Genomic DNA, 72,089 nt, shown 5'->3' with positions numbered 1-72,089 from the left:
AGGAAGCAAGAAAAAAGTAAAAAGAGATCCAATGAAAAGATTAAATATATATATTTTTTCTTTAAACTTGAAAAAAGAATAGTAGATGGAATAAATAACAAGCTGAACATAGCCACAGAATAAATTGTAAAATTGAAAGAGCAGACTGAGGTAATCTCCCAGAAGTCAGGGAAAAAATGGATTAAGAGATAAATATAGAAATAAAATATAGAAATAAATATAGGAACAAAAGTAGACAAGGTGACATATGGAAAATAGGAATCCAAAAGGAGAAAAAAATAAAGGGAGGGAAATATATTAAAGGAAGTAGTAAAAATAAACATCCCTGAATTAAAGAGAGATCAAAAAACTCAAATGGAAAGAACTGAGTGACCAATAAGAAAGAGTAAGACCTAAGATATGATATTGGAAAATTTAAGCACATGAAATAGAAAATTCTGGGAACTTCCAGACAAAAAGAGCTTATCTCCTACAAATTTACAAAAATCAGACTGGCATCAGATTTTTTTAAGAGCAACATTGGATCCAAACATTTAAGGATTTTCCAAATACCACTCTGCTACTGATTTCTAATTTAATTCCATGGTGACCTGAAAACACATTTTGTATGACTTGAATCCTTTTAAATTTATGGAGACATGTCTTATGGCTCCAAATATGGTCTATCGCGAGCAGACACTTCACCAAAGAAGGTATATGGATGCCAAATAAGCACATGAAAAAAAATGCTCAACACAATTAGTCATTAGGGAAATGCAAATTAAAACCGTAATGAAATACCTCCAAACACCAACCATACCAAGTGTTGCCAAGAAGATAGAGGAACGAGAACTTCCCCGCGCTCCTGGTGGAATGTGAAGTGATTCAACAACATTGAGAAGTAATTTGACTGTTTCTTAAGAAGTTAAACATACACATATCATCTAACCAGCCATTCCATTCCAACGCATTGTCCAAGGAAAAAGGAAGTTTAGGTTCTTTCAAAGACTTGGACCTGAGGGGCACCTGGCTGGTTCAGTCAATTAAGCATTGGACTCTTGACTTTGGTTCAGGTCATGATCTTGTGGTTTGTGAGTTCTAGCCCCACATCAGGCTCTGCTCTGAAAGCCCCACTCGTTCTCACTCCCTAAAAAATAAATAAACTTATAAAAAATTTGCTCTTTATAAACAACAAAAACGACGACAAAGACTTATACTTGAATGTTCCTACCAAATTTACCAGCAATAGCCCAAATGGGAAACAATCTAAATGTCCATTAACAGGTGAATGGATAAGTAATTTGCAACACATTCATTAGAAATACTAGTCAGCAATATAAAGGAATGAATTATTGATACATACAACAACATGAACAAACTACAAAATAATTATGATAAACAAGATAAAATAAAAGAATACATACTGTTTGGCCCATTTATATAAAATTCTAGAAACTGCAACCTATCTATAGCGATAAGAAGTACATCAGTGGTTGCGGTGGGGGGGGGGATGGGGAAGAAGCGCAGAAAGGGTGTGAGAGCATGATTACAAAAGAGCAAAAGAAAACTTTTGGAGGTGATAAACATGTTCGTTATCTTCATTATGGTGATGATTTCACAGCTGTATGCATATACGGAAACTTATCAAAATGTACACTTTAAATAGGTGCAGTTTGTTTTATGCCAATGATTCAGTGATAAAGTTGTGAATATGAAAAAAGTTAGCAAAAAAATTTGTCTGAATAGATGAAATGCAGATCCCTATTTTTTATTCAAACAATAAACAAAGCAAATTAAAAAACTATATATATTTTTAATAATGCAGAACTCAGATTCTAGATACCGACAACACAGTGGTGGAGAGGAGCAGCGGAGAGACAGGAATGCTGTGCACCAGTTGGAGTCCAGGCAAGAGATGGAAACACACAGCTATTGTTGACAGAGGGGATTTAACGTATTAAGGAATGGCTAGCCAGGTTTTAAAGACCTGAAAAATTAAAAAGAGGAACCAGTGCACCAGCTCTCCTTTCCTCCAGCAGAAGCAGTCTGTTCCAGCGGCAGTGTTTCATTCCGGTTTGTCACGGTTCCAACAGGTGTGCAGCCAGCCCTCTTCCTTCCAAAGTACTGTCCCTCCTCAGAGCCCTCAGCCTGCCTCTGCGGGGCTCTGCCAAATGGACAGGTTTTAATATTTCAGTCTCCTCTAATACGCGACAGAAGTATTGGGGGAATATGAACACCACTTATTTAAGAAATAATTAAGGAAGTTTCACTAATTTTTAAAAGCAAGATAATACAGCATTGAAGTTGTGCTTCTCCAAGAAACTCTGTCTTTTTAAAGAGTAACAATGAAATAGCTACAGATAAAAATCACATATCTGTGACTTACTTCAAAATAGTCTGAGGCAAGGGACTGCTAGAGTGGGTGGGGCTATAGATGAAATAAGATTAGACATCAATTGATAATTATTTCAAAAAGGATAATACCTGGGAATTCATTATAATACTCTACTGTTTTATGTTTGTAATTTTTCACTATCAAAGTATTTTAAAGAGCATGAACACAATAGTATTTGATATAAAAACATACACAAAGAAAAATATCAAGTGCATTAGAATGGTTGCCATTGGTGGAGGTGAGGATAGAAAGCAGAAGTGGAAATAAAAGGAAATAAAAATGAATGAATGAATGAATGAATGAATGAATGAAACAGAAGAGTCCAGCACAGACCAGTGGCCAATCTGCTATAAACTAAGGTGTACTATTGGCTCAGCTGTCAGCACATTAGAGGAAGAAAAAAAAAAAGTCCTAAATCTTTAGATTGGTATTTTAGGTCTTCTGATTTGGATATGACCTCTTAAAACCTATTTCTTATCATTCACCATGAAATTCTAACATTCCATCATCAAAATGAAATACTCTTGCTGTTGACTATGAACAGCCCATTCTCTGATTCCATGATATAGTTCCTCATGGTCCTACTGCCTAAAATTCTATGTCTAGGTCTCATCTCTACATAACAGCTTTTCACCTGTCTGTTAAAGTCTAACCCAGGTGCCACCTCCGCATGATGCTTTCCCCAGTGTCCTGCTCTCTTATCTCCCATTGAGGAGAAATTTATGTACAAAACAAGCAGACAAAACAGCACTTTATCAGAATTTTGCTTAACTATTCCTTTTCTAATTTGTTTTAGAAGTTTTTCTTTAGAGTTCTGTTTTGTTTTTGTATTTACCTACTGTCCTAAAGATCCTGTTCTTTGCAGCACAGTATTCTAGGAAACCTATTGGTTGTGTTCATCTCTATATCCCATAATGCTTAGCACTGTGTCTCAAATCTTGTGTTTCCTAAATGATCAATGAGGAGAGGGGGAGGAAAGAAGAGAGGAAATGCTGGACTGAATGAATAAATTGAATTTCAATTCATGGTTCCTTTAAGGGAGAAAAGTGGCCAACAAAGCATCCAAACTCACTTAAAACCATAAATAGGATTTAATAATTAAAGGTGTTATTAGTTTTATAAGTTTTATTTCTCAGCTCTCTGGTGCTTTTTCAAAGCATTCAAGTGCATACATCAAACTGTATAAAAGAAAGAAAAATACAAGATAAAAGCTGAAAATTCATTCAGATTACAATTCATTTTTATTAGGATACGGCGACCACTTCATGCCTGCTCCACCAGGAGTAATGCGAAAGGGTGTTTCAACCCTTTGCATTCAGAGATGTTTGCTTCCCACGTCTTGCTCTGTTTACTTCAGCAGATATGCCCAGCAAGAAGCAAAGACGGCCACAGGGGCAGAAGAAACTCAGAACCCTTTTACGGGAGGTGGCAGAGCTGGCTTTGAAGAGGCAGTCCTAGGGGCACCTGGGTGGCTCAGTGGGCTAAGGGTCCGACTTCAGCTCAGGTCTTAATCTCTCCATCTGTAAGTTCGAGCCCTGTGTGAGGCTCTGTGCTGACAACTCAGAGCCTGGAGCCTGCTACAGATTCTGAGTCTCCCTCTCTCTGCCAATCTCTTGCTTATACTCTCTGTCTCTCTCTCTCAAAAATGAATAAACATTTAAAAAAATAATTGAAGAGGCAGTCCTGAGTGCAAATCCTGTGAATGCTTCTCATGGGATGGTGACTTGGGCAAGCATTCAAGCTCTGATTTTCTATGTTGGGTTTCCTAAGCTAAAAATGGGGTAACACCAAGAGCATACTTTACACACTGTGTGTTAGCCAATTTGACAATAAATTATATTTTAAAAAATAAGAAATTTAACTCAAATAAATAAATAAAAATGGGGTAACAGCTATTTCAGTCCCTACTGTCATTGCTGACTGCCTCGTCTCAATTTTCCTTTAAGGGACTTGATGCTTTGGGGGGAAAAGGAGGCTGTTATAGGGTTTTCCTGTTAAGAAAGGAATAAACAGATTGAAGCTGCTGGATGGCTCAGTTGGTTAAGTATCGGGCTCTTGATCTTGGCTCAGGTCATGATCCCACAGTTGGTAAGATCAAGTCCCAAGTCAGTGCAGAGCCTGCTTGGGATTCTCTCTCTCCTTCTCTCTCTGCCCCTCCCCCATGCTCTCTCTGTCTCTCAAAATAAATAAATAAGCATTATTAAAAGAGAAGGTAATGAATGAGTTGGAACCACCTGGGCATACTGTGTAAATTAGTACCTGGGAGGAAAGACGACCAAAAAGAGGGTTAAAGAGTCCAGATAGACAACAAGGTAAGGAGGTGCAGCAGAAGATTCCCTCAGAGACTTAGACACCATCTGGCTCTGAGCAGAGCTATTTCCAGACCAAGGAGAGCAAGGGCAGTCTGGCACTGAGGCCCCGACCCTTCTGGCCTCCGCACACTGAAGCTCCCCAGGCTAAGACAACTAATTAGTGCATCAGCGGACCTTCTCGCTCTCTGGGCAGACGTGGAAAATGTCGCATGATGCTTCTTCTGGCTACAGGAACCAGAGGGCATGTGGGTCCCTTGTGGTGACACCAGAGGGCAAGCTTATACACCTGGTATAAGGCATCCCTTATATGGGGGCTGAGGGGCAGGACTGAGGTCAAGTGATCACATTCTGGGGAAAAGAACCGTGGTAAGTTGGGTATTAAAATTTAATGGTATTTCATTTTGTATATAATCTAGATGGATGAGGTCAAGACTTGGTTGTTGATGACAGTACATACCTCACACCATATTTTCCCAGTTCTAAGATGCCATTAGTTGTAAGTTGTGCCATTGATTTAAATAAAAGGTTTTTTCTTTTTTGGGGAAAAATATTTTTTTAACCCTACCCATAACATAGATCATAAACAATGATTATAAAATAAATCTTAAATGCAGAAATCATAAATTATAACAAAGAAGAATCAGAATGGAAGAAATTTGATATTTATACTATTTAAAAACTTTTCTATTATTCAGCAAGTAAGTGCTTTTAATGCTTTGATGATGGTGAGATTCTTTACAAATATTACCTTTACATTTTGAAATAAGCATGCATGGTTTTGCACAAAATATTTGCATAGAGGTAAGGATAAATTGTAAAAGATTTTGATTAATAGTCTTTCCCACTAATTAAGATAACTACTTTTATTAATGTAAGCTGTTTAAGTAGTAACTTTCAATAGAAAACAAGGTGATAATTTATACCTCAAAAAGGGGAAAGTACGTATTATATACTTTGTAAAAGCTTTTGAAGTGTTTCATTTGGTCACCATTAAAGATTTCTAAAATTTCATCACTTTATTCTCTATGAAAATGTAGGTATATTCTAAATAAGTATTTAAGTAACATTTTACTGGGCACAAAACACTATGTGCTTACCTAAGACTTAAAATTGAGGTGTAGCCCACAAATTGTAGAATATTAATATTAAAACAGACTTAATTAAATGAGGAGAAAAGAGTTTCTATTACATGTATAGAAAGGAGTAAACTTGATTAGTTGGGGGATATGAGGAAAGAACAAATCCCTTCACATACGTTGTTTTATCTGTAAAAATAGGTAATTATCATATCATGGTTTACTCCAGGAGACACAAAGACAATGATAGTTTCTGAAAATGAATAATTACATCATGTGTAAAAATATTTGCCTCCAGCTGCAATTTACTTTTAAAAGCTGTAGACAGGTGCTTGGATGGCTCAGTCAGTCGTGTCCAACTTCGGCCTAGATCATGATCTCATCATTTCTGAGTTCAAGCCTCACGTAGGGCTCTGTGCTGACAGCTCAGAGCCTGGGGCCTATTTCAGATTCTGTGTCTCCCTTTCTCTCTCTCTGCCCCTCCCTGACTCGTGCTGTCTCTCTCTCAAAAATAAATAAACATTTAAAAATAAATCAATCAATCAAAGCTGTAGGAAAAGTTTGCGTGTGTAATAAAAACAAATGTATTTCATACTATTACCTGTAAGTTTCATCAGAGGTCAATAATTTTATTACCCTGGAATCCTCAGTAATTCAAGTGTTTCGGTATTCAAACAGTTGATAAACATGTTCTTTTAAACAGCACTTTCCCAGAGAGGGCTTTCCTGAAACAGCCACCCCTGTCCCATCTGGACAATGTCCTCCTCCCCTTACTCTTTGTCATGACACTTTTTTACTCTCGTAAAGCATAATCATTTTAAATTATGCATTCCTTCATATGGCTTTTTATTTAACACATCTCTTCCTGCCCAGCATGGCTGGCAGCTGAGAAGGAACGACCTGCCTTTTGCTCACTATTTTGTCCAAGCATTTGGCACATACCTGGCACCTAGTGGGCACTTAATAAGTATTCTTTAGATCTATTCATATTTCCTCAGTACCCTTACTTTACTCCTCTACCGGCCTCCCTTTAGTGAACCGCAACTTTCCCACCTCCTCTGTTAACCCCTGCGAAGTAGTCATTGACTACTGGAACTAGAAGAACATGACTGAGAAGCAGGAAACTGATGCAATCAGATGGACACCATCTCCACAAGAAACAAGGAGGAAGTGCCCACACTCTGCAGAAATGCTACAGAACACTGGGAAGGGCCAGGGACAGAGAGGTCCCTGACGTCAATGTCCCCAGAGCCCAAACAGCTGAGTTCGCAGGAGGGCCCTGGGCCTGGACCTCTGTTTTACAGAATTGGCAGAGGGATGCCTGAAGACCTGAAAGTGGAGAAGCAAGGTGGTGGACACCTGGATTTGAATTTAGATTCTGCCATTTACTGGCTATGTCAGGGAGGCTTAAATACTCAAATTCTCAACTGACACATGGAGATATTGTTGTCACCTCATACTGTTGACAGTTAAATGAGAGGATGCTTACAGGTTCGAACACAGGGACAGACACACTACGGCCTCTGTCAATGGAATGCAGCCTCCATAATTACCTGATCCTGGCCTCGAGTTGGATGAATCAGTATCCTTGATCTTTTCCTGTTTTGTGGAATGAATCATCTACCCAATTTCTTCCCCAAACAATAAAGTATCATATCTTAAACATGAAAAACTATAGTTTTTTTTTTTTGCTTTGTTTTTTACCTCAGGCCATGAAAGAGACATCATTCTGCTCCTACCATACCCTCGTACACTCACTTGAGGATTGGATACTCTGCAAGCTTTCTCACAAGATAAAGGTGTCCCTCTGACTGTCTGTGCTTTGGGGCCTGAGTCCAGCTGGGAGGCCACTTGCAAAACCTGCACTACAGTTTTAGATGGTGAATGGGCCTTTGCCATTTATTAATAGTATCTATAGAGAATGTTCCTCAGTAAAGAACTTTTTCAAAGCACTTTCATATATGTTATGTTGTTTACCTTCACAATGACCATGAACCAGGACCAAAATTATGATCATTCCCACCAGTTCCTTCTCTTACTTTTTTTTAAATGTTTACTTTATTTTATTTTATTTTATTTTATTTTATTTTATTTTACTTTATTTTATTTTATTTTATTTTATTGAGAGAGAGACAGAAAGCACAAGCAGGGTAGAGGCAGAGAGAGAGAGATTGAAAGAATCCCAAGCAGGCTCCACACTCAGCATGGAGCTCAACATGGGCTCAATCCCGTAACTGTGAGATCATGATCTGAGCTGAAATCAAGAATCGGAGGCTTAAAACCAAATGAGCCACCCAGGTACCCCTCTTACTTTTTTTCCTTAATCTTTTTCTCCTCCAGAACCCAGGTGAAGAAATTAATTTATTTGCCCAAAGTAATATCGCTAGCATGGGAATATTTGAAGGAATGAATGGGTGAGTCATAATGAGCTGGTACGTCAGAAATCTAAGACACTAAACCCATGCCTTTCCTATTTTCTTTCCTTTCCTTCTATCGTTTTCTTCTTCCTTTTCTTTTTCCCCTCTGTTCTTTCTTCCTCTCTCCCATTTTCTGGTAACTTCTCATAATCTACATCAGATTTTATCTCCTTCCTCTGGGACTCGGGAATGCAATACTAATGTGATTAATGAATTACAAGCCTCAGAGAAAACAAAACATAATAGCCATTGATTTTCATTATTTCTGCAGTGTCCTAAGTACAGTTAAAAGAAAGCCAGCTTTCATCAATCATGCAACAACATGTTAGCTGAACTGAGCTGGTAAGAGACTTTAAATGTTAAAGTAAATATTTGTTGGCTTACGTTAGCATGTTTTTGCCTTTTAAATAAACTACCATATAATCATCTGAATATAAAACAGCCTAAAACTGTATAAACTAGCCATAACTTGAAAACTAAAACTTGGAAACCTCAAGTTACACTAGTTTAGTTAAAAAGCAATGACCCTGAATCTCCTTTTTTTACCTCTAGAACTTTTTTTAAGATTTTATTTTTTTTGAGTAATCTCTACATCCAGCATGGGGTTCAAACCTACAAGCCTGAGATCCAGAGTCATGTGCTGACTGAGCCAGCCATGTGCCCGCATCTAGGAAATTTTTACATAGATAAAAGAGAGAAAACTCTTGTTGAGGGTGCTATCTTCAGCCAGAACTCATATTGTTTTCTTACAAGGAAAAAATAGGATTTATAAGCAACTTTGGGTGTAATATACTGAGTACGGGTTAGATTATTTACGTCTTACAAACGTGACATCATCAAATGTCCCAAATTTCTGAAAAATGTGATTATTTGTACTTTTCTGCTTTAGTTTTAAATTCTAGATGCGTTCCACCATCTGCAGTAGGAACTTTTTATCAATATGGTCTGCTTGCAGAATAGTATTCTGTAATGTTAGCAAAGGCATGCTATCATTTATTGTTTTCATCCCAAGTAACATTTGAAAAAAATAAAAACCTTAATCATGTAACTAGCCCAGTCAATTCAATTAACGTCAAATCAAATAGTCCTTGACATTTTGACACTGTTTTGACTTAATGAATAAATCCCATCATAAATCTCTTGTAAACCCTTCAGATTTTAGATACTATTTTAAATTCTACACTTCTAAGGTCTATAGATTCATAACAGAAACCAGGGACTGTCAAAGGTAACTAAAGCATCTGTCTTTCAATAGCATTCCTCACTGATTACCTCATTTTGAAGTTATCTAGGAAGGAAGCTGTATGCCCTACCTAAAGATAAAGGGGGAAAAAATTCTTCAACTGAGAAATTTTATCCCCAACTGGAGCAAAGGGAAATTCTCCATAGCTGGTGTCTTTTCGGGGTACAAAAATCATAGCACTCGTAGCTAAATCATTAGCAAAACTAACCAGAAGATAGTCTGACACACATAAATCATCACGAAAACAATGTATGCTCTTTAGTATTTTCTTCATAATGACAACCTAAAATTATTGAGTTTATGTTGTTGTTTATTGTCTGTCTTCTCCCTCTAGAAAGAAAGCTCCATGAAAACAGAAATGTTGCTCTTCCCTTTCACCCAGTATTTTCGGCACCAAGAACAGAACCCATGCAGAGTGGGTACATGGTACATATTTGTTAAATAAACACAAATTTAACTCAACTGGCAGAGAAGTGCCTTAGTTATATAATCATGGAAATTTATATAAAGTCCAAGCTTCCAAAAGTTCTTTGTAGCCCAGATCAACACTGGTACTAATTTCACAGCTAGTTTATGGACATATTTAATCCACGTTCTTAGGTATTAAAAGACATCTGTAAAAAAATGTCTTAGTTATTTGTTTAGCATAGTGAAAACTAGAAGATAGTGCCTAACTCTAACTTCAATAATATTATCTTCAAGGACAAATTCTCAGTCAAGTCAAGGTTTTAGCTGTTATGACCATTGCAATCTAATTATGACTTAGAAAACCTAGTGAATTTCCCCATCACACATGCCCACAACTACAGGACTGTGCCCCGGACCTTGCTGAGGGCAAGGTGAACCCTGATTAGTTTCCTGTATGTGGAAATGGTTCAGTGTAGGTATAAGAGAAATGTTCATTCATTCACCTCTTAATTCCCCCTTCTTCTGCCAAAGCACATCGTAGGCCACAAAGGCCTATTCAAAATTTAGGTATTACTGTTGATACGTATGATTGAGTTTTGTTTTCAGCAATGAGAGGCAAAGTGGAATGAATTTGGACTCTGAAGGCAAACAGTCTTAGAATCAAATCCAAATTCTGCTGTTTACTTGCCGTTTACAAATCTCTGGCTGGCCTTTGAGTGTGTTTCCTAAACTGTAAGCCTCCATTTACTCCTCTATAAAATGGGCTAACACCTCATAGAAATCTTTCCCAACCTTTTTCATAACATTATACACCTTGAAAATGAGAATGTTTTTACTGTAAAGGATGTTGGGATCTGCAGTGAGATGTGACCAGACCAGGAGGCTCTGTCCACACAAATCAGATCCTGCTTTGCCATCGCAAGGGCTTAAGGGAATGTCATTTTGGGATCCCATTGCTAGTTAGGGCACATTAGCATTCCAAGGCATGCTTTTTGGGCAGCTCTGCCATATTTGTTTTATGGGTTTATGGGGGAGGAATAAATGTGAATCTTCCTGATCATTAGTTCCCCTCCCTTCCCTAGATCAAGGTCAAGCAGAACAACGTGTTTATCTGGTGCCCATCTCCCTGGCTGAACACACCTCTGAAGGTGACAGTTGGATGTGCCAGAGCAGAGCTGTCCACACCAAGTGATGCTTGATGGCAGTTCTGTCTTTGGTGAACTCAGCAGCCCACCCTTCCATATAAGCTGTGGCCTGACAACCTTAAGCACAGTTCCACAGTGCTTCTACTCAATGCCACAGGGGCAGCTGCTGACTAGCAAGCTGTTCGCTACTTTGTGCAGGTTTCTGTTTGGGGAGGGAGAAGGTAGAAAAGCCAGGGAAGGTTTGCTTACACTACTCTTACAGAGAAAACACTGGCTGTCTTCACAAAACCTTAAAAATTAAAGTGCTAGAGACCATTTTTTAGTGGCCCTGGATTTTTACGTGCTGGCCTTTTGAGTAATAGCAGAATGTCTTTTCAGGAACATCTACAACATTTTACCATTGCCACAGCAGAAAATATCTGTGGCAGGAAGATATTTTCTGAGCTTACTGCTACTTGAATATTCTGTCTCCTAAAATTCCTACCTTGCCTTAATTGATGCAAAAGAGGTCATTCAGTGAGCCTCTCGCCCCCACCCATATGTGTCCAGTGGTCTGCATTTTATTTTCATTCTTTACAAGCACTCATCAAAGTATCACTTTCCCCCCGTAATACAAATGATGAAACTCAAGCACAGGAGTTTGCCCAAGGTCACAGAGCTAGAAGGGGCTAGAGCTGGAATTCCCAATCAGTTCTAACACTCAAGCCAAGACATTTCCTGTATGCCATGTTCTCTGCCCAGGAGTAACAGAGTTTCTAAGACCTAATGAGTTTTCATTCTTAAAAATTGAATTTTAAAAAATGTAGGCAGGGCACTAAGAACACTGCAGTTTAATATTAATCCTGGTGGGACATCTGCATGGCTCTGTTGGTTGAGTGTCTGACTTGGGCTGAGGTCGTGATCTCATGGTTCTTAAGGTCAAGCTCCACATAGGGCTCTGCTCTCATAGCACCAGGCCTCTCTGCCCCTCCCCTATTCATGAGAGCGCATATGTGCATGCACATGCACACACACTTTCTCTCTCTCTCTCAAAAATAAATACACATTGAAAAAATTTAATATTGATATTGATATAAGTATATTACTGGTCTCACATGGACAAGAACTAAGACTAAGAGAGTAGACCAGGGCTGGATCAGAAAGTGGCCACAAGGGAAAGAGAAACAAGAAGGGGACTTACTCCCTCTTACCGTGGGCTCCGTCAACACATGGGAGACTAGTGATATATTCAACAGCTACATATATTTGTGTACATGATGACTACAAATAAGATGATACTAATCATTGTATATATCAGAACTTCTCACCTAGTCATTTGATGACCTCACAAATATTGATTTAAAAAAATTTTTAAACACTTATTTATTTTTGAGAGACAGAGTGTGAGCAAGGGAAGGGCAGAGAGGAGACACAGAACCCAGAGCAGGCTCCTGGCTTTGAGCTGTCAGCACAACACAGGCTCGAGCCCACAAACTGTGAGATCATGACCTGAGCCACCCAGAAGCCCCTCACAAATATTAAAAGAAAGGCACCCATGTAGTATTTAGAGTTAATCCCGAAGCATGTAGACCAAGGTTTCTCAGCCTTCACACTGTTGACATTTTGAGTTGAATAATTCTTTGTGTGGGTCTGTCCCATGCATTGTAAAAGAGGTGGTTTTTTGATGAGTTGATTTTTCCCTTCAAAATAACTATTAAATGCTTAAGCACTAAAATAGCAGCAGCAGGGCCTATTGGGTGTGAAAAATACCTCCCGGAAGTATAATTATGTTATTCCTTTGTGTTTGTTTTCGCTTTTGCTTATTGAGGCAAAATTGCTTGATATCCAGTAGAGTTGCCTTTCTCTGTAGGTAAAATTATGATTAGCACTTCTTCATATTTCATCATCCACAAATTGCTGTGTGCCAAAGGTCAATTATTTGCTGTTATCTAATCTAGAATGAAACTTACATATATGTGAATGAAGGTAAGTGAAAAGGGGAGGGAAAAAAGGAGAATCTTGAAAAACATAAATACATGCCTTAAAGACTTTACTCATATTTGACAGTGTGCCTACTTTGACAATAATAATTATCCATGCCAGCTATTGTGAAACAGTTTATACTACATTTGACAAGTAGGGCTTTTTAGTTTTGTTTTTAAATGCAAGGTCACATAATATAAAACAATAGCTAAAAAAATTGGAATAAAAACAACTGGATAACATCAACTGTCTCCAATTTTAAGACAAACAAAATTGACTTCCAGTAAGGGCTTAGCCCATTGCTCCCTCCTTTTCATCTTCCTGGATCATCCCTCAGTGCCAATTGCTCAAATCATCTTTAAAAAAATTTTTTTAGGGGCACCTGGTGGCTGTCGGTTAAGCGTCCGGCTTCAGCTCAGGTCATGATCTCACAGTTTGTGGGTTCAAGCCCTGCATCGGGCTCTGTGCTGACAGCTAGCTCAGAGCCTGGAGCCTGCTTCGGATTCTGTATCTCCCTCTCTCTCTGACCCTCCCCTATTCCCACTGTCTCTCTCTCTCTCTCTAAAATAAAGAAAGAACATAAAATATTTAAAAAAATTTTTTAAATTAATTGTTAAATAAAGAACATTACTTTTGTTCTTTCTTTATTTTTGAGAAACAGAGAGAGACAGTGGGAATAGGGGAGGGTCAGAGAGAGAGGGAGATACAGAATGTGAAGCAGGCTCCAGGCTCTCTGCTAGCTGTCAGCATGGAGCCTGACGTGGGGCTCGAACCCACAACCGTGAGATCATGACCTGAGCCAGAGCTGGATGCTTAACCTACTGAGCCACCTAGGAGCCCCTTAAATCCTCTTTTAAATTCCTCACTTCAAGCTAATTACCTGAGCTCATCCGCCAGTGAGATTTGCTTTAAATTAACAGGAGGTGGTGAACCAAGATTGGCCATGGGGTGATACTAAAGATGGTTAATAGGTACATTATGCTATGTCCTCTACGTTCATGCTCACTCAGAAATGTCTGCAATAAGGACTTGTGTCTTTAACCATGCTCCTGTGAAGAGAGTGCATCTACGAGACAGAGCGATTACCTTTCCTGTCCCAACGCATCAATCTTGGCATCCTTATCTTCTTCCCTAGCATCTGATGAGGTCGTGATACTGTTCTGAAAAACCTCACCACTTCACATGTTGTGGATTCCATCGTGTCTCCTGAGAGATCTTCTCAAGGCCTCCTCTCTCATTCCCACATCTTTAATCTCAGCCCATTGACTCCTATCCATCTTCTTTACACACTCAAGCTTCCTCATTTAATATAGGCCTCACTTGATGGAGCACACCTTGTGCAACTCTATATGAAAATAAGCACATTTATATTTTTGAAACCTCCATATGAACTAAAAGTCAGCTTTAAAAACCAAGTTGACAGTGGTTCTGTGTTTTGTTTTGTTGACTTAGAATAACAATAGCACATTTCAGCCACAAGTGTTAGAAATACTACATTATACCAAAAAAAAGTGCACCTTTTCAACTAATTTAGTTTTATTGACATCAGAAAATGTTTAGGTCGGGTGGGAAACCTCAGGTGAAGAAGGAAGCTTAGATTGCCTGAGAACGGTCCCCTGAGCTAGGGTGAAGACCACAGTCTTTGGAGTACTGCTTTTCTATGATAAAGCTCTTGGGTACTTCTATGTAGTCAAATTCCAAGTGCAACGCGATGGTAGGGTAAAAATCCTTTTTGCATCTCTTGCATTTTGCACTGTGTACACTTAAGTTGAGAACTATTAGTTTCTACCAATAATTAAAATACATACCAAGAAAATCTTAAACACTTCACCATCAGAACAAAGGTTTTTTGGGGGAAAGGAAATGCCAAAAGAGAGGAGGGCTTAGTGTAATTGGTATTGAGAGACAGGAGCCCCACAGGAGACCCTAGCTTCACCCAGACTGTGAGGGGTAGTAGAAAGCACGCTGTAGTTCAGATCCCTGAGTAGCCATCACCTGTTACTATTACTGGATCTCAGTTGCCTTATGTTTAAAACATGGCAACAACCAGGATTGTTCTATGGAATCTAGATCAAAGTGCTTGGCATAAAGTAGGTGCACCATGAAGAGTAATTACTGAGATGGCCGGACACCATCTAGAGGATGTTCAAGCCAAACAGCGCAGGAAGGGCCAGGGCCGGTGACCACAAAGTGGCCTGAACCTGTAAATTTCTCCCTTAGAGACCTTGGGCACAATCCCCTCTGGTCAGCTCCAGCCTCTCAGCGGAGCTGCTGACTCAGGGAAAATTGGAACTGGCGTGACCACAGGGAAATAGATTCTTTTTCCTCCGCACCCAGAGGCCCGAAAACCAATGAGTCTGAAATGGCTGCTGCAATACTTAAGAGCAGCAGCCGGATGTGAGGGACGGGAGAGTGTCAAGAGTAGAGGCGGAAGACTTTGCCCCGAGCAGCATCCCCGACATTGACCTCTCGCACAAAACCTGCACAAAGTGCTGAGTCACGGGGAGGCGGCACCGCGCGCCTTGAGGCGGCCCGGCGCAGTCACGTGGCGGGGGCTGTATCACAACAACGACGCGGCGTGCAGCGCCCTCGGCCCTGCGCCGCTTCCTCCCGCGCTTGAGTCGCCCTCTGAGCATGCTCAGCTCGGCCCCGCGGTTGCTCCGGGTCCCTAGCCTCCCTGCTCCGCGTTCCGGGTTTTCCAGGGGGCCCTAGAGGCGGGGCTTGCGGCTGTCCCGGCTAGGAGGAGTGAAAGGTGAAAGCGTTTTCTGGATCGCCACTAGCAACGGTTGCTTCGTGCTGACTGAGTCTGGCTTTTTTTCCCCCCGCGGAAGATGTGACCAGGAATCCGCTTTGAGCAAGGCCCGAAGAACACCTGATTCTGCAGTCTTTCAGCACCTTTTCCTTTTAGAGGTCATTAAAGCCCTAAACGATCTGTCTGGGGCTAGTCGCTGAAAACCTACTAAGAAGTGCCTAAGAAGTAAACCTAAAAATGAAAAATACTGTCAAATAGAGGGGATTGATTGTTGAGTGTAATTCCGTTTTAGTGCTGGGGGTTTTACCCGCCTGTAACAGCAACTGATTAAGGCACTGTGAGGCCACGGTTTACATTTGACCTAACTGCCAAATAGTGTCACCATGCTGCACCCTATTTGGGATCGTCCTGAGATCAGGGGCTCTTGAGGTGCGGTTTCGGAATTCGAGGAAGAGAGGCCCCCTTAGTCACCAGAATCTGGGACTGAGTGTCTCAAATTATAGCGCTCTTTCTATGCAGTACTACCTAGAACTTTGGCTAGATTTGAACTTAAGTCTCTCACTGAACTACCCCTGTACCTGTTTGTTCATTAAAATGAAACTGACACTCTCCCAAGAGTCCAGCTTCAGGTGTTGTGAGGAAATGCAGCAGGTGTAGGGAAGTGAGTGTGCTTTGCAAACCGTAAATGTCTACACCTGCGCTGTTTCAATTAAGCCAGCCACATGTAGTTGATGGCTATTGTACTGAGCAATGCAGGCCTATGCAAATACCAGATCTTGAGAATAAAAAATGATCTTTTAGATGTCTCTCTTGCATGTGAAACATGAGCAGCACTGCTGCCCTAGATGCCCACACTACCTCCCTTCCTTAGGAAGCAAAGATATATAGGAAGCACTTTTCTAGAATTGAAAATATAAAAGGCAAATTAACTCTATCCCAGAGGAAGTCAGATAGTGTAGAGATATTTTTAAAATTATTCTATCATGCTTTAGAACTAGAGGCATGTACAAATGCAACCAAATTACGGAAGGGAATAACTGGGCCTGAGCAGATAAACAGGAATGTGTCAGGTGGAGATGTTCAAGCAGAAAAATCAGTGGAAAGCCAGAACCAAACAAGTCTGTTGATGTTTGGGCAGAGGGTACAAGGAGGAGTAGGTGCAGTAGCTGAGGTTGTGGAATTAGCTGTGAACAAATTAGAATGAAGCTTGGTTTTTATCCTAGATGTGTGCTGGGGATTGAAACATATCCTGAGCTTCAAACACCCCCACAAACCCACACCCAGCCCCACCCACCACTTGCACATATACACACACTCCACTGTGAAAATTATAACCAAACTTTGGTTTTCCGTGTCCCAAAGCCCTAAGAGGGGCACATCCAATAGGAAGGGTGTGGGAGAAGACTTCTACTATCATATATCCTTTCAGCAGTTAATAAGTGCTTAAGAAATGTTAACTTTGTAGTTAATGGAAGTGGGCACAATAAATACACACTTTTCGGCTTCAGTGCATGCGTGATCTAGTTACTGTCCCTTTTTCCCTCCCTGACACATCATCATTCTGTCAGCATGTTATTGAACAATAACTTGGGGGTGAGACACCTCTTCTTTCTCTTTCCCATCAGGATAGGGTCCACCTCAGCTGTTTCTAAAATCCTCTACTCCTTGGTAAGCTCATGAACACATTTTAGTCACATAATGGATGAATACTAGGTTTGGATGAGGGATGTGCTTTGGGAGAAGATTCCTTCAATAAATCCATCTGTAGATGTTGACAAAGTCCCTTTTGTTGCAAATAATGGTGTCTGGGAAAAGAATATAGGTCATCGGATACTTAGAGAATACAGAAATACTTGTAATATATATACATTGTATACATATATACACAAACTTGTATTCCTCTTAATAACCAGGTAATGTATTGGCCATCAACGCTATGCACGTTTGCATTGTGCACTCTTACAACATAAAAGGTAAAATTAACATAATTTTACACAGGTACGTAAATAACTTGCCCAAGGTCTCACAGTCAGCAAATAGTGGAAACTAGAATTGAACAGGTGTTTTATCTGACTCTGAAGCCACGCAGTTATTACCATACCCGGCTGCTCTCACTTGTTTTTAACACGTGTGAGGCCTTTTCTCACCTCACAAAGAATATAGCGGGTTGTTCTTTAATTCAAATAATCATACTTCTTCCCCAACCCAAAGCTTATCTCTTCGGATTAGAGAAAACGAGTTTCCACGTTTCTTTTGCTTAAAGAGACGCGAACCTCCCTCCCCCCGCCCTCGGCGAGCTCCTCCCCTTCGACTCCGCCCCAACCACGCCTGCGCACGCCTCCTCCGCAGCCTCCCCAATCTCTTTGGGTGCTCGGCCACGCCTCCTCTCCTGCACCGCCTTCTTTCCCCGCCCCCCTCGTAGTCTATAAAATCCGGAGCTACGGATCGCACTTGGAGTGGTGAGCGAGCCGATAGGAAGACTGGGCATGCTCGGCGGCGGCAGCAGCGCAGGTCTTGGTCACAAGTAGGAAGAAGCCAGTGCACGACACCGGCAAAGAGAAGCAGGAGCTGCACCGTGGCTGTGGGGTCTGTGGCCGCCGCCTGGGAACAGGAGCGGGGCGGGAGCCGGAGCGGGCGAGGCCGCTGGCCGAGAGCCGCCCAGCCTGCCCTCCCGTCTTCTGCCTCTGTGTCCGTGCGGCGCGCCGGACCCCTTGAGCCGGTCACCTGGGCGGCAAGGACCCGCGCGGGGGAGCGGGAACGGAGCGGACCCTTCCTTTCTCCGCCGGCTGTGGCCCGAGGGCGCCCCCGCGGGGCGGAGCAGCTGCTGCCGCCGGCGCCTTTTGCGGGCAGCTGAGTGTCGGTCTCGCGCCCCGCGCCCTGAGCTAGCGGCGGCCGTCAGCCCCGAGGAGAAAGAGGAGGGGGCAGCCATGGGGCTGCTGTCCCAGGGCTCGCCGCTGAGCTGGGAGGAGACCAAGCGCCACGCAGACCACGTGCGGCGGCACGGGATCCTCCAGTTTCTGCACATCTACCACGCTGTCAAGGACCGGCACAAGGACGTGCTCAAGTGGGGCGACGAGGTGAGCGCCCCCGGCCTCCGCCCCCCGCCGGGCACCCTTGTCGGGCCACCCCGTGCCTCCTTTGTTCGGCTAGGCGCGCCCCGGGGCCCCACGGTGGTCCGCGTCCTCCGTTGCGCCTCGAGGGTCCCCGGACGCGCTGCCTCTGCCCTCGCCCGGCGGGCGTCCGGGGCGTGGGGCCCTGCCTGAGCTTTCTCACCAGACTTCTCCCTCCCATTCATTCATTTTTAAGGGTTTTCCCCTTCATTCAAGAAATGGGTTAGGCGGTGGGAGGGCGCGAGCTTGAGGAAGGGTGACATTTGGTGCTTATAGGAGTTCTCAATCTGATAAATATGCCGGCCGCGTATCGAGATCTACCGTCCCGTATAAAAACGCGCTTTTGTGATGAGTGAGAAAGGGACAAAGTTGTCCTAGAAGGCCCAATGCTGCTAGGAGTCCGGTCTAAGGATGTTCGCTTCTGCCCCACATGATGCAGATTACCTTTTAAACCTCCCAACCTCTCATCAGCACCTCACACCCTCTTACGCCACCCTCCACCTTTCCCTGTATCACCACTTTAGAATTAAGGCTCGGTCTTGCTAAAGGGGTGGAAACTTCTTGGTCCTACTTAATTCTAAATGGGAATTCTTGAAGCTTCACAGTTGGGATTTGTTAGTGCTTTTCCGTGGCCTGGATCTAGTGTCTAAACTTTACAAATCAGTGCTTCAACATGTGTTCTGCCAAGACGTGAAATGTTTTTGTATTCTCAATATGTTGAACCGCTGTATATAGGATTGATCTGGAAAGCATTGCCCCTTTGGATTTAGTTTTTTCCTGCCAAAGCTTTTAGCACTGTCCCCGTTTTTGAGAGTCACATGTAGATACAATTCAAATAATTAAATGCTTTTTTGAAAAATGCATCTATTTGTTTTTACCATTTGTCTTCCATGGCTTGCTTAGGTGTAAGCTTATCTGTAGTTCATGTTATTACTCTTGACCTAAGTATCAAGGTGCTGGTATGCCAATGCGGAATCTCTGTTGCCTCTTTGCAAACTTAAGTTTGTCTATTTCTAAGATTGGAAGATAATTCTGCTTTTTTACAGTTGAAGGAATTGTGCTGTATTAAGTTAGAAAAGTGTAATGATTAGCAATTCACATTTCTACTAGAAGGGGCTGTCATACTTTGGACAGAAAAGGTACAGTATTGTTTGGTAATTCTTGAGTTTTATTCTGAAGTTCTTTGTTTCTTCACAGCATCTCTTATTGTTTATGTTCATTTGTGTATTGCATGCGTTTTATGATCTATCCTCTATCCCCCAGCCCCCTTGATTCTGCTACAATTGTGTGTCTGGGTGGAGTATAGGATTTTCAAGGAGAGCAAAATTCTTACTCTCAAGTGTTGACAATTGAGTTAGAAATAGGCAGCCTGATGTAAGGGGAAGAAGTGTGTGAGGATGTAACTGCTCTCTACATACTCCTGAAATGAAATTTTAGTCCCTGGAGTCTGGCTCTTTCTCCCATCTTTGACCTGTGGTTATTTGGAGAACAAATTCTCCATTGTGGTATCTGGGCAGAGAGAAGGTGATGTTTTGAAGGGGTTGGGCAGGAGTCTCATGCCTAAATATTTGCTGATGCTGCTAGTATCATGTTGAAGTAATTACTCTTATGTTACAGAATATTGCTTTTTTTTTTAATATTTTTTATTTGTTTTTGAGAGAGAGGGAGGGAGGGAGGGAGGGAGGGGCAGCGCGAGCAGGGGAATGTCAGGGAGAGAGGGAGACACAGAATCCGAAGACAGGCTCCAGGCTCTGAGCTAGCGGTCAGCACAGACCCCGACATGGGGCTCGAACCCACGAACCATGAGATCATGACCATGAGATCATGACCTGAGCCGGAGCCAGACGCTCAACCGACTGAGCCACCCAGATGTCCCAGAACATTGCTTTTCAAACTGCAGGTCATGATCATGTAGAACTGCGGACTGACTACATCTGCAAAGTAGAAGTCTGCAGACTGGGGTCAGGCAGCAAGCAAGCTTACGGGCCTACAGATGCCTTGGGCGGATAAAAGTAGAGAAGGGTGTGGTGGATGGTGTGGTCCTGGAGATAAAGGATGGCCTTGTCAGAAGATGGTGCCTGAGATGTGATATGTTGGACTGTGTGGGCGTGATATTAAATTACTGCTTTTGGTGGCAAATGTTGTTGTTGTACTTAGAAGGCCTCCTCTTCCCGCCCCAAGAAAGCCTTAAAACCGCAGTTATGTTAGACCTCTGTCCCAATGGGAGTCAGCGAGAATAGAATCCACAAGAAACTGGAGTTGATTAACAGGGTTTTGTTTTAGTTTGGCTAAACGGCTTCTCCCGAGTGTTGGCAAGTCAGGAGAGAGCGCCACCGAGCAGGAGCTCAGGGTTTTTAAGGGCTTTGGCAAGACAAATAAGTCATCATTTAGTTAACCAATCATAGGTTACAGCATTCTATAGTGGTCAGTCATATCGACACACAGACGTTACTTTTGGTGGGAACCTATCAATTTTAGAGTTCTTTGTCTCAAGGGGGGTTTGAAATGACCAGTCATAGTTACCGGAGGGAGGCGAAGAGGATGCTTAACACAGAGTCTTGAAAAATAAGTTTAGCCATTAGGTTACAATCAATTGTTACATCTTAGGGCTTTCCAGAGCCCAGTCGCTCAACCTTTAATTATTTACCAGGGTTGGAGAGTAAAACAGTGGTTGGCATTTTAGGGTCCAGTTTGATCAAGGGGATAAGTCTTACAGTTAGAAGGAGACTTGCCCCTTTTGGAAATGCTTGGCCCTGGTCACTGTGACAGTGTTTATATCTGACAGTGTTCATCAGAAAGACCCGTGGACTTATAGTTCACTTATGTCCAAGGCCTGCCAAACTGCCCGTGTGATTGTGAGCCTCAGTTTCCTCTTTTGGAAAATGGCAGGGTTGGATTTTCCCTTCTAGCTTTGATAGTTTAAGTAGAACTTGAATAAGGTTTTAAAAAAATAATGTACATATTTCAAACCAGTTATTCTTTGAAATTCCCCTAGAGATAATCCTTAGGCTGTTGAGTAAAGAGAAGTCTCTCACCAATCACTGTGATAAAAATGGGTTCTGTAAAGGTGTGTGTAATTTGGCTTTTTGGAACTCAAAAGTATTTTCCTGTGACGACCTTATGAAGGGGTAGATCCCCAGATAGCTTGCAGATGCAGGTGTCTTTCACCTTTGGTATAACCGGTCCTAACCCTAGCCACCATTTATTCTGTTTCTGTAGGAGATAGAAGTTCTAACTCCTGGGTACCAGGAAAACCTTCATTTTGCCCCAGGATGGGGGCTGTGGGGGAGAGGTAAGATGGATGTTACGGGGTGCTCTTGCCTGCTAAGCATTCTGTGTTTGCAAAAAAAAAAAAACCAAAAAGCCCTTTTTCACAGCTGACACACCACTTTTCAGGTACAGATTTTGTTTTGTAACCAGAGTGTCCACATTAAAAGACCAACCTAGGAAATGTATGCTCCAAATGTGGCAATAAATACAACTTTTGAATTTTTCCTAATAATCATTCTAGTGTTAGTTTACCTGCGTGACCTTTCTGCTGCTTAGTGGCAGAGGCATTATCAGAATTGAAATCTGTCTGACTCCAGGTCCATTTTTGAAACCCGTTATACCAGGTTTTGGATTATTTACAGTGTATGAGATTTCATCAGATTTCCTTTTACAGAGTTCAAACTACATGTTGTAAAGGTGTCAGAAAACTACATTTAAAAGCAAACATTTATTTTTTTCTAATTTTCTTAACCCACTGTAGTGGCTCTCAAAGTTCAGAAGGTAATTGTCCTATAGTTAGCAGAAGAGTGCATGTGATCTTAGGAAAATATGCCTCTAATACTTGAGTGTGTTCTTCTCATGCATAAAGCAGTAAAACTGGGCTGGGATATAGTCAGTGCTGATAGGTCATCCATTGACTCACAATTGAGTTTGAACTACACATTTGCGTGTGTAGGGTAAGAATGTTTAAATGACTAGTTAGAAAATGCAAAGCTGCTTGCTAATTAATAAGCTTATGATCTGTGAGAAAAGTAACATAACCCTGAGCTTTAAATCTAGAATGGATAAAAAAAAGCATAGTCATTTGAGTGTAAATGAATGTGTAGCTTGGACAGATGGCTTAATCTCAACCTCAGTTTTGTTATCTATAAAATAAGGACAGTAATACCTTATGGGGTTATTAAGATTAAACAGGATAACATTGATGAAATTGTGTCCGAGTAAGTGCCTAGCTTACTTAAACAAAGACTCAATAAATGGTAACTTAAAATGTTTACTTGGAAGGTTTTGTTTTTCTAATGTTTGAGAGAGAGTATATGAGCAAGAGCCTGAGTGGCAGAGGGGCAGACGGAGGGAGGGAGGGAGAAGAGAGACAATGGCAGGCAGGTTCCATGCTGTTAGTGCAAAATGATACAACAGTGAGATCACGACCTGAGTGGACAGCAAGAGCTGGACATTTAACCAACTGAGCCCCCCAGGCGCCCCCAGTTGGAAGTTTTTAAGTATCTGCTATATCTCGTCTAAATACCCATGGTCAAACTGATTCCTAACTATAGAGATCAAACCAAGGGTTGCTGGAGGGGAGGTGGGCAGGGAATAGGTTAAATAGGTCATGGTTTTTAGGGAGGGGCAATGGTGATAAATCACTAAATTCTACAACTAAAACTAATATTACACTGTATGTTAACCAACTGGAATTTAAATACAAACTTGAAGAAAAAAGCCATAGTAGTCATAGGGGATTGAGGTATTCCTCGTATGTGGGTTGTTGTTGTTTTATAACTAGTTAACTGACCTTTGTTTTTTCAGTTATAATTAAATTTCACTAGCTTAGTTATTTTTTATGGTGTTGATGGTAATTATTGATAGTATTTCTAAATTGCATTTAAAAATCTAAATTGTGTCTTAATACATTATTGGACACTGACTTACTAGAATTAGCTATTAAGCACAAATATTTGATAGTCATTATGAAGATTTGGGTTTCTTACATAGGTAACTGAGTGTTTTGTGACCTATAAAGCCAAGTTGTTTTATCTCTCTGTCTCTGTGCTGTCACTGGACATTGTTTTTACAGCATTTATTCACGTGTCTAAAGCACAGTGGTGAAATCAAGAAAAAAATGAATTTGTGTTTCTGAACATTTTATATACTCCAGACATCTGAATGTGTTGTTAAATTTAGAAAACTCTATTTGGGGCATTATGGGTGCTGCTGGTATTGGATGAACCATATTCTAATAAGCTTGCTAATCTGTTTGTTGATGATTGAACTAAGTTAGGTAGGTTTTTGAAAACATTTTAACACCTTTATTCAGATGTAACTGACATACATTAAATTCCACATATTTAAAATGTACAGTTTGATAAGTTTTGATATAGGTGTACACTTGAGAAACTATCACAATCACAATAACCTAGCCATCATTTCTAAACATGTTATTGTGCCCCTTTGTAATTCCCCCCTTTCCCTCCCCACTTCCACAGACAGCCATTGATCTGTCAGTCACCGTAGTAGAGTTTGCATTTCCTAGAATTTTGTATCTAGGACATCCTATAGCATGTACTTTATTGGTCTGGCTTTTTAAGCTGCATACATATTTTGAGATTGATTCCTTTTGTTGCATGTATGAGTGGTTCATTCCTTCTAATTGCCGAGTAGTAGTCCATCACATGGATATACTGTGATTTGTTTAGCCCCTATTTGGATTGTATCTGATCTTTAGCTATTACAAACAAAATTTGTATGAACATTATGTCTTTGGAATTAATGCTTTTATTTACCTTGATTATTCCCTAGGAGTGATGTGTTTAACTTTTTAAGGAAACTATCAAACTTAAAAAAAATTTATTTTTAATGTTTAATTTTGAGAGAGAGACAGACAGACTGTAAGCAGGGGAGGAGCTGACAGAGAGGAGACACAGAATCTGGAACAGGCTCCAGGCTCTGAGCTGTCCGCACAGAACCGAATGAGGGGTTCAAACTCATTAACAGCAAGATCATGACCTGAGCCCAAGTTGGACGCTTAACCATCTGAGCCACTCACATGCCTCCCTAAATTGTTCTCTTGTTACTGAGTTTGAGAATTCTTTATATATTTTGGATGTAATTCTTCCCAGAGAATATACATTGCACATGTGTTCTCCCAGTCTCTTTCCATTATCTGAATGATGTCTTTTGAAGAACAGAGAAGTTGTTCATTTTAATGAAGTCCAGTTCATCCACTTGTTCTTTTATACTTGTGGTGTGGTATCTAAGAAATCTTTCCTTAATCCAAGATCATGCAAGTTTTCTCCCTTATTTTCTTCTAGAAGTCTTGTAACCTTAGGCTTTGCATGTAGGTCTACGACCCATTTTGAGTTACTTTTGTCTATGTGTAAGGTATGCATTGTTGCTTTTGGTTGCCCCAGCACCATTTGTTGAAAAGACCATCCTTTCTCCGCTGCCAGAAGAACGTGGCCTTTTTGGCTTGTCTAATACCAGTTGTCTGTGTGTGCGGTTTTATTTCTGGATTCTTTGTATTTGATCTGTTTGTCTATCTTATGCCTGTACTGCACTCTTTTTATTGCTATAGCTCTATAATAGGTTGTGAGATCAGGCAGTGTTAGCTCTCCAGCTTTGTTCTTTTCCAGCAAGGTTTGGTTTGACTCTTCTGAGCCCTTTGAACTTGCACATGAATTTTAGAACCTGCTTGGCAATTTTTACCAAAAGCAAACCAAACAAACCCTCCAGGGGTTTTGACTGCAGTTGGATTGAATCTGTCAATTTGGGAAGAATCGACATCTTAACAATAATAAGTCTTGTGACCCAAGAACAAGTACAGCTTTAATTTCTCTCATCAGTGTTTTAAAGTGTTTTTTTTTTTAAGTGTGTTTATTTGGGGGGGGGGGGGGGGGGGGGCAGAGAGAGAGAGTGGGAGAGAGAGAATCCCAAGTAGGCTCTGCACTGTCAGTGCAGAGCTTGATCTCAGGACTTCGAGCGAGATCATCAAGAGTTGAAGGCTTAACCTGAGCCACCCAGGCGCCCTGGCATTTGGTAGTTCTTAATGTACAAGTCTTGCATATCTTTTGTTAGATTTATCATGGTTTCATATTTTTTTCCTATTGTAAATACTATTAAGTTTCAATTTCTGATCATTGCTAATATACTGAAATAAAATTGATTTGTGCATATTTATTTTATATTTTGCAACCTTTCTAACCTCATTTTTGAACATGTGGGATGCAGTTTTAATAATTATTTTAGTGTCTTTGCTAATACTTCCATCTTTGCTGTTTAAAGTTAAGTTCAGTTTTAATTCTTTTCATTCTGAATATGCTTCCTTGCTCCTATGCATGCCTGGTAATCTTTTATTGGATTCTAGACATTATGAATTTTACTTGTTGGATGCTTGTTATTTGTATTTTTCTAAGAGTATTTTTTTATGTTTATTTATTTTTGAGAGAGAGAGAGAGAGAGAGAGAGAGAATGAATATAAGAATGAGTGGGGGAGGCACAGAGAGAGGGAGGCACAAAATCCAAAGCAGACTCCAGGCTGTGGGCTGTCAGCACAGAACCCAAAGTGGGATGAGAACTCACGAGCCGTGGGATCATGACCTGAGCTAAAGTTGTACACTGAACTGACTGACCCACCCTGGCTCCCCTTCCTAAGAGTATTCTTAACCCTTGTTCTGCAATATAGTTAATTTGGAGGTAGTTTACTCCTCTGAGGTCTTGATTTTGTACTTAGTTTAGGGCTGATTCTTCTATTGAGGCAAGACCCTGTTTTCCCCAATGCCCCTGATTTAGAAGTGACTCCTTCCTAGCTCGTAGGAATACAACTGTGCCCCCAGCTTTGTGTACTTGCCTCACGTGTTGACTTACCACTGATCCCTAAGGTAGAACCCTCTGCGGATCCCCTGGGGTTCTCTGTGCATCTCTCTTCTGTTGGACACTTCCTTGGTCCTGTGAACTCTAATCCACTTGATTTCCTCAGACCTTCAGCTCTATCTCTTCAATTCAGGGAGTCCTCCAGGTTCTGCTTTCCCTTCCTGCCAATGTTCTGGAGCCTGTCTTTCAGGCAGTCAGCTGGGACAGTCCTACGGCTCACTTAGCTTTTCTCCTCTGTGTTTCAGGAATCTCTGCCTGTGTTCTGTTATGTGCCACCCAGGGTCTTGAAAAGGCTGCTCTTTCATATACTCTGTTTTTGGTTGTTTCAGGAGGGAAGGTAAAATTGGTTGCTTTTACTCCAACTTGAGGAGAAGTCTTTTCCTCTTTTTTTTCTTTTTTTAAGCTCTCTTTGCCTTTGTAAACTTTGTCCAAAGCCTGGCAGCCTTGTGGTTATAAAATATCTCCAGCAACCAAGATTTAGCCAAGTGCTTAAAGTCATGATTTTCTTTGCTTTTATGCTGTGATGTTCATTGATTAGCATCACTGATCTCATCCTATGACTGGGTATTTGGTGAAAACACAATTATTTTAAAACTTTGCATACATTTTATGAATGGACTTTAATTGGAAAATGCAAGTCTAAGCCTTGAATCTTCCCCCAAATGATTGTCTTATCTTCGATATAGAACTTAAGTTCTTTAGACCACAAATTCTTGATCTGTAAGACTAATCAAAAAAGGTCTTATCATTTGGCTTTGAATTGCATGTTGACATTTATATATACACACACACAGTTTCTAATTGTATCTTTTAACAATTTAACTGTTTCAGAAAACTTTAAACTCCATACAACTTAATAAAAATCAGGAAATGTGTACAAGAAATGGTAGAATCTATTTCCTTATCCTGTCACCCTTTGGGTTTTAGCATTCATCTAAAATAAAATACATCACTGGCTGCTGACAAAGTAATCTAATTATATAGTCATAGACACTAGGTTTCTAGAAATTTTTTTTTTACCTTAAGTGAGCCTATTTGAGCCTCACAACTTTGTTTCTTTGGTGGTGGTGGTGGTGGTTGTTAATCTTAGAGTGAGCGTGAGTGAGAGGCAGGGGCAGAGAGAGCCTGAAAATCTTAAGTCGGCTCCATGCTCAGCACAGAGCCTGATGCAGGGCTCCATCCCATGACCCTGAGATCATGACCTGAGCCCAAATCAAGAGCTGGATAGACACAACCGAGCCACCCGGGCACCCCGCAACTTTTCTGTTAAAATCAAGATGGTATTGCAAAAATGTTTTCTTCAGAAGAGCTGATGCTGAAGTTTTATTACATATGGCAAAATAATAAAGGCTACATTTTTATGATGGATAATTTTTTTAATTTAAATTCAAGTTAGTTAACATACAGTGGAGTATTGCTTTCAGGAGTAGAACCCAGTGATTCATCACTTACTTATAGCACCCGTGTTCGTCCCAACAAGTGCCCTCCTAAGGCCCATCACCCATTTAGTCCATCCCCCCAACCACCTCCCCTCCAGCAAGCCTCCATTTGTTCTCTGTATTCAGTGTCTTATGGTTTGCCTCTCTGTTTTTATCTTCTTTTTCCTTCCTTCCCTTCCCCTATGTTAATCTATTTTTGTTTCTTAAATTCCACATATGACTGCAATCATATGATATTTGTCTTTCTCTGACTAATCTATTTGGCTTTGCATAATACACTCTAGATCCACATGATGAATAATTTTTTTTAATGTTTATTCATTTTTGAGAGAGAGTGCAAGTGGGGGAGGCGCAGAGAGAGAGGGAAACACAGAATCTGAAGCAGACTCCAGGTTCTGAGTTGTCAGCACAGAACCCGACGTGAGGCTGCAGCTCACGAACTGCAGTATCATGACCTGAGCTGAAGTTGGACACTTAACCAACTGAGCCACCCAGGTGCCCCTGTATAATTTTTAAATTAAGTATTTGTTGTGTACTTCCTATATATCAAGGGCTTCCTGTGTTAGGTCATGGGGTTAAAGAGAGAAATTAAGAAAAGGGGGAAGCTCTTTGCTCTTGAACTTCAGTGGAAGGAAGGTGGGTGCACAGGGGCGAGGGAGGAGAGGAGTTTGCTGTATACCTAGAGATCCTGAATGTTTTAGGGATGGAAAGTGAACCTTCTGGTGAGACTCAAAGGGAGAAGGAGAAAAGGCAAGGAACGGGCACGTAAAGATACGAGATTATAGAGGAAGTTGAGAGAGTACTGCTGTAACGCAGGACCGGAGCAGAGCAAACGGAATGGCCAGAAGTGGAGGCTAGAAAGGTGGGTTGTGTTCAGGCTGTTCAAGGTAGTCGTAGGCTGTGCCAGGAGACTTAGTATTGTAAGTCCAAGAATAGTACAAGGAAATTTCTTCTAGGTCCCTTTGGTCATAGTGTGACCTGGATTGGGAGGAATAACTGGAGACAGGGAGCCCATGCTACGGAGGACATGCCCTTGCTAGGAGACAGAAAAGAGTGTAGCCTAAGACACCAGAGATTTTTGTCTGTCAAAGGAGATACTTGAGAGGAGTCCAGAGACCTGGCATGTGAGTAGTTATGTCTCTCACTTGGGTTCCTAACTTAAATAACCAAGGGAATAAGACTCCCTGCAAGGATAGTTCCTCAGGGAACTGGTTTGGATATTCTGGTTTGGAACCCTTTAATTTCTACTCATTCAGTAGAAATACTAGGTAGACAGGAGAAAGCTGGAACAACATCTAAGCTGCCTGTGTGTGTGCGGTGGGGCAGCCACAGGCCTAAAGATGGTGGTTAAGTGGAGGGCAAGGTAGACCAGGGAGAGGAAACATTGGGAGCACCTCAGAACCCTGATGATACACGTTAAAAAATTTTTCTTAACGTTTATTTTTGAAAGAGCATGAGCAGGGAAGTGGCAGAGAGAGAGGGAGACACAATCCGAAACAGGCTCTAGGCTCTGTGCTGTCAGCACACAGCCCCAGGTGGGGCTTAAACTCACTGTGAGATCATGACCTGAGCTTAAGTCAGAGACTTAACTGAGTCACCCAGCGCCCCATGATGGATACACATGTTAAGGGACAGGGATAAGATGTGGGACCCTGAGAGGGAACAATGTGAGGGATAGTAAGACTGCCGGTGCAGGAAGAAGGCTCACGGGCTCCTGAGAGGCGTGGAAGGATGAGAACTGAAAGCCACTGCGTTTGCTGGTTAGGCAGGGCCTGGAGGCTTTGGCAACAGCCTATCTCAAACATGCTAACAACTTGGGAAAAGAGCAAAAATGGGTTTCTGGCCAAAATAAATGGCATAAAGCCCATGGATGTCTTCACAGTTCATAGGGTCCTTGAAATCTTGATTATAATTTTAGCAAGAAACAGAATTGAACTCTTTCAGTTCAGCTGGATGACATGTGAGTTAGGGTATCACGTAAGTAATACTTTGTGGCTATTAAGTTGTCTCTGGAGTAGTATATTGAGGATGATTGTATTGGATTGAGTGTATTAGAATGATGACCCTGAATCTCCACTTAAATGTTGGGTTTCTCAGACACTGTTTAAGAAGTTGGGGAAACATGGTTAAACCTCAGACTTTGAGCCAAAAGAGCTCATTTTGGATACATTTTGATAGGTATTCAGAAAACTTGGATATACCAATCCAGATAACCTGGGAGAGTATATGGCTATGGTTCTACTCTGTCGAACACTCTTTCAGAAGTTTTCTGTACACTTAGGTTTTGTTTTGTTTTTTTTTATGTCTGTCATAGTCAGAATTTGAGATATGGTAGTTGTTTCCAGAACGAGATTACAATAAGAATCCCAAAGCAGATGTTCCTAATTACGTAAACGTTCACACAGACCCACTGCTCCTGTCTCCCTTCTCCCAAGTCCTTTTCTTAGTCCTTTGGATTTGGTTAACTCCTGTTTTGTTTTGTTTTTTTTTAACTGGATGTTGATTTAGCAGAGTTAAAACAAAACCCTTAGGCAAGAGACTTCATGACCCTTTTCTTGAAAGCTACTAAGAATGTAGGCTGTGACTGCCCTATTTGGATTACCTGCGGGGGGTCATGGGCTGGGGTACACAGGGCTTCAGATATTTTAATGTTCTGGCGAGAGGGTAAAGGTCTCAAAGTACCTGTGAAAGTCCACGGGCACTTGTCTGAAGTGTTTTCAAGAGTTGGTGACCTTCAGTCCTTAGAAAGTTAATACTTTTTAATTTTAAAAAAGTTTTTGTTTGAAACAATATACTCTGAGAACTTTAAACCTCAGGCTTAAGGAGATTATTTGGGAGTGCTTCCTTCATTTCCCTCTGGAAATGTTAACGTATTTACACAAGTCAGGTATTTGGAAGTACCTTTTGTTGTTTATTTTTGAGAGAGAGTGCATGCACGCACGAGCACATTGGGGAAGGGGCAGAAAGAGAGAGAGACAGAGGATCTGAAGCAGGCTCTGCACTGACAGAAGCAAGCCCAATGCAGGGCTTAAACCCATGAATCATGAGATCATGACCTGAGCCAAAGCCAGATGCTTAATTGACTGAGCCACCCAGGTGCCCTGGAAGGTGCCTTTTTACCCAACACGCTTTCAGCAGTGCTGCCTGGGCTAAGCATGGTAGTCCTCTCCTCTTGGCCCCCAAGGCTGCCATTGCTGTATTAAGTTGTATATAGGAGTCCTGCTCCGTGGGCTTTAGTACTCAGGGAGAGGACTAGGAAGTAAACAAAAGGCTTCCAAGTAGAGTTTGTGCACTTTACTCTTAGAAGTGTTTTAAGCCTTTACCCAGAGAGCACTCCCTTTATACACAGTTGCTGCAAGCTTGGCATCTGGTTTCTTAGTTTAGGATGAACTACATACAAATCAGTTGAGGCAGAAGCAAGAGAGAACAATTCTGAGAGTAGCTGTGAAAAGCACATGTAGACATGGCAGCCCGGTGTTCCTCTAAGGACCTTCCTCTGCTGTGATTCAAGTTAAAGAAATAAAATTGCTAATGAATTCCAAAGCCTTAATAAAAAATGACAGTGTGTTTAGGATCTTCCTATTGTGATAGCAGAAGAGGTTGTAATCAGTTTGAAGGGTAATATACATAAAAATGTTTAAGAGATCATGTGCTTGAAAGGGGTAAGCTTTGGGAAACAAAACAATGCATTTGAGTAAAATTACCTTCCTGGCAACACAGAGTAAGTAATGTATTTGAGATTGAAAGAACAATGGATGGTCCCATACTAAGAGTTTCTGGAAAAGTTTAGTAGAAATACAGATTTTTCCCCCACTCTCCGAAAGGGAATCCCTGTGAAACCTTTTGTGACCCCAAATCGTGTAAAGTGAAGAAGCAATTATCATTAATTTATATGGAAGAATTTTTGAGCATTCCCAGGTCCCTAAAATAACCTGTTTTAGACTTTTTTGATACCTTGGGACGTGTCTTGCTATTGGGTGCCCAGAATAAATGCAGATCAAGCTCAGATGCTCACTGAACCAGTGTGGAGGTCTGGCAACTAGAGGCTGACATGCTGGGTGTGGCCCCCAGGGAAAGGGCTTGGCTGGGCCCTCTGGCTGCTCCTGGGGCCCTTCCTTTGTGTCTGTTATAAGGGCTCTCTGCAGGGGATGTTGTTTTCCCTTTGAGGGAGAGCATAAGTGAGGCTGGGGCAGAGAGCTAGAATCCCAAGCGGGTTCCACACTATCAGTGCAGAGCTCTGAGATCCTGACCTGAGCCAAAATCCGGAGTTAGATGGTGACAGCTGAGCTACCCACATGCCCCTTGGCCTTTTTAAAGGCAAAAAACCCCCTTCAGGTGTCTTTCAGTTGACAAAAACTGGTACAGTTATCCCTCACTTTCTGAAAATTTGCATGACAGCATTTCGCTTTTATAAAAAAAAATGTATATTAGATTAGTGTTTCACTACCTTTTAGAAATCCAAAGAGAATTTTTGCTATTGGGGTGGGGGTTGGAGTTCCCATACTGAGGTAGGTCTTTTGTAACAGTGAGTGGCCCACCATGAATTTTTGGAAAGCCAGGAACACTCCTTGTTTACACTGGTTCTGCTTATGAAAGTTTTTATAGGAACATTCCACTTCCAGATAATGGAGAAACCCATTTTCACGTAGGTCTTTCGTGTAAATGAAGTGGCTTGCTTCAAATATTTGAAAAGCAGTGGATACCTTTATGGGTTTAGAGCTGGAAGGAACTTTTTTTTTCCCTCCTACTTTTGCAGATGATGAAACTAAGGCCCATAGACTAAAACACATTCCAAATGTCCATAATAGTAATATTTGTGAGAAAAGAGGAAAATTAAGACTGTTGTGAGCAGGTTGGTTCCCCTTGGGGAGGGGGACAAGAAGGAGGTTGTGGTAGAGGGTGGTCAGCAAAGATTTCTCTGAAAAGGTGGTACTGGAGACCCACAGAAGCCAGCTGTTTGAAGGGCTGAGGTAAATTCTTTCCAAGCAGAGAGAATAGAAGTGCTATCAAGGTCATGGACTTGGTTTTTGGAGAAAGACATCAGTGTGGCCACAAGGCAATGGGGAAGGAGGTGGGAAGAAAAGGGGGCGCAGAAGTCGAAAAACTGGCCTTAGTGTTCCTGGTGTGGGGTGTTGCATCATTTAGCCCAGTGTGAGCCTCCTGAAAGTTTCAGGGAGGGCAATGACTGGCTCTGCTTGGTGCAGGAACCCGGACTGCCCCATTGCAGAGTTAGGCCCTGTTCTGCACCAGGAGCTTTCACTTTTGGTGAGGCCAACAGTACTGGAAGCAAATGCCAAATGAAACAGTACTTTGGTGAAATGGTATTTCCATTCCCATGAGTGACCTATTCTGATATTTCATTCTCGATTTGAAAATTTTTTTCTAAGTTTATTTTGAAAGAGAGCATGAGTGTGGGGAGGGGCAGAGAGCAAGAGGGCAAAAGAAAGACTCCCAAGCAGGCTGCACACTGTCCGCACAGAGCCTGACATGGGGCTCAGTTTCTTGAACTGTGAGATCATGACTCGAGCCAACACCAAGAGTCAGATGCTTACCCGATGGAGCCACCCAGGCACCCCACTTGCAGTTTTTATGTACTCCTTACCAGACTGATGGACGGCAAAGCCTGAACGCCTAGCTCCCAGATAAGCAGGAGGAAAAGTGCTCTGTGACAGTTCTCATGGGCTCCAACCCAAGATGAGATTGAAGGTGGAAAGAAAAGGAGGAAAAGAAGAGGAAGGGATGATGGTGATAAAGGAAGTAGGCTTCTTGTTTCTGAGTGAAAACACAAATGTCTTAGGCCCACAGGCTTAAGTTGTTTTCATTACCGGATGGCCAGTGATTCCCTTGTTGTGAAATGCCAACCAACATTCTTTCCAAACTGTAACACTGAATACGCTTGGTCAATTACTCGGTCTGCAGGACGAATGCTAGCAGGTTTAGTGATGTGACTGCAGCCTTCCCAGCTAATCTGCTGCTGGCACCCGAGCCCTGTGAAAAGGCAGATGCCATGAGCCCTTTATATGAAACCCAGGCTGACCTCACTTGATAGTTATGCAGCCTGTGCCAACCTCACCCCAGGCCAGCAGGTAGTGGGCCAGAGTCAAGACCTTTGAGCTACCTCTTTAACAGGAATTTCAAAAATGGCAGGAAAGGGGTTTATATTAACAAGAGTCTCCATCTTCCAAATCTGATGTTAAGGGGGTTCAAATTCTTCTCTTGGAGGGATCTGCCCAAACATCCAGGTGTCATTCTTAGGGGGAACCCTGATGCTGCCTTTATGAGATGTGATTATGAAAGAGCATCTGTGCTCAGATTCTTGTGATGGTGGAGTAGGGTGTCGAATCTCTGCTCCCCCCACCCCCACCCCCCACGCCCATTGCTCTGGGGGCCTACATGGGTCTGAGCACAGCAGTCACTTGGGAGATGAAATTTGTTTTACAGTTAGCTCTCAGTCTCTTTAGAAAGCACTTTTTTTTAACCCCTTTGTTTGGTGGGTTAGTCTACCACGAGTTCCTAAAAAACTAAAACTCCACATTTCTCCTATTTCTCGGGCAGTCCTTGAACTTAAGCCCACCCAATATATAGACATACCTTGAAAGACGGTACTTTTTTTCTTGATTGCCCAGCTCTAGGAGCGCATTGGGCAATGCTGGGCACCACCATATTCTCTTCAGCGACAAGCATGCCCCTTGCTAAAGCCCTAAGCTTGCTCACACCTGGCGGGAGCCCCCTCTGAGGTTGTGGACACACACCTCCCCATTCTGAGCACGACCCAGTAGTTTATCAGAAGCAGACTTTATCTGGATGGGGACCAGGATTCCTTCTTGTTGGCCCCATGGTGACTAGGACTCTGACAGAGGAATATGTTTGCAGGAGCCAAGGAATTTCACTTGTCCTTAAAACCCAGAAGCTACAGCTCTAAGAGCTGTTTTGTGGTAAATAAAAACTATATTTAAAATATTGTTTCTTCAGGAGGAATGGTCTTCAGTTTAGGTTTAGGTTTCTTTCCTTTCTTTTTTAATTGTCAAGTGTCTGTTAAGTTGGCCGTGGGAAACCTTCTGTGAGGTTAATTTGTGTGAGAAGACTGGTTGGGTTCTGCTAGCCCTGATTCAGAAAGAAGGCCTTAACAGGGCCTTTATAACCACCAGGAAATGAAAACGGATGTATGCCTGAAGTGTAGGGGTATGGTTAAAAAAAAATCTGACGAACATAAATTTAGAAGCCCAGAAAATAAATGTCTCCTGCTGTTAATAGGGCATGAAAGAGCAGATCTACTTTTTAGGGATTTCCAATGTAGTGAGTTAACATGCCCATGTACAATTCCAGGATTGTGGTTTCTTTTGGGGTTTAGTCCAGTGCTGTCCAGTATTACTCACTGCAGTAATAAAAATGTTTGCTGTACCCATTAGGGTAGCCAGCAGCCTTATGTGGCCAGTAGGACTTGGGGACTGAATTTTTAATTTTATTTTAAATCTAAATCAGAATAGCTACATCTGCTTACTATCTACTATAATGGAGAGTGTGATTTTCTTTGAGTGAAAGATGGCATTGTCTCTCATAATTTTCCCAGCAGCTCCCATTTTCTTTCTGCTTTAATGTCTTAAGTTTTTTCACTTAGGCTTCATATTACTAACCTTGGCATGTGAAGAATTTTTCTCTCTGTGGGCCAAGATAATGATTCAAGGAAGTAACTTCACTTAATCATACAGGAAATTCACTGACGTTATGCCTTGTTAAGATTGGGATTAAGATATTATAAATAAAAAGCAACCTACTCTGTGTACGCTGAAGTCCTAATCTAGGATGGCAGCAGAAGACCAGGTCAGGGCGAGGCCAAGTTTATTTTGGTTTCTAAAACTGTACACTTCCCTAGGGTACACCTTGTGTAGTTCTGTGGTACAGAATGACACTTCACAGTAGGGGAGAACGTCAAAATACATGAAATATTGTAAGAATTTGATAACTGTAGAGTAAACTACTAAAACATTTCTTGGGGGAACATAAGGGAGTTTGATAGAACATCGGCAGTTTAAAACATCACCACATACATGGCTGTACAAAAGCACATGGATTACGGTTTCTACTTCATAGTTACCAGTCCCCCCCAATGCTGAGACACTACCACATGAAACAGTGGTTTTGATATTTGTAATGTTGTTTGATGTGTCTAACCTGGGAGTCCACCTTAAACCAGATTCTGAGCCACATCAAATTCCATTACATTCATATAAGAGTTTTTTACTCAGGTTTATTCACTGTCTTAAGCACCGCTATTCTTTAGATCTTGTTGTTCAGGTCTTCCCTATTTAAGTACAGGGGTTTACAAAAAAATGAAGTATCACTGTGGCTGGCACCTCTTTAGGTGATCTAAGTTTGGGTATCATGCTGGCTATGGAAATGGATGCCATCCAACTGAATTGTTGAGAGTGCTCAAAAATACAGGTCCTTTTATTTTGCCCTGTGAGAAAACCATCTTCTGGGTAGAAGGTATGGCGCTATCTTTAAAACAGCTTATAATACAGAGAAGGACTGTCGTGGCATGATCTCTGTAGGGTGGGCCCAGGTTATCTGCATCTCTGACCAGGGGAGAGGCGATGAGGCTGCAGTCAGAATGGTGGCTGGGAAAGCATGGGAATCCTGTGGGAGGTTGTTGAAACGTCAGTAGACCCTCCTCTTTGGCTGGTCCCTTTCCTCCAGGAAGCCTTCTGAACTAGACTGGATAAGCTCCTCCTATTATATATGCACAGCTCTCTCTGGTTATCTCCAGTGCTCACCCAGATCTTCTTGCCCTTTTCTGTTACTGGCTCTAGCAGCAATGGAGGAAGCTTGAGGAAAAGGAGCCATATGTGCCTGACGCTTCACAGTACTGTTGGCACCTACCCAACACTGGGCCTTGTTTGAGTGGGTGAAAGCACAAAGGGATGGGGGTGGGGCAGCAAGACCATGGATTTTGGCGCTGATTGGTCATCAACTCTAACTAGGGCCTTAACCATCAAAATAGCTGTGGGCTTGTTTTGCAGTTAGCGTAAGGAGAAAACTGGGTCTCAGAAGCAGTAGGTTATTTGAGCAAGAATCAAGACTACTAGTCAGGCCACTGGAAGAGAGCCAGCAGTGGAGCTGAGGAGCTGGCCCTGAATTTTGAATTTCAGGAGGATGGCTGGAGACCAAAGAATTTCTCAAAGTATCATCTCTAATTAGGGAACTGCCTGTAACCACTTCCGAGCCTTATAGAACTAGATTTCTTTCCTAATTAAGTACGTTTTCCACCTCCAGGGAGTAGAAATTTAGAAGTTCGTGTTTCATAAAATGTCTAGCTTTTCCTCAAATTCCAAGCTCTCTGAAACATTTATCTTCATGGTAGAGTACCAAAAATAATTTTTCACAAGGGAGATTTTTTTTTAAGCCAGCAATAAATGCCATTTAAAGACAACATAAATCCTAAAACAATTGAATATTTTTATATGAACAGTTACAGTTGTTACCTTGAACCCACCAGTGCTCCACTATTATATATTCAGCATTGTCCTGAGAACTTACATCACCCTCAATTAAGATTCTTTCCTTTTATTGGCCTAATTTCAGATGAACATAAAGCATCTCATGCTTGTGCAAACCTGCACTGACTGACTAGTAGATTATTGTATTCGGGTCACTCCTAGCAACACTATATAACACATAAACTACACAGTAGTCTTTGGAATGTGCCTTTGTCTAGGATTCAACAGTTCAGAGATATATTAGTGGCTTTTATTCTAGTGGGATAAAATCTACCCTTTTTCACAATGAAACTTAAGTATTTTTAATGTATAGAAAATGTGCACATTTTAAAATAAGTGTCTCCAGTAGTGGTCAGTTATTTTTATTGTGCCTCTTCTCCCTTCATGTAAAAAGATAACTAGCGGGTACCAAATAGCAGTGTCCCTAAGTCACACGTAGGGGTTGTCATCTGTGATTCTGAGAAGAGAGCCCTGCGGCTATTCTTGCTGCTTCCAAATTTATGTTGATTACACAAGTTTGAGTTAGTGCCTCTGCAGCCCACTTACAATGGCTTGGGGTTGTGTGCGTGTGCAGCGCATGTGGAGAGGCCTGCTAACTCTGAATACACGGCCCAGATGCTATTCGAAGTTTGGAAGCTGGGACAGTTTAACCCTTGGAACCTGTGGTGCTCAGAAGGGCTTCTGTATCTTGTTTCATTAATTTCTCTTTGATTTTGTCGGTTCCTCTCATTCTTTGAATGCAGAAAGGGTTTAAGATGGGGACAATCCAGATAATAATAAACACTGTGGCTTTAGGTATTTAACTCTGGAAAAAGCGTTGCCTTAATGTATCACTTTATTATCACTCAACAGCTGGCTCACTGAACCAAACTCCATTTTGGCTCTAGTTTGGCCGTTAGGACAGATTGAGTTAATTATTTGACTGCTTGTGTGATCTAGAATTAGAAATAAACATAAGTGTATTGAGGTGGGTGGAGGAAGATTTTAGAAAGATAAGAAAGCCAAGAGCAGAAAGAACCGTTCTGAGCACTGATGCAGAAAAGTCAAAGCCACTTTCAGTGGCGATTGCTTCAGAACACCCTAAAATTGAGTTTGAAAAACATTCAGAGAGTTCTTAAGGCTTCTAACCAATTATTGATTTTATCCAAAAGTAAGTTTGTTTGTTTTTTCTCAATTGGATAAATATACTTTAAAAGAACTTTTTTTCGTGTTTATTTTTGAGAGAAGAGAGAGCGCAAGCTGGGGAGGGACAGAGAGAGAGAATCCAAAACAGGGTCCAGGCTCGAGCTGTCAGCACAGAGCCCGACTGAGGAGCTTGAATTCACTAATTGTGAGATCATGACCTGAACTGAAATTGGATGATTAACCAGCTGAGCCACCCAAGCACCCCCACTTGGTAAATATTCGGATGTGTTTGTTTCATTCACTTAATGAGATTATGGATGATTATTTTTTAATTAATGAACATTTGGTTTGTAAGCGTTTTAAATGTCATCCATTTGGCTGATATTTAAAACTCATAAACCCATGAGACACGAGTTTGAGCCTTTTGCTCTTGAGAGCCATCCCCATGCTTTAAACTTGTGGCTTCAGTGATGTTGAAAACTAAAGATCTCAATATTTCAAAACTCGGAGACCAACCAGAGTTTATTCTACTTTAGCATGTATAATAGGTACCAAAATTACTACTCATTTTGGTAATAGATAAACGATGGGAAGCGAGAAAGGATCTCTTCATCTGTCCTGCAGGAAACATGTTATCTGGTTAAGAAGATGGCCCAGATACTAGATGATGCCATGCAGATGTGTTGGAGCCAGTGATCACAGGAGGAAGGACTGACGTAGGAAGACTCCTGAGAGTTAGCGAGGCGTCCTAGAGCCAGGAGCTCTGTCCAGGGCCTGAGAGATGGGCTGAGGCACCTATTTAAGTCCTGTAACTGATGTTTTAGCTTCTATGGTAGAATGTCAGATCCACTTCATAAAATTGAGGCATAATCCATTTTTTAGGTTTACAGCCAGTATTCTATCCTGTCCCTGCCTCATACAGCTTATCACAATTTTTTTAAAAGCTTATTACTAACCAAGATCGGCATCCTCTGCAGTCCTAGCAGCGAGGTGTGCTGATCCTGGAGGCCAGGCAGGCTGGGTTCACATCTGCTCTGTCAGTTGTGGCCTTGGGTAGTTTACTCAGCCTCTCTGCACATCTTAGCACATCCGTAAGATAGGTGATGAGGCCTGCTTTGAATGATGGGTTTGAAGATTGGATCCACATAGGAAATTTCATGGCATATCCTTTCTCATTATTCTCATTTAAATGTAACTCTTTTCTTATACTTATGCTATTTTCATATATCTATTCTGAGACTTTAAGTTTGCTGTTCCTTCAGCTCTTTGCTGATCAGGAAGAAGAAACTATCTGAAAACCTGTGCTTAAATTTGGGAGCAATTTCAGATTAGCCAGCCCACAGTTTTCAGAAATTTGACACTGAGTGATTGTAACAAGTGCAGACTTCACATTTCTGTTTCATGTAGCTAAGTAGTCTTACCTGTTTCTTGAACTAAAAATGTTCTAAAAGAAAAGTAAGAATGGGAACTTAAACTCATCACTAAAACCGCGATCTTAGTTCAGGCTGCTGTAACATACACCACAGACCTCTTTGTCACGGTTCTGGAGGTTGGGAAGTACACTGTCAAAGGAGGTGACAGTCATTTCTGGGTGAGGGCCCTCTTCCTAGCTTCTGAACAACTGCCTTCTTGCTGTGTCCTCACATGGTGGCACTATAGATGATGGTTCCCTTTTCTTCTAAGAAGGGCACTGATGCTATCCCATTGGGGATTAAGGGCTTCAACATGTGAATTTGGTAGGTTGGGTGGAGCACATTCAGTCCATAGTAACAATTAATTAAAGTTGGTTCAAAAGTTTGTTTAAACCTGCTAGGCTATTTCCTATGGTTACTCACATTTTCCCCTCTTTATAATGATATCTCTGAGCTGAGGTGCAAAACAGTCTCTGGTTAAATATTACTGTGTGATGGGGTACCTGATTGAAATGACTTCCAAGGCCAGGCAGGTACACATAATAAGTATAGCCACTGCAGACCAGAGCATGTCCCTCAGAGAAGAGCAGTTGATACCCTGCCCTTCAAGATTGGGGCCCAATACCAGGCTTCAGGGCATTTGTGGGTTTGTTTGTTTTTTTAATGTTTATTTTTGAGAGCGAGAAAGACAGACAGAGACAGAGGACAAGTGGGGCAGGGGAAGATAGAGAAGGAGACACAGAATCCGAAGCAGGCTCCAGGCTCTGAGCTGTCAGTACAGAGCCCAATGCAGGGCTCACACCCACAAATGTGAGATCAAGTCGGTTCTGAGCTGAACTCAGGTACTTAACCAACTGAGCCTCCCAGGTGCCCTGGTATTTTTGTTTTTAATTAAATTTTTTTCTAAGCTTATTTATTTTGAGAGAGAGAAAGAGCGAGCGAGCGCATGAAAGGGGCAGGAGGGAGAATCCCAAGCAGGCTCCGCATTGTCAACGCAGACCCAGGAACCCTGAGATCACTCAAGACCTGAGCGGAAGTCCTATGCCTGATGCTTCACAGACTGAGGCACCTGGCACCCTTGGGTATTTATTTTTAAGGCTGGAAATCTGGATTTGCATGTGAAATATCAGATTGCAGAGATAATGGATGTATTGTTGCTTTTTTGTTTTTTAAGTGATAAGCCAAACAAAATACATCTGCTGACTGGATGGGTGTGTTTTGTGGAGCACCCGTTTCCCACCCTTTCTTTTCTGTGTCTTGGTATCTTGTGCAAAGGGTATTCTCAGGTGTTTGTATGATCCAATTCCATGCCTTTTCACTTAAGTATGGGTGTTGTATTTCAACCATAGATTGTGACTCATAGTCTTCACTATTTGTGCCCACAATCATGATTTAAAGCCTGTGATTGATTTCAGGAAAAACAAAAGCAGATTCTCTTTGTACCCCACCCAGAAAAGCCCTCCTTTGGTATTTAACTCCTGATTTTTATCAGAATTCCACCAGCTATTGTTATCAATGCAGTAGTGCACCTTACACTGTAAATTTGGTATGGTTTCAGAGTGGACAAATTGTCTTAAGTTACTTGTGAAAAACCAAAACTAGATTGTTGAAACTTCTAAAATAACATCTCCATATTGGTTCGTTTATGATTATGAATTAACTCTCCAATAGTGGGACTTACAGTGGGATTTAATAACCTGCCAGTAGGTGAGGATAACCTACCATGATTAGAATGCCCAGATAACTACTTACCTGCCATAGCCATTTGAGGAAATAAATTTTAAACTGCAGCTTCTTTGTGTAACTGCCATTTACAGAACCTTAGCTTTGAAATACTTCTCTTTCAAAGTCTGTCACCTTGACCTTTCTTTAGGATATTCAGTAGAGCAGGAGAAAAACAATTAAGGAATAAGTCCTTGTCCTCAAACAGTGCCACTGTTGACTGATGAGTTTCTCCAGGTTATGATATTATGCAAAAGCACACCCATTGTGTGCAGTGTAAGCAGATGTGACTGTCTCTAGTTACTGTGGGTTCTTTCCAACCTTCGTTGTTCTGCCTTCTCCTAAAGATCACACTGGAAGAGGGAGTTTGGAAGAAGGCTAATCTCTCTTTTACTTTGAATAGGTGGAGTACATGTTGGTGTCTTTTGATCACGAAAAAAAAAGAGTCCAGTTGGTCCTGTCTGGAGAGGAAGTTCTTGAAACTCTACAAGAAAAGGGGGAAAGGACCAACCCAAAGTAAGCTGATAAACGGAAGGATTGTTACAGTGTTTCTGAAGCTGCTAGAGCTACTAAAATAGAATCTTTCCTCAGATGCATAGGAGACAGGATGGCATAGTAGTTGAGGGCACAGACTCTGGTTCCAAGTTGTTGAGTTCCCCTACTTCATAGCTGGGTATAACTTTGCACAAGTTACTTCCCTGTGCCTCAGTTTCCTCATCTGTAAAGTAGAGATAATAATACCTTCCATATAGAATGTTGACATTTACTGTAGTAATGTATTATAAAGCACTTAGAACTATAAATTCCACATAAAACCTCTTGAATATTAGTAAATGTTAAAAAAAAAACCCCACAAAAACCATTGACAAAGCATTACTGAGATCACAAACCATGGGGCCAGATCAAACTTACAGAGGAATTTGTTTGGCTGGTGGGATGTTTTTTCAGTATTCCCTTAAGTAGACAAAGAGGTGAAGGGGCGTGTACTTGCCCAGTTCATTTCTCTGCTCACTCGATTTTGGGAGGCAGCATTTGAGTTTTGAAGTTTTCAGTACTGAACTGAAAGAACCCTCAAGGCCTCCTCTCCTTTCTCATAAGTGGACTAGCTTGTCCTGGACAGTGAGTGCCCTATGTGTGGTTTTTGGTTACTTAAGAATGTTTTAGGTCCAGTACTTTTAACCCGTACATGGTTGAAGAGCTCTGGAGAAGTACCAACCTTTGGGAACTGCGAAGGAGTTCTCAGCTTCATTTATACTGAATGGTTTCTAAATTTTTTTGAATTGACTTTTTAAAAACTTGTAAAAATTGAGTAGACAGCAAAATGTGATGGAATGGAATTTTCCCTCCTCTGTAGCCATCCGACCCTGTGGAGACCAGAGTACGGCAGTTACATGATTGAAGGCACACCCGGACAGCCGTATGGAGGAACGATGTCCGAGTTCAACACAGTTGAAGACAACATGAGAAAACGCCGGAAGGAGGCAACCTCTTTATTGGGAGAAAATCAGGCTCTTTGCACAATAACTTCGTTTCCCAGGTTAGTTCCTATATTGACATGCCCCAGCAGATAGTTAGTTCGGAGCTTCTGGTTATAAAAAGCAAATCATGACCCAAGCATTTGGCCACACAGTTCTCATACTTTACAGACAGTTCATACTTGATACACTGCATTTGATAGAATCTGTAACATGTAGAGCCACAGGCAAAAATTGCCTGCCATTTCCCGTCGGTGGGCGGTGGCTGACCCAGAGCAGTGTGGGGAGAGCACTGGTCCGACCTCAGTGGGCACGACTGTGAGGACCACCGTGATGGATGGCCTCGTGGGAGTGCCCGCCGCAGGCCCGGCTGGCAGGAGCAGCACGTCTGCCACGCCATTCTGACCCAGTAAAGAGTAGCTGAGTCTCTGATGCTTATCAAGGGCTCTCCTCACTTGACTCTAACAGTCGCTTCCCCAAGCCCATCTGTGAATGGTGGTGCTGGTGGCCGATGAGAGGGTCGCCTGGTGGAGGGCTGGCATCAGTGCTTCCAGTCCACTGTTGATCCATCTTACCCATGAACGAGGGGGTCGTGAGGCCATGTTTGAGTGTCGTGTTGAAAAGGCAGTTTACAGTTTGTCCTCAAATCTAGTTACAGCTGAAAGTTCATAAAATTAAGTATCAAGTAAACAAATAGTGAAGCTATATTCCTGGCTCAGAAGGCAGTATATAAATATCATACAGTTAAACCTAGGAGCTCTGCATAGGAATGCAGTTCTACCAAATTGTCAATCTGGTTTATCCATGCTAGATATCTATCGGATTGTGGCAAAGTGTGCTTACTTCCTCAGAGTTCAAAGGAGCTTCGAACTATTTTTATACTCTTCCTTTTTTTTTTTTTCCCTGATGAATGTCCATAATGAACACAGGTGTTCGGAATCTTATCTCTGGTCTTGGAAGGAAACAGAATAGGAATTTTCTTTGGAAAAATCCCCTTCTTAACATCTAAATAGTTGAAACCCTATTTGAGCAATTTGGACATTTAGAGATACATCTTTTGTTTCCTGTGATTCCTCCATTCCATTATGCAGGCCACACCTCTTTCCCTGCCAAAAGAAAGTCCCCAACTGAAGGAGGGTGGACAAGTTTGCCTGGAAGAGAGTTGACATGGTCGTTTGCCCTAGATTTTTAAGGTGGAGGTAAAAATAATCATGACTATGCCCATCACTCTGATACCTGAGTACCTGCTCCATGCCAGACTGATGCAGTGTAGGGATGCAGTCGTCAATGCAAACAGGCACAGGCATCGCCTGCAGAGACTGAGTGATCAGTTACCTACAGATCCACTGCAAGTTGAGGTAGTGCTGTGAGGAAAAGACAGGTTGTGGGGTGGCTTCTGCTGGGGGGGAGGGCAGGGGGATGCTGATGATTGGCATGATGTCCAAAGTCCAGGTGGGAGTTAAGTAGGAGTAGGGAGGGGAGGGATGGCCTAGGAAGAGGGAGCAGAGTGGGCAGACGTCCCCAGATGAAGTGGGAGGGCACAGAGCCTTGTGAGACCCAGACGGTGGGCTGGCCAGTGGGACCAGGGTGCTGAGAGTGAAGGGGAGCCTGGGCAGGCAGTTGGCGGGGCCAGATGAGGTTAACTGAGAATTTGGGTTGGTATCCTAGGAGTAGGAGTTAATAAAGAGAGAGTTGAGACAGAGGAATAAGTCTTTTATTCCAAAAATCAATTTTTTTAAAAAGCTTAGTCATACATTTTTTGATAGTGTATTTTTGGATTTGTAAACAAAGCAAGAATAATTAGAAGTAGAAGGCTCGCCTTATATCTGTAGTAAATGATAAGGAAAGTTTTGTTTTGGGGTCAAGAGAGAAAGAAGTACTTGGTTTCCTAAGTGTAAACAGTGATTTTTCTCTTTGTAAAGAGGCAAAACTCTGAATCGTGGATCTCTTAGCCAAAACAGGGACCAAGTGAATTTTTAAATTTAAGCAGACTTAAATGGAAAATTAAGTTCCTCAGTCACACTGGCCTCAAGTCAAGTGCTCACTAGCCACACGCATGGGACACACTGGTATTAGTGCAGGCATTAAGCATTCCTACTGTGGCAGAAAGCTTTACGGACGGTGTGGATCTGGAAGAAAAGCAGTGCTGTAGGAGTCTGAAGATCTGAGTTCTGTCTGCCTTCGTCCCCCCAGACACATGGTCACTGTCCTTTTCCATCCAGCCTAATTCTGGTTGACTAGTAAGAGTCCCCAAGATTGAAGTTTGCTACTCTTACAGGATTTCCCCTGAGTTTGCAGGCTCACAGTAGATAATGCACATGGCTGCGAGAATTCTCAGGAACCCTCATTAAAGCCGGAAACTGTTTCCTAGATCAGATGGCAAATTCAGTTGTTCACAAGGCGGATGTGGGCAGCCAATAGGTACTGTATTTTATAAAAGGGGCTGAAAATAAAGCATGGGCCAGTCTTGACTCTTAGGCCAGAAGTTTCCTACCGCTGATCTAAAGCTCTGACAAGAGCCTCCCTTGTGTGGCCTTCATGAACTTCGTCAGTCTTTGTCCTCTCTCATGGGGATGAATACAGAGCTTCATTTTTGTGTTGGAATTAAAGCTCTTCTTTAGGTCAAGATAAGAAGATTGGGTTTCAGACATCTCAGGGGTAGATGGGGATACCTGTAGAGACACTACCTAATCTTGGGGACTCATGCGGTGACCTAGAGAGGCAAAAACAAGAGAGCCCTCTGATATTTGAACAAAGCTTATCAACAGGTTGGGGGGGGGGTGTGCACAAGGTCAAACGATAATCCAAGAGATAAGAGCTAGTAAAGGCAGACATCTCAGAAGCTGTGTAGGAGGAACCCGTACCTGTGACAGTTGATATGACTGAGCCTTGCTATTAAGAGATGGCCAGAGGTGAATAAGCTCTGTGTAGATCCCTAGTGGATGAAAGGGCTCTAATACAGTCACTAACGGGCTGCAATCACAAAAGATGTTGGTGAGGAGGGCCCCGCACTGAGAGGGTGTTTGTGAAGCGCGGCATTGACCTGGTGTCCTCGTGCTGACCTCCCTCAGTGGGTAACCGGGACAGGTGTGGTTCTTAACAGCTGCGCTGAGGGTGAGGCAGGGTAACTTCGGCAGTCCAGTCCTGCCTGCTTAATTCTTTGATTTATTGTAGATTAGGCTGTCCTGGGTTCACGCTGCCAGAGTTCCAACCCAACCCACTGGAAGGAGGCGCTTCCAAGTCCCTCTTCTTTCCTGATGAAGCCATAAACAAGCATCCCCGCTTCAGGTGAGTGTGGCTCTGCGTCTGGATGCAGATGTGTCTTACTCTTACCGCACCTTCTGGGAGTAAGGTGCTCTTTGCAAAATCCTTGTAGCAGTTACTGAACTCGGACTCCTTTTGTATCTAACCAGAGGAGCCAGCAGGGGTATTGCCATGTGGTTGCTTGACTGTTGATCCTTTGAGCCCAGCTGACTTGCCCATTTTCCAAGTCATATTTAAGTCATTAGCTTCTTTAATGTGGAATGACGTTCTTGAGCAAGAGGCAGAGGAAGTGGTGTTAATGCAAACCCTTACAGAACATTCCCTCAGAATATCTTGATCCACATTAAAGTCACTGTCTTCCTCAATGTTCAGATGCTTTGCAATTCTAGTTCCATAAATGCCTGTTTGGGGAAGTTTTCTCTTAGGGGCAGAAAAGGTAGGAGTAACTGAGTGACCTACTCCTCCCACTCAATATACCTTCAGAATGAGGCAAAATATGTACAACTCTATACTTTGTGCTCTATTAACTTGTTGCTCTGTTAGTTTGTAGTTTCATTCCTGGGTTTTAAGTTGCTTCAGGGCCCATACTAGTCTGATCCTGCTTTGTACCTTGAGTTCCTCCGTCAGCCTAAACTTAGGCTCCTGACCTACAGGCAGGGACCTCAGGACTTGACTCCTTTAACAGGTCTGCACATCTGTTCTATGCAGTCTTTTGGGGGAAAACAGATTTATAGGCATCATTCCCAACTTCAAATGTTACACTGTGCCAAGGGGAAAACAGAGCTGCTCGGCCGCAAGAGAAGAGAGATTATGCTGGATGGCAAAAGGTGGAGGCACCAGAGACCCTCCTTGGAAAAAGGAGGATATGCTTCTGCCTGAGGGGATCACAGCAGGCCTGTGAGAGAGGTGGCCTGCATGCTGAGTCTCGCCACTGTCCACAAGAATCATAATGTCGGCCCCAGATACAATTTTAGGTTTCCTAATAGCTACATGAAAAGGTAAAACAGATGGATTTAATTTTAGATTTACTTTAATTCAGTGTATCCAAAATTATTTCAACATGTAATCAATATTTTAAAGTTATTGGTAAGACCTTTTACTTTATTTTTGTAATAAGTCTTCAAAATGTGGTGTGTATATTATCTTTATACCGCATTTTAATTAGGACTAGTCACATTTCAAGCGCATAATAGCTACAGTGGGCCTGGTGGCTTCTGGATTAGATACTGAGGGTCTAGAGAAGTATTAACATTGCAGATTGGGAAGGGCAGTAACGAGGTGTTGGGGCTCCAGAGGTGCTTAGGGAAAGTGAGTTGGGAGTCTTTGGAGTTAAAATGGAGAATGTTGGAAACCTACAGTGAGATCAGACCGTGGCAGACCCCAGACACGTAAATTTGATGTGGTAGGTTACCGGGACTGGGGAGTCCAGGGCTGAACAGGGAAGAGAATGGCAGTGCTGAGCAAGAGGCAGAGGAAGTGGTGTTGATGCAAAGCCTTCTTACGGAACATTCCCTTAGAATATCTTGATCCACATAGATATTCAGTAGGATTGCCTCAGAAAATTAGTTTGAAAGAGGATTTCGTTTTGTTTATTTGTATATGATCACATTCTTCTTGTACGTGATGGTTCTTAGGTAAACATTTGGTTGTCTGTTTTAGTACCCTAACAAGAAATATCCGACATAGGAGAGGAGAGAAGGTTGTCATCAATGTACCCAGTAAGTCCACAGCAAGGGGTGGGGTGGGAGGGACACCTGTGGTATTGTTGTTTAATCCTGGAATCTCACCCGTGTCCCTTTTTTTATTTTTAATTTAATGGTACAGTATTTAAGGACAAGAATACACCGTCTCCATTTATTGAAACATTTCCTGAGGATGAGGAGGCAGCAAAGGCTTCTAAGCCTGATCATATATACATGGACGCCATGGGATTTGGGATGGGTAATTGCTGTCTTCAGGTATGGCTCGGAGTCCACAGGCAGAGTGCCCTCCTCCCTGTCTGTTTACTAACTTCTTTACAAATGTGCATTTAAAAAAAAATACATTTTAATCAAGTTAATCTGAAAGCGAAGTGTGCCTCTGTGAAAACCAGCGATTTTAGTGAATTCTTTAGTAGCTGTCTCTTGAAGGAGAACTGACGGAATCTCCAGTTTACTGCAGAGATAAATGGTTGTTAATTTACAGAGTGGGGCATTCCGTGATCACGGTCTCTCGTCTTTCTAGTGGCACTCTGGCTTAGAGCTTGTGACATCATTCAGATCTCTGTTTGTGAAAAGGAACTCTGGACGCACTCCAGTGATTCTGTGATCCAAGGGAAGGACTGTCTGGACTTGAAATTTTCATATTCAGGCAAGGCCATCTAGTGGCATAAAAAGAACTATTTCACAGCCTGTGTGTGCGCCTTGCCCGAGGCTAAGTCCCACAGAAGGTAGGGTAGCCTTTCTCTGTTGACTCAGTTAAAACTTCCCCTGGATCGAAGGAGATGGTGGGTGCCCCTGGCAGGGATTGTGCCCAAGGACCTGGGTGGGAGGGCACAGAACCAACCCATCAGGCAGCATGTGGGCCTGCACCAGGGTCTCAGCTGTTACTCCTCAGGTATGTGGGGAGCTCCCTTCACTTTTTTGGCCTTCGTTTTCTCATGAGTTAACAGAAAGGTTTATATTAAGGCCCATTCTGTGTCTGACTCTAAGCTAATATTTACTTCATTGTTTTTATCAACAGAAGAGCTGTTTTAATAACCCTTCATTTGCTTAAAATCATGTTAGGACAGGAGTCAGGAGTTACACAAAGTATTAATTGAAAGTTTCAAATAAAAAGAGAGGCCACTTGTTATTGTCCAAGGAGATTGTGTCCAGTTCTGATTACTTGAAGATTAGAAATGGTGTCCTTAGAGGCCTTGAGGGGTGCGAAGCTGGGCCCCCTTATGAGGTCACTGGGCCTCCAGTCTGTCTACTCACCACCCAGAGGCCAAAAAGCACAGAATTCCCATCATCTTGGACAGCTGCAGCATAGCCACATGCCTTCTTGCACATATGGCTCCAATGTGCTTATTTTTACAACTGTGGATAATGAAAATTGAATGCCAGAGTCACATTGTTCTATGCTTAATGTTTTTACATGACCATAATTTCTTTTCCTGATTTTCCTGGCTTACATAGGCAGCATGAAATGTGTCTTCCAAACAAACATAGGCCAGCCAGTAGGAGACCTTTTGACTTTTGCCTGCATACCTGCTTTCCTGTCTCAATTACCAGTGTTGTGTTTTGTTATTGTTTTTGTTTTTGGTTTTTTAAGAGCACCATTAAGTCTAGGACTTAGTGCGTGGCTTTAAAGTTGTGTCAGTGGAGCGGGAGTACTGCTTGCCTTTTCTTGGTTTACTATGAAACCAAGGAGCCTTGCCAGGGACGCACAATTACTTCATTCCACAGGGATGGGCTTGCCCTTGTAACACTAAACAAATAAACGTGCTCTAACGGTGGGCAGTAACATTTTTATTGCCTGGAGATGCACTTTGCCATCCAATTTATCATGGATTTAGGATTTTTTTTTTTTCCCCTCAACGGCATGTCCCAAACTGAACTTTGAATACGCCACTTAAAATGTCATTAGCACAGGTCACATACAGTGTACGAGAAATGAGATGAGTTCCACACGTCACCACAGAAAACCCTGCTTTGTACCTCTCAAGTGGCAAAGTAGAAACAACTTGCTAAAGTAAAGTGGAAAAAGTTTTAAAGTAACTTTTAAAGGTAAATGGAAGACTTAATTGTACAAAACAAAAAAGTCATTTAACCACACTCAAATTCTTGACTCTTGGGGAGTCTTTCAAGAATCATTTAATAAGTTTGTGTGTGTTGCACTAGGTTTTCCCTCTCCAAGAAAATCAGGTGGCTTCAAAGCTGGGTTCTAGAAAAATTTTAGAGATTCAGGTTTCCAACATCTGTTTTTCATACTTCCTCTTTTTTTCCTCCTATTTCCTAGTGACGTTTCTTCTCCTGTTGTAGGATACTTTTAAAGGACAGCAGATGCCAAAACTGTTCATACTTTAAGGCTTGCGAACTTTTTTTTTCCTTCCCCCACTAAAGCCATTAGCCATAGTCATGTCCTGTTTGATTTGGAGATAGATATGGATGCTAGCTCTGGAGTACTGAAGCCAGTTACTAAATGATTTAGATGAAGTAAGTCACTTCACTGTTGTAACTTAACTATTGAGTTCCAGGTGGTAATTTTCTTAAGCATACATCTAGTATATACTAAGCCATCTAAGAGAAGTCAGTCAAAAAACTGAAAAGAGAAAACACTTATAGTGTATCTGTTTAAAAATAGAAATACTGACACATACTAAAAAACCTCAAGAGTAACAAAAAAAATCTAAATAAACTAAGAGATACATGTTTAAAAGAGTTCCGAACACTTGGGGAGCACTGAGGTATTTTTCATCTCTGTCCACCTGAATGTGGCCTCTATCGTCACTATTTTTCAAGTATCCCACCATTTTATAAAAACACAACTTACTTTTACTCCCCTGTAGTCTCCTCTTGAGTGCCCTCTATCCTTCAAGTTACACAGATTCATTTAACAAGTATTTGTTAAGCATGGTCTAAGTATCAGGCACTTCTTCACGTTTGGAAGAGAGAATGGCAAGGCCGGTCGCTGCCCTCGGAGAGCTCACAGTGTGGTGGGGTTCCCGGTGCAGACGTGTGTGAATTCTCGGCTGACTCTTGCCGTTTTCTACTTACCCTTGTACAAGTTGATTCCAAGTTCCCACCTCATCGCAGAAACTGCCCTTGTTTTGATTGAGAGCCACCCAATTGCCAGTCGTTCTTAATCTTTATTTAGCCTTTGATACTCTTATTCCTTGATGTCTACATTGAATTAGTTTGGAATGTCTGGTTAAGTGCCAGTACATTTGAATTTAAATACAGGATTGAATCATTAACTGAAATGATAGCAAGTTGTCAACAATTTTTCCTGTAGTTGGTTACCACCCTGACGTGGACAGAACTCTACAGTCTCAAACGGAAGTTCCTCTGAGACCTGGCTAAAACCTGGGAAATAACTGATTGGGATTATAATAAACATATTCACTCAACTACTCCTCAAGGATTAGTCTCATAAATCATCGCCTGTACCAACACTAAATTTGAAATTTCATTATTAAATAACGGGACATAAAAAGTGTTCCCAATTTGCAGTTTATACGGATGTGCTAACAGCCATGATTTGTGTTCCTAGTCCCTTTCTTCCACTGCTCCTCAGCCCAAGGCAGACAGAACTTTTTTGGTTTCTTTTGGTAATTGTTTATAGATTTGTGCTGATCAATCATGCAGTCCTTTTTTTCTGCCTTACCCTTAAAATGTTCTGCTTGCCCCATATGCTGGCTTCTTGCCCATCTTCAGAACATGACCTGAGCCTTTTCCCCGAGTATTTCTCCACCTCAGACTTTCCTTTTGGGCATCAGCCTTTGAGACCCCACCTCTCAAAGGGCTTTATCTGCTCCTCGCCTTCGTACGCCCATCATGTCTTGGTGCCTCTCCTCACTGTCTGTCATAGGAACAACCAAGCCAAAACCCAAGTCACACGTGGCTTATCCATGCCCAGAGGCTGCTGCTGGGACTCGCGTGTGCCGCTTGCCTCGGTTCTTCCTGGTCAGTTGCAGTATTTTAAGTCACTCTTTCTCTGGTTATGCCCTGTTCCAAGTTATTCTTGGTCCTTGCTGCCAGGGAACTTTGAAACCCATCCTGTTGTACCCAGGTTTGTAGAGCCCGTCAGCTAACTGAAGTGAGTGGAAAGCCGTAGAGGGAAATAAGCCGGCACAAGAGGAAATGCCTTGATGAACTCACCATTTCTCAAGCGTCTTAGTTTTCTTTCCTGACGTTTTAATCTTATTTAACTTAGGAAATGGTTGTTTATATTAGTTGTGAATATGATCAAGTACCATATTTTGGCAAAATTCAACCAAGAAAACTTTTAAACAAAGCTTCTGTATTAAATATTGTTAGCAATGGAGTGACCGTGGTCCCCTCTCCAGCCATCTTCCTTGTCAAATTCTAGTCCTTGGGGAGGATGTTCATGGTTTGTTGTTGTTAATAACTTGCAATTCTTAAACAGGTAACGTTCCAAGCCTGCAGCATATCTGAGGCCAGATACCTTTATGATCAGCTGGCCACTATCTGTCCAATTGTCGTAAGTAGAAATGACATTTTACTTGAAAAATCTCTTTGTCTGGAGTGCGCTTGTGCAGAATTTGCTGACTATGTGCTATTTAAGTTAAGACTTCATTCAGAAATGAACCAGTGTAAATAGTATGCATTCAGAGCTAATGGACTAAGACTCTAAGCTATAGGAGTTCACTGTTGCTGGTAAGACATTTGCGTGTTAAAGCGTCAAGTTTGATTGTAGCCATTTCCCCCTCCTATCCTTCATATTCTCCCGTTAGAGAGGGGATGATTTAAAATGCATCAAATCCAAGGACTTGAGTCCCTTCTGGTGTCTTTGACCATGAGAAGGCAGGCACAGATGGATGGAGTTAGGACTCCAGAGGGGTTGCATAAACATTGTTCTAGGCCCAAGATCACGGTATGGTACTGTTCTCAGCTTGCATGTGACACTTGGAACCTGCAGGTGCTGACTCTTGTTTGTTTTTAGATGGCGTTGAGTGCTGCGTCTCCTTTTTACCGAGGCTATATATCAGACATTGATTGTCGCTGGGGAGTGATTTCTGCATCTGTAGATGATAGAACTCGAGAGGAGAGAGGACTGGAGGTGGGAGTGATTTTCCTTAATAGCCTTTTAAATCAAGCAGGTAAAATGGGGTATTGTAGTGAACTGCCATTTTGAAAGTGTCCCTTAAATTTTTGTCTTGAGTGAGTTATGACATAGGGGAAGAAATTCACAGGTTATCAGCCTGTCTTTGATGTCGTAGTGTTTGTGTTGGGGTGAATACGTGGGAAACACGATTTGGTTTGGGTGAGGAGGTTTCATCACTTGTTGAAATGTGTATTTCTTTCATCCTCTTCTAAAACCAGCAGTGCTATTTTTCTCTATTTTGGAAGTCCGTGCTCATGGGCTCTTGTTACCAGAAGGCTTTTTGGTGCCACATGAGTGTGTTGTATCTGATGCTTTGTGCTGTGGAATCTGTTGTCAAAGCTGATTTTGCCCCATAGAAATGGGTTGGGTTTGCCTAATGAGGGTAAGTTAGTGCCTCTTGTTCGCATGCGACAGTGCCCCTCTCCAGGCTGGGGCGTGCATCAGAACCACCTGTGGAGATGTTTAAAACTAGACCCCAGGCCCGTTTCCGATCTAATAAGCCAGTATCTCCCGAACTGGGACCTGGGCACGGTTTGTAAGGCCCTCCCCACCGGGCTGCAGTTCCACTGCTCTGGTCTTGCTGTGAGTGTTCATACATTGTTCAGCAGGTTGCTGAAGGAGAGAAATCCTGTAAAGGAGAAATCATCTTAATAGCTTTGTTTTACATTGATAGGTTTGCTTCCAACTATGGCATTTATTTTCCTAGCTTAGGAAGAATTTTTTTTTTAAAGTATATTTAAATCCTATCAGAGAACAGCTACTTAAATTATTTCCAAAGTTTTCAAAAACAGAATTTTCTTACATACTTCTCAGGGCTGATTTATTTTGAGGATCTTATGGTTGGACATGTGTATGTATTATATATAGAAAATCTTTTTATTAGAACTATTTGGGGCATTAGTTGATTTCCAGAGATTTTCTGTGGCATTCACTGGTATTTTTTTTTTCAATTTTAGCCACTGAAGAACAATAGCTATAGGATCAGTAAATCCCGATATGATTCAATAGACAGTTATTTATCTGAGTGTGGGGAGAAATACAATGACATCGACTTGACGATTGATAAAGAAATCTACGAACAGTTACTACAGGAAGGTGAGCAGCCACTCTTGTTCTCCAGATTTGACGATACACCTTTAGTTTTTCATAGCTCTTTACAATTCTTCGGCAAGTCGTGGTCTGGTTTCTGTTTCTAGTGTGAGGTCTCTAACTTTTCTTATTTGGCCGCTTGTTTCTAAAGTTTCAAATTCCTAATACTGAGATCTTCTTGGCCTTTAGCAAAGGAACCTAGTTTGGAGGTCTGTATCTGGGTCCACACCAGTGCCCCAGCCAGGCATTGCGTAAGTAGCAAATAAAACTCTGGCACTTGCTCAGGGTCCATACGATAAAACCGCGGGTGACATACAGAGAATGAACAAACCAGCCATTTCCGAAGCTTCTCAATGCCCTCTCTTCAGACTTGCGGAGCTGTCCTGTCCTCTGACTGGACTTACACACGGTGGAGCCTACGGCTTTGATGGGAGTCCTGTGCAACCTCTCTTGACAGGCATTGATCATCTCCTGGCCCAGCACGTTGCTCATCTCTTCATTAGAGACCCACTGACTCTGTTCGAAGAGAAAATACACTTGGATGATGCCAATGAATCAGATCATTTTGAGGTATCTTCTCTATTTTATTTTTTAATTTTTTTGTAATGTTTACTTTTGAGAGACAGAGAGACCCAGAATCCTCTGAGCTGTTAGCACAGAACCCAATGTGGGTCTCGAACCCACAAACTGGGAGATCATGACCTAAGCCGAAGTTGGACATTTAACCGACTAAGCCACCCAGGCGCCCCTATTCCTCTATTTTAAACGCATTTTGCTTCACTAACCAAGAAGGAGGTCATTTCTGTACCTGTGAACAGCTAGTAATAGGAGAAAACTCCTATGCTTTTCATCACCTAGTGCAGTAAAGAATTGAGAGTTTTTAAATTGGTTTGATATACCCTATTTCAGGATTCTGGTTATATATCTGATTCTGCATTTTCTCAGTGTTTTCACTTGCTTGCATAAAGGTGAAAAATTCAAACATGCTGCATGAAAAAAAAATGGCTTCAGTTATTTCTGTGCTGCTGGCATATCACCCAACTTTTGTTAAATGCTTTGTTTATTTGCCTAACAGGTCAGACACCAAGAAAATCTTAAGTTGTACCTTTTATATTTGTAAATTAAAGAGTATTTGGTATTAACAGTGAGTAATCTTTCTTAATAAATATCAAACCATCTTAATGTTTTACTGGACATATAGAAAATTGGTTTTATTTTCTGTGTGTTTTTATATAGAACATTCAGTCCACAAATTGGCAGACCATGAGATTTAAGCCCCCTCCTCCTAACTCCGACATTGGATGGAGAGTAGAGTTCCGACCCATGGAGGTAGGATACACACGGGCAGGAAGTGACTCAAACATCCCCATCCTCGGCCCGTCACCCTTCTGATGCTCTTCTCAAAGGCTCTTGGAAGGCCATACAAATCAAGTGTGTGCCTGATAAAAGAAGGTCTATAAGCTAAGGTGGATTGATTTCTGAGAAGAGATTGTGGGGGAAGGAGGGGCTGGCTTGGGAATGACAGGATCGGAGGAGGGGCCTGTCGGGAAAGGGCATGTTTGCGTGCTTGGTCCATAACTTCTCTGGTCCCTGCTTATCTAGGTTCAGTTAACAGACTTTGAGAACTCGGCATATGTGGTGTTTGTGGTGCTGCTTACCAGAGTGATCCTTTCATACAAACTGGATTTTCTCATTCCCCTCTCAAAGGTAAGAATGTGTTTCAGTATAGTCATCAGTCTAGGTATCTATGGATACTGGATATCTATGGATAATGGATTATCTATTCTGTGTGTTATATTACGTTTAATACTTCAAATCTGACCTTATGTAGGATTTTCACCATTTAGAATAAGATGCTTCTCTCTCCACCCTATTGTCTTTTTCCTTTTAAAGCTAAGCTTCTGCTGTATGTTTTGGTGCTGCGCTGGTGGAGATTCCTGGAGAACAAAGCGCTAATGCTAGCTCCTTTGCCCGTTTGAGAGAGATTTAGGGTTGCTTTGGTGAATAACCACTTTTACAGAGGCTTTCAATTCAGGATGGTGGTTGGAGAGAATCCACATACTGATGTATCTTCCCCCAGATGCCACTTTGGTGACCATATTAAAACTCAGAGGGGAGCATGTAACTGCAGGGAAGAGTCATCTTGGTGGAATCAAACTGGAGATGTCTCTGGAGAATGTAGGTTGGACTATCAGAAAAACAACTAATAGTTAATCAGCTTCAGCCCAACAAAACCAAAAAAGGAGCTCTCTGGAAGCAGTTGCCCAGCAAAGCCTGGGAACAAGTCCAGGCCATGAGGCAGCAGCTAACTAACTAGAGACCTTTGGTTCTGGGGCCTCAGGGTCTCTTGCCACAGAAAGTCTGGGAAAGGTGGTTGGGCTGAGTGAGGGGTCTACTGAGGTTTTATTTCAGGGAAAGGCAAAGTACAGAGCAGCCCTGTCAGAGCAAGCGTGGAAAGAAAAAAATGAATGCCTAATTCAGCATCTGCTCCCACCTCGCTGCCTACTCCCTCCATCAGGTGGGACTTGGTCCGCCCACGCACAGAGGGAAGTTTGGCCACCAGCCTGGCTCTGCCTACTCTTAATGCCGAGGCCAAAAGTAACCCAGAGAATTGTCTGAGTCCATTTGCCTGTATGGGTGTCCCTGCCAAGAGGGATCAGGCCATGTAAGGAAAATTCTCTGTAAGCTACCCGACTAAGCCTTTGTTAACAAGTATGAATAGATGTCTAAAAGTCCATAGAAAATGGGTAACTTCTAATAGCTTTAAAGGGCCCAGCTTGGTTTACAGAATGCATTCTCAGTGAAATAGTTAATTCAAAAAACTGGAAGAATTCTTAAAGAAACCCTAATTAGCACCCTTGAAAAAATTCTAGAGAAGAGTCACATCTGTAAAATGAACAAGCAGTATGGGCCAGAGAGCATTTGGAGAAGAGTTCTTAGAAAAAGCTGCACTTGTAAAATCTGATATAGTCACCAGTAGAGCCAGTATTACTGAAGATCCAAGTTAATGATTTAGGAAACCAAATTGAGATTTATCTCAGGATGACAAACAGAAATTCCTGAAAAACTGAAACATGGAAAGTTGAATGTTTATGTGATACTATAGGAGAGAATGATCTATATAAAAAATGGGATCTGGCAATTAGAGAAACTTCAGATTGGATAGCTACCAAGAGGAAAAGAAATCGATTGATCTCCCTCCTCATCTACAACATTAAATGCTAAGAGATGGAGAAAAGTTTACACAATCTCAAGGGGTAAAGAGAAACAATTCCCCTCCCAAACTTTAAAATCCAGGTGATTCCTTAGATTATGAGAGCTGAAAGTACGCCAGAACGCCTACCAACTCGGGGTACTGGAAGGAGATGCATGGTAGGCATCCTTTAGTGCTTGACATTTAGAGAATTTCATAACAACGCTAGAAAAGCTAATAGTATAAACATAAAATTTTTTACTTCTAACCTGCTAGTTAAAAAGGATGGGAAAAGAACAAAGAACTTTCCAGTGCTGATGCACAGAAGTTGGGGGTGGGGCCTAGAGAGTGGTAAGACAGTAGAGCCCAAAACACATAAAATGATGAAAATAGGACAAAAAAATGTTTGAATAGACTAAACTATTCTATTAAAAAGCCAAAACAGATGATAGAAAATAACAACATAACGGTGTAGGGTGTTTTCATACCTAAAACAAGGACACGTGTAGAAAACGAAGAGCTAAGTAATGAGCTTTTAAAGAGATAGCAGAAATATGAAATGAATAAAAAATGTGAGAAGTATTAAGAGAAAGCATTTTTCTGTATTCTTCCAAGATAATGTTAGATATTTTGTTTTTATTCTTGTGTTTTTTGGGGGTTTTGTTGTTCCTAAAAAGTATAGCAGACATATCTTAAGAAGGCACTGTAGTGTGGTGTCTCTGACATGCCTGTATTGTGAGCATTAAATTCATAAACCACTTGTATTCCTTACTGGCTTTGTAAGTTGAGCAAAGGTACTACTCACGGTGCCTCCATCTGCATGTGTACAAGTGGGGCTACACAGCTGTTGTGAGAACGTGTGGGATCTTGGGGGTAAATCACCTCGCAGAGCGCCGTGTCTGTTTACTCAGTACCTGACAGGCCATATGATCAGAGAATGAGAAAGGCCTTTGGGGAATTAAATGGCCTGGGTAATAAGCTGGGTTGTATAGTCTTCATCACAAATCTCATACCATAGCACATGGTTTTTCAAGTGCCCTGAGGAAATTTACAAAAATTAATCAAGGAGACTCTTCGCTTCTCAAAAATAAACACCATACAGGATGCATTCCCACCAAAATTCAACAAAAACAGGTTCAAGAGAAGTGTAACTGTTGGAAATTTAAAATCCCTTTTCTCGTAGGTTTTAGATGAACTCAGAATTAGAGATTGTGTGGGGAAGTGAACGTCAATAGGATCCTGGCAAAGCTGGTCTCTAGAGGGAAAAATCGTAGCTTTAAATACTTTAATAAAAGTCTAAAGTAAACCTAAGCAGTCAAACTGAGAATCTGAAGTACAGAAGCAAAGTATACTTGTAAGAAAAATTCATAAGAGCAAAAATTAAAATAGTCCTTTATGAACTTTGTTCAAGACTAAGAAGAAAAATCAGAAATGAAAACCCATTCATAGCCATGATGGAATTTATACTAGTATTTGGATATGTTTCTAGAAATGTCTAGATTATTCAGGAGGTCGCGTGTCTCTTGAAAAAAAATGACAATAGAAATGAGTATAGGAGACAGGCTCAGTACTCAAAGACTTGGCACAATCCATCCTAGTTCAGTAAGACCCTTTAACTTGTACATATTAAGATTCTTCTAAGATTTTATTATGGAAAATAAAGGACTCATTTAAAAGCTCTACTTTAAGGATTTTAAAAAGTCATTTGAAAAATAGAGAATTCACAGTAAAGATTTTTTTTCTACATGGAGACAATGAAATGACACAATGGTTTAAAAATTTGGGGTTGTGAAAAAGCAATTCTAAGAAGGAAACATACAGCAATACAGGCCTAACTCAAACAAGAAAAATTGCACACAGCTTTACATGTAAATGGCCTAGTAAAAGGAGAATAAAACCCAAAGTTAGGAGGAGGAAGGAAATACAGATCAGATCAATGAAACAAGAACTGGTTCTTCAAAAAGATAAATGAAATTGAAATACCTTTAGATTCTTCAAGAGAAAGAAGACACAAGTAAGTAAGCTAAAAAATGAGAACAGCTGACATCACAGAAATAGAAAGGACTATGAGAGGCTAGTACAGGAAATTATATGCCAACAAATTGGACAACCAAGAAGAAGTGGATACATTCTTAGAAACAAAATCATCTAAAACTTCATCAGGAAGAGCTGGGAAGTCTGAACAGACCAAATATGACTAATGAAATTGAATTGGCAATCCAAAAACTGAAAAGTCCAGGACCAGATGGATTTACAGGTGAATTCTACCAAACACTGAAGGGAAAAGTTCCTACCTGTTCTTCTCAAACTGTTCCAAAAAATAGAAGATAAAGAAGAGCTTCCGAATAAATTATATTATGGAAACCAGGTGAAGATACTGTAGGCTAATCGTTTTGATGAACAAAATCCAAAAATTCTCAACAAAATATTAGCAAATTATACTCAACATATCAAAAGGATCTTTCACCACAATCAAGTGAGGTTTATTCTGGGGATGCAAAGATGGTTCAAGATTTGCAAATTAATTAATGTGATACACCACATTAACAGAAGGATAAAATTCATTATTTCCGCAAATGCAGAAGAAAACATTTGACAGAATTCATCCCTTCATGAATACTCCGCATAAAGTGGGTTGAGGGGGAACATACCTCAACATAGTAAAAGCCAGGTATGGAAAATCCATAGCTAATATCCTACTCAGTGATGAAAAATTGAGAGCTTCCCTCTAAGGTCAGGAGCAAGACTTAGTCAACATAGTCCTGGAAGGCCTCCTAGTCCCAATAGTCTGACAGAAAGAAATCAAAGGCATTTGAATTGGTAATGAATATGTAAAACTCATTATTTGCAGATGACATGATAATATAGAAAACTCTAAAGAGTCCACCAGAAAACCCTATTTGAAATAATAAATGTTTACAGCAAAGCTGCAGGATACAAAATCTGTTGTGTTTCTATACACTAATAACAAAGTAGCAGAAGGAAAACAATTTTATATTCAGTCAAATGAAAAATAATATACCTAGAAATAAAGTTAACCAAGGAAGTGAAAAACCTGTACTCTTGAAGAAAGAAATTGAAGATGATACTAAGAAGTGGAAACATATACCATACTTATGGACTGGAAGAATATTGTTAAAATGTCTCTGCTACCCATAGCAACCTGCAGATTTCGTAAATCCCTATCAAAATACCAAAAGTCTTTTTCATAGAACTAGAACCCTAAAATTGTATGGAACCGAAACAAAAAGTACAAAACTTTCTGCAAATAGCCAAAGCAGTCTTGAGAAAAGAGGTATCACTATCCCAGATTTCAAGATGATACACCATAAAGCTGTTGCCTTTGAAACAGTAAGGTACTGGCCCCAAAATAGACCCATAAGTGAATGGAGCAGCGTAGAGAGGTTCACAGTAAACCTGCTCTTCTGCAATCAGTCTGTGACAAAAAAGGGGGCAAGAATATACAATATGGGAAAATGCAGCCTTTTCAACTAATGGTGTTGGGAAAACTGGACTGCTTTCTACCCCATACACAAAAATCAAATCAAATACTGAAGACCTAAATGTGAGACCTGAAACCATAAAACTCAGAAGAAAACATAAGTAGTAATCTTTGATGTGTACTGTTAGCAGTATTCATCTAGATTTTCTCCTCTGGCAAAGAAAACCAAAATCAACCATTAGGACTACCTCAAAATAAAAAGCTTCTGCATAGAAAAGGAAACCATCAGCAAACCAAAAAGGCAACCTATGATATAGAAGAATGTATCTGCCAATGATGTAAGTGATAAGGGTTTAATACCCAAAATATATTAAAAACCTCACAAAAAAAGGGGTGCCCGGGTAGCTCAGTCAGTTAGTGTCTGACTCTTGATTTTTGGCTCAGGTTGTGATCTCACTGTTTGTGAGTTCAAGCCCCACATCGGGCTCTGTACTAACAGTGCGGAGCCTGTTTGGGATTCTCTCTCTCTCACTGTGTTTGCGTGCCCTCTCCCTCTCTCTCAAAGTAAACTTTAAAAAAAAATTCAACACCAAAAAAACAACAACCACCACCCCACTTCAAACCCATCTGATTAAAAAATGAATAGAGGACCTGAATAGACATTTTTCTAAAGAAGACATACAGATATCCAACAGACATGGAAAATTCTTCATCGTCACTAATTATCAGGGAAATGCAAATCAAAACCACAATGAGCTATCACTTTACATCTGTCAAATGGCTAGAACTAAAAAGATAAGAAATAACCATGTTGGCAAGGATGTAAAGAAAAAAGAACCCTTGTGCACTGTTAGAAGGCATGCAAACCGGTGTGGCCACTATGGAAAAAAATTCAAAATAGAATTACCATATGATTCAGTTAATTCCACTGGTGAGTGTTTACCCAAAAAAATTGAAAACATTAATTCAGAAAGATATGTACCCCTACTGTGTTAACTGCAGTATTAATTACAGTAGCCAAGACACGGAAGCAGTTCAACAGCCCATCAATAAATGACCAGATAAAGGTGGTATGTATATGTGAAGGAATATTGCTCCACCATAAAAATGAGATCTTGACATTTGCAACAATGTGGATGGACCTAGAGCATATTATCCCTTAGAGAAAGACAAATACCTTATGATTTCACTTCTGTGTGGAATCTACAAAAGCAAAATGAACAAAAGCCAGAATCAGACCCATAAATACAGAGAACAAACTAATGGTTGCCCAGGAGGAGGGAGTGGGGAAGTGAGCAAAAGGGGGAAGGGCAGTGGGAGGTAAAGGCTTCCGTTATCGGATAAGTCAAAGGGATGAAAGATAAAAGCATAGGGAATAGAGTCAGTGGTACTCTAGTAGTAGTGGTTGGTGACAGACAGGAGCCATCCTTGCAGTGAACACAGCATAACAGAGTTGTCAAATCACTATGCTGTATGCTGGAAACTAACGTCACATTGTGTGTCACTGATGATTTGATAGAAAAATAAAGATACTGATACTCGGGATCCACAGCCAAAGGTTCCAGTCTAACTGGTCTGGTGTGTGGTCTGAGCATATACCACACGATCTCGCAGTCCTAAAATTTTGGGGCTCATGAAGAGTTGATGTGGCCACAACTACCCGATTGGACCCTCTTGGAGTGCTAAACTTAATGGTGACTCTCTGTTCTTAGAGGGCTAACCTTATTCTACATCTGCCAACCTATTGACTCTTTCCCTTTCCTCACCAGTGAGGAAGGCAAGACCCTGGTGGTAGGGAGCACTGAACCAGAAGTTCTCGGGGTTTTCTTTTTGTAACCCTGGCATGGTGTGTGCGTCTCTGCTGTGAGAACCAGGTGCCCGCCCTCCAGATTTCTTACAAGATTAAGTCACAAAGGGGTTTTGGAATCCAGACAGCCTGTGTGAATATAAGTGTTGGTGTGTTTTTTAAGGTAAACTTAAAATCTCCTCATTCTTACTAAAAAAAACACATACCATTCTGTGTTGGAATGACCCAGGTCGCACGTAAAACCGAAAACACTCTTCTTCCAACCAGAAAGCATTGAAGGTGAAAGTAGAATTCACAGGGGGTGAGTCTTACTGCAAAAGCAAGGAAGGCACCACAGCTTCTATGTTGGATCGAGAATATTTTGACATAGCCGTGATTATTTTTCTCCCTTAGGTTGATGAAAACATGAAAGTTGCACAGAAACGAGATGCTGTCTTGCGGGGAATGTTTTATTTCAGGAAAGATATTTGCAAAGGTATTCATTCTCTTGGATTTCTAGGGTCACTCGTTTTAAGTGTTTATTTTGATAGAGGCGGTGTACATATGCCCCAGACAGGGAGGGGCAAAGAGAGGGGGAGAGAGAATTCCAAGCCAGCCCTGGGCTGTTAGCACAGAGTCCAACGTGAGGCTCAACCGCATGAACCATGAGATCATGACCTGAACTGAAATCAGGAGTTGGATGGGCCAGCCAGGCACCCCCAGGTCCCTCGCCGTGGGCTCTCCCAAGCCGCTGAGGCTCCTCCATCCTCTCCCCCGGCAGGTGGGAACACGGTGGTGGACGGCTACGGCAAGGCCCAGAACAGCTCGGACGTGGCCACCGAAGACTACGCCCTGATGAGCATAGACACCATCATCAACGGGAAGGTAGGGGCCCTGCCCAGCGCGCCGCAGCACCTGCGCCTGCGGGCAGGGTGCTAATGAGTGTCCCGCTTCCCGTAGGAGGGGGTGTTTCCTGGGCTGATCCCGATTCTGAACTCTTACCTTGAAAACATGGAGGTGGATGTGGACACCAGATGCAGTATCCTGAACTACCTAAAGCTAATTAAGAAGAGAGCATCTGGTATGTATCCTGTGCTTTTGTTTCAAATAATGTAGGCAGAACCTCACAGTTTTACAATATTGTTTCTTAACGTACTCTTTTCAAATATACCTTACTTTATCAGTGTGTTCTTTTTCACACTGAGGTCTCTGCAGTGGGAGACACTTATTATCATTGACATTTTAGTTACAAGCTTTTTTTCTTACTGGTTCATAAAGCAGTGGTGCCTCTTGAGGTTGGTGGCATCTTAGACAGTGAAATACAGTAAATTGCCTTGTCGTGTATGGGAAGCTGTGTTTGTTGGACATCATTTCAGCTCTATAGGACTAAGTAATTCTAGGTTGAATAAGTCAAAGCTACGATGTCTGCTTCTTGAGCCTCCTTCCATAGAAAGAGCACCCTAGAATCTTTTTTGTCTCGAGATCACATTGACCAACCTTGCCTAACAAGGGCCCGGCCCAAGGGAGCTGTCAGCTATGAATAAGAGTAACAGTGTCCTCTACATGTCACTTGAGGCTTCTGAAAACTTGTTAGAGTCACAAAGGATAAACCCCCCAAAATGGTACATCTGCCCATCTCTCCCTTCACTCTTAACTATTCTCTATTTTCTCCACCGCTCTGATCAAAGATGGCTCTGGGAACTCCGCAACCTGCGGTGCCTGCATCAGCTGTAGCTCCCCAGCTAACTGGGGGACGCGTGCTCCAGTACATGTGTTAGCTGCCGTCATTTTCTTTCTTTCCAGTTTTTTTGAGGAATAATTGACATGTATCTCTGTAAGGTTAAGGTGCACAGCATGAAGGTTCGATTTACACATTTTTTGAAATGATCGCCATAGTAGGTTCAGTTGAGACCATCTTCTCATATAGACAGAACAAAGACAAAATGTCTCCTTGTCGGAGAACTTGGGATCTGCTCCCTTGCCGGCATCCCCGTCACATAGCAGGAGTGCCGGTTCTAGTCCTCGTGTGGTCCCTGACCTCCGCAGTGGCCCCGGTTCTGAGGAGCTGGCAGTGTCCCCATGTGGGCGCAGCTAACCTTGGGATGCTTGTGTTTCGGCGTCTGCGACCTAAAATTCTTCCCCAGGAGGAATTCGTCTGGAAAACCTTGTTCCCCACCCTGGGCCATGTGGTGGGGACACTAGAAGGTCATTCTTATTTTTCTTCAGGATTGTATTTATTCTGGTCCCTAAGTGGGAAGTTTAAAAAAAGAAAAAGACTCTTCTCTTATGTTGTCTTGATTTTTTTTTTTTTTTTTGCCCCCAGGAGAACTAATGACAGTTGCCAAATGGATGAGAGAGTTTATCTCGAGCCATCCTGACTATAAGCAAGACAGTGTAATCACTGATGAGATGAACTACAGCCTCCTCTTAAAGTGTAACCAAATTGCAAATGAATTATGTGAGTGTCCAGAGTTACTTGGACCAGTGTTTAGGAAATTAAAATACAGTGGAAGTAAAATCGACCCTTCCAACTAGACCTTCCGTGGAAGGAAAACCACGTGGCTATTTCATCAAAGACCTGACTGCTGACTCTGCCCTGTGTGTGGTATGAAGACCACAGCACTGTTCCTCGGGCCAGAAATGGATCTACAGGCTTTCCATCAGTAGGTAAATCTAGAGTTTATACAGTGTACATGTACATAGTCGAGTATTTTTATGATTAACAATGTATTTTAATAACATTGTATCTAAAGTCCTTGTGAACTGGCTTGTACATTTTCTGACTCTGGAACACCTATGGACTAAGCAGTTTTGTAAATGTAACGTACTGGTAACTGTACTATACGGCATTCCAGAGTTTAAGGCGTTGACTGTACATTTTTGGTTTTTTAAAAGCCTTTACCTAGGACCTGATTCACTGAAATTTATCACTTCACTTTCAGAACAGTTGGCCTTGTGAATTCCCTCCGAGCCCTGTCCTTTCTTGTGTGCTTAAAGTCACTGCTGGACCCATTGCACTGCTTCAGGGGTAACCCTGAGTTTCTGGAATGGCTGATGGCTTGGTCACCCTCCCTCTGGGTTTTATCTCTAAGTAAAGTCCACTGAACTGAAGGTACTTTCTTCTTTGCTTAAATCTGCTGATTTAGGCATTAGGAGACGCTCTCTCAAGTTCACCTGTGGTGACGAGGGGCAGTGATTTTTTTAATTGTTTGTCCTCCTGTCCACAAGCAGGGGCACCAGCCCTTGCGTTGCGGCCCACAGGGATTCATATTGCTGCTGTCTTTGAAGTTTTTGTCCTGTTACTTTTTCTCTAGTTTCTAGTAAGCGTATTTACATTCTTCCAAAAACCATTCTAGATTTTACCTGGGGGATATTCTACATAATGCTTATCTTCTCTGTGAAGATCATAAATGAATCATGATATGCACTAAGTTTTGTGAATCAGGACCCTACGTGTTTAATTGTAAATAAGTTTACATAATTGTCTTTCGTGCATTTTGTTAAAGGTTTTTTCCCAATTAAGTCCTAACTGCTTCTGAAATAACTATGTATAGTTGATGCAAACCTTTACAGGCATAAATAAAGTGTAATGCTGATTTTAACAAATTCCAATAAAGCTGCTTCAGCTAAGCCTGCGTATGTATAAATACTGGGCTTTGTGCTATGTTTCATACATGTATTTTGGAGGATTAAAGAATGCCTGCTTTCTCATTTGCAGTTTGGTTGTGTAAATCAGGTTGTAAAAAGGCAGATGAACTACATGTGGTATGAGGAAATAAAGATGGAATTAGTGTTGTGAAAGCTCTTGAATGTGTGAGTTCCACGACTGAGTGGGGCTGCTGGGGATCGTGGTCAGTAGCCCAGACACCCTAGGACTTGTCTCAGGCCTCAGAAGTCTTTAGAAAGAAGCCTGCTCTCAGAAGATACCTGCTCTCCCGTAGTGGTGGTCAGCCCCTGTGGGCGGGGGAAGGACTTGCTCAGTGGCTTCAGAACCAGCGGATGTGGTTTCAGGCTGCTGCTAGGTGGAGTCCCTGGTCCCACGGGGTGCCCCTGGGGCACCTAGGTGCTCTGAGCCCTAGAGCTGGAGACACAGGCTTGTGAGTCAGCGAGCCTGGCCTGGAGCTGCTGTCAGCCCGTGTCTGGATCAGCATCTCTCTCCTCCCCCAGCTCCTCCTAATGTCCTTCATCTGGTCAGTCCACTCTTCTCAGAGCTCTGACTTCTTTATCTGAATGACCCAAGGACAGGACTTGACAGACGTGTAGGGAGTCTTAGTAAAGAGCACACGGCTCAGCGGGCCTGGGGTGCGGCCCATGTTCCCCTGCTTCCAGGAAGCTTCCAGGAGATGCGGCTGCTGCTCTGTGGGCCACATTGAGTAACAGAGACTTAGATCATGTTCTGGACCTCAGTCACAGACATGTCTGTCTAGTCTCAAATGACATTTGTTTTTAATTCTAATGTGTTGTACCTAGATTTTTCTCATACTGAAACCCAAAACGTGAGCTTTACCCTCCCAGGACACAACTGAGAATTCAGGGTTTGGGGAACAGGACTAGAAGCAGTGAGAAGAACCAAAAAGGCTTCCTCTCTATTGGAAGCAGCTGTGGCCGAACCCAGACTCTCAGATCCTCACTCAGACTGTAACTGGATTTACTTAACCCAAACTTCCTGCCATGAGGGGTCCTGGGTCAGGAAGAGCCCTGCTTCTGGTCCCAGGATGCCTCTGCCCCTGCCGTCTGGCTTGTCCCTGAGGCTGTTGATGACTTTCCTTTCAAAATGGAGAAAGCCTGCCTTGGCCACTTCTTTCTAAACCACCTCCACAAACATTAAGCATGAGATGTGTGGAAATCCAGGATGTGGTGTGGGTTTACTCAAGGGGCCCTTTTCAGAACCATGAAGAGGCGGCCTAATTGCAAGATTTTTATAGGTACTAATAAGCTTTTCAATTTCATTAAAGCTTCCTTCCCTATCCTTGAGTGTAAGCCATCCGAGTTCTACCAGCTGCTCTCTCTTCCATTATGCTGTTGTGTAAATGTTTAAATTCCCTATAAACACCTCTGAACATACATGCCAAGAGATACTTAGAAAGTGTGAATTAGAAGGGAACTGATGAGGTCTGGTTTGGAAACACGGAGACCTTGGTAGGCAACCTGGGCTGGGAAAAATACACTCTTCAGTCTATTCATATTTTCTTGGTAAGTGGGGATTGAAATTAAGCATTACCCAGCTACGGTCCCATCCACGTTGACCATTACAAATCTAAGTCTGGAAGATACATTGAGAAAGAGCAATGGTGTGTCCAGCTTTCTTCTGACTTCAAACTATATTATGAATCTATAGTGATCCAAATAGTATGATACTGGCATAAAAACAGATTAATCAGACAGACCAGCCTCCCCCCCCCAAAACCCCATGCATATATGGTTAATTGATCACAAAAGAGCCAAGGATCTACGGTGGGAAAAGGATAGTCTCTTCAATAAATGATGTTGGGAATACTGGATAGCCACATGCAAAAGAGTAGGACTAGGCTACTGTCTTGCACCAAACACAAAAAGTAACTCAAGATGAATTAAAGACGAGACTCTGTGGTCCAGGAAGACATGGGGATGGAAGGCCCTGAACCACTCCCCAGGGAAACATCACATTTACACCTATTTATAGAACAATTCCTCCCCGAAGACCTGGGGGTTGACTGAGCAGCTGTGCCGCAGAAGACCACAGAGAGAACAGCAAGACACACACACACACACACACACACACACACACACACACACACAGAAACGAAGGGAACCCCCACCCCGACACTTGGAACTGCAGTGGAGAGAGTACTGAGGGGCCATCACGGATTCGTCTTCCCTGGGGCAGAAAAAAGCTGTGGTTTGAAAGGGGAACTAGAATGAATATAAAGGATCCTTTCTTAGAACTCTGCCAAATGGCGGGGCTGCTGCTGACTCTGGGTTGGAGCGTCTGGTGAGCACCACAGTTTGCTTTCCGCTTCCACCTTAGGGGATAGAATCAGGTCCAGGCATCCTAGCCAGCCCACTACCTCAGAGCCCCAACCCCAAGCTCACACCAGACTTGGCCATTCCACCAGGTGGCCCCCCGTGAAGCACACACCAGGACACTACCAAAGAACACACACAGCTCTAGCCATCTCACCAAGGTCACCCAGCACAAAGCATCTCGAAACATCTTGTTGACATTCTGAATTCATCCACTCTTCTCTCCCCAGGTCTACACTATTACATCTCCCCATAACTTGCCAGGGCACCTGAACTACACACACCTTGGCTCCAGCCGCCCTGCCAGGATGCCCCCTGTGTAGAGTGCTCTGTGACCTCCCCTGTCCCCCGCCCCCTGCAGCGTGTGCCCTGCCTGGTCACCAGCCACTCGCCAAAACGCCTCCTGAGAGGAACACAAGGAGACACCCCAGCCTGCATCCGCTTCGGCTCCACTGCCAGGAGACACTCTGTACAGAGAGCCTTGAATCTGCTCCAGCCTGTGCCCACTTCAGCTGGGGGCATACCACGAGAGCAGGCACACACAGTCTACACAGCAGACAACCATGCACACGACCACTCACTCCTTCAAGTTCAGAAGTAGCTATTCCACCTAATTCACAGAAACACAAAAAGTCAAGCAAAAAGACACCTAGGCATATGGTCCAAATGAAAAAAACAAGACAAACATCTCCGAAAAAGAACTAAATGAAACAGATAATCTACTTGATAAGGACTTCAAAGAAATGGTCATAAAGATGCTCACTGGACTGGAGAGAAGAGTGGATGAATTTAGAATGTCAACTAGAGATAGTAAATATTAATGAATCAGAGACGAATACAATAACTGAAATAAATATAAATAAATAAATACCCTAGAAAATCATCATAGATTAGAGCATGCAGAAGAAAGGATCAGCAAACTGGAAGACAGTAACAGAAAGCACCCACACTGAACAGCAAAAAGAAAAAGACAGTTTTTAAATGAGGACAGGTTAAGAGATTTCTTGAATATCAAACACCTGGATTATGAAGGGGTCCAAGAAGGAGAAGAGTGGTCACCAGCCACTCGCCAGAGAATCATTTAAAGTACTAATAGCTTGGGAATTCTTTAATCTGGGGAAGAAAATAGACATCCAGGTTGAGGAAGCACAGAAAGTTCCAAACAAGATGAACCCAAACAGGTCCACACACCACACCACCATATCTAATAATTAAAATGTCAAAGATTAAAGATAAAGAGAAATTTTAAAAAGCAGCAAGAGAAAAGCAACTGGTTACATACGTAAGGAAATTCCTTAAGTTTGTCAACTGAGTTTCAGCAGAAACTGTATGCCAGAAGGAAGTGGTACAATGTATTTAAAGTGCACAAGGAGGAGTGCCTGGGTACCTCAGTCAGTTAAGTGTCTGACTTTGGCTTTGGTCATGATCTCATGGTTCATGAGTTCAAGCCCTGTGTCAGTCTCTGTGCCAACAACTCAAAGCCTGGAGCCAGCTTCAGATTCTGTGTCTCCCTCTCTCTCTGCCCCTCCCCTGCTTGTACTCTGTCTCTGTGTCCGTCTCTCTCTCTCTCAAAAATAAATACACATTAAAAAATAATAGAAAATAGAGTGCTGAAGGAAAAAAAATCTGCAACCAAGAATACTCTGCCTGACAATGTTATCATTCAGAATTGAAGGACAGGATAGAGTTTCTCATACCAAAAAAAAAAGTTTTACAAAGGCTCATCACTACAAAATTAACCTTATAAAAATATTAAAGGGCCTTCTTTAAGTGGATAAGAAAAGGCCATGATTGGAAAAAAATTATGAAAGGAAAAAATTTCATGAGTTAAAACATATAGTACAGTTAGTAAGCAATCACAAAGCTAGTATGAAGAAGGTTAAAAGAAAGTAGTGAAATCAGTTATATCTAAAAATGAGTTGGGAGTTTTAAAAGATCTAAAATATGACAATATACATAAAATGTGAAAGAAGGGGAGTAAAAATTTAGTGATTTAAAAATGTGTTCAAACTTAAGTGACAATCAACATAAACTACTATATTCTTAGGATGTTATATATGAACCTCATGCTAACCACACCAAAAATCTAAGCAGACCAAAAAAAAAATTAGATTTAAAGAATAAAAGCATAAGACTAAAGAAAGTCATCAATCACAAGGAAAGAGCAACAGAAGTAGAAAGGAACAGAGAAGTGCAAAAATAATCAGAAAACAATGAACAAAATGGCAATAAGTACATATAATACTAATAATTACTTTAAATGTAAATGCCTTATTTACACCAATCAAAAAACATGGGATGACTAAATTGATAAAAATAATAAGACCCATTTGTTTGCCTATAAGAAACTCACTTCGGATCTAAAGACAGATAAAGGCTGAAAGTGAAGGGATAGAAAAGATATTCCACGCCAATGGAAGGGGTGGGGGGAGAGAAAAAGCTGGTTAGCAATACTTATATCAGGTAAAATCGACTTTAAAACAGTAACTGTAACAAGATACAAAGAAGGGCATTACTAGTGATAAAGAGATTGATCAGAGGAAAGAACAGTTGTTTTATGCATGTAACATAGGAGTGCCTAAATACATAAACCAAATATTAACAGACATAAAGGGAGAAATTAACCATAATACAATGATTTAGGGGACTTTAAAATCACACTTACATTAGTGAGTAGATCAGCCAGCCTGAAAATAAGGAAGCAGTATTTTTGAACAACACATTAGAACAGATAGACTTAACAGATATATACAGAATATTTTCTAAAAATGACAGAATATACATTCTTTTGAAATGTACATGGAACATTCTCCAGGAGAGATCACATGTTAGAGAGCACAAAATAAGTTTCAATAAATTTAAGGAGATTAAAATCATATCAAACATCTTTTTATAGCAGTGTTATAAAACTAGACATCAATTACACGAAAAAAAAAAAAACTGGGGAAAAAACCAAACGTGGAGGTGAAAAAAATCATGCTACTAAATAATGAGAGTCAACCAAGAGTCAAAGAGGAAATTTAGAAATTCATGAAGACAAAGGAAAATGAACACCCAACAGTCCAAAATCTTTAGGATCCAATGAAAGCAGTTCCAAGAGCAAAATTTATAGAGATGGATCCACCCTGAGAAACAAGAAAAATCTCAAACAATCTAAACTTATACCTAAAGGA

The 72,089-nt window shown here is 41.7% G+C and overlaps 1 protein-coding gene across 1 annotated transcript; it reads left to right on the top strand.

The window, feature by feature from the left end:
• Positions 1 to 18,155: 18,155 nt before the first annotated feature.
• On the top strand, positions 18,156 to 66,714 carry GCLC (glutamate-cysteine ligase catalytic subunit). Its single transcript, XM_029944091.1, has 16 exons — positions 18,156 to 18,766; positions 42,258 to 42,370; positions 43,209 to 43,391; positions 46,504 to 46,617; positions 48,253 to 48,311; positions 48,418 to 48,551; positions 52,705 to 52,779; positions 53,242 to 53,358; positions 54,360 to 54,498; positions 54,950 to 55,062; positions 55,729 to 55,821; positions 56,095 to 56,199; positions 63,328 to 63,409; positions 63,695 to 63,798; positions 63,874 to 63,994; positions 65,237 to 66,714. Exons 1-16 carry the CDS (start codon positions 18,617 to 18,619, stop codon positions 65,446 to 65,448), a joined length of 1,914 nt encoding a protein of 637 aa, XP_029799951.1. The 5' UTR covers positions 18,156 to 18,616; the 3' UTR covers positions 65,449 to 66,714.
• Positions 66,715 to 72,089: the final 5,375 nt, after the last annotated feature.

This window comes from Suricata suricatta, chromosome 7 (assembly GCF_006229205.1).
Source record: "Suricata suricatta isolate VVHF042 chromosome 7, meerkat_22Aug2017_6uvM2_HiC, whole genome shotgun sequence".
NCBI lineage: Eukaryota > Metazoa > Chordata > Mammalia > Carnivora > Herpestidae > Suricata > Suricata suricatta.
The sequence above is the reverse complement of the archived record's forward strand: the minus strand, read 5'-3'. Positions and strand labels throughout refer to the sequence as shown.

Excerpts from the sequence above, each read along its gene's own strand:
- GCLC (XM_029944091.1), top strand. The coding sequence starts at position 18,617 with ATGGGGCTGCTGTCCCAGGGCTCGCCGCTGAGCTGGGAGGAGACCAAG. Across the intron at positions 43,392-46,503 it reads ACAATAACTTCGTTTCCCAG|ATTAGGCTGTCCTGGGTTCA; the intron begins GTTAGTTCCTAT and ends GATTTATTGTAG. Across the intron at positions 48,312-48,417 it reads GGTTGTCATCAATGTACCCA|TATTTAAGGACAAGAATACA; the intron begins GTAAGTCCACAG and ends TTAATGGTACAG.